Source organism: Marmota monax, unplaced genomic scaffold (assembly GCF_021218885.2).
Source record: "Marmota monax isolate L192 unplaced genomic scaffold, Marmota_monax_Labrador192_F-V1.1 WCK01_AAM20220418_F8-fsc00133, whole genome shotgun sequence".
Classification (NCBI taxonomy): domain Eukaryota; kingdom Metazoa; phylum Chordata; class Mammalia; order Rodentia; family Sciuridae; genus Marmota; species Marmota monax.
In genome coordinates this window covers 220634-292722 of record NW_026694821.1, presented here as the reverse complement: position 1 = coordinate 292722, position 72089 = coordinate 220634, and the positions used below count along the sequence as shown (strand labels likewise).

At 44.0% G+C, this 72089-nt stretch overlaps 1 protein-coding gene across 1 annotated transcript; it reads right to left on the bottom strand.

The window, feature by feature from the left end:
- Positions 1-49278: 49278 nt before the first annotated feature.
- Positions 49279-52604, bottom strand: Evx1 (even-skipped homeobox 1). The gene is made up of 3 exons (XM_046426012.1): positions 52178-52604; positions 50394-50656; positions 49279-49818 (listed from the first exon to the last, which is right to left on the bottom strand). The coding sequence occupies exons 1-3, from the start codon at positions 52602-52604 to the stop codon at positions 49279-49281; spliced, it is 1230 nt and encodes a 409-aa protein (XP_046281968.1).
- Between the last annotated feature and the right edge of the window lie 19485 nt (positions 52605-72089).

The following is a 72089-nucleotide window of genomic DNA, read 5'->3' as shown; positions in this document are numbered from 1 at the left end:
CAGCATCTGTGAAGTTGGACAGGAAGGCTTGTTCTTACCTCTGAACCCTGTTCTTTTGTTGTTGCTTTGTTTTGCCATATTGGGAATCAAACCCAGGGACTCATGCATGCTAGGCAAGCACTGTTAAAATGAACTACATCTTCAATCCTTTTTATCTCTTTTTTGTTTGTTTGTTTTTGATACTGGATATTGAACCCAGGGGCTCTTAACCACTGAGCCACATCCTCACCCCTTTTTAACATTGTATTTGGAGACAGGGTCTTGCTGAGTTGCTCAGGGCCTCACTAAATTGCTGAGACTGGCTTTGAATTCTCGATCCTCCTTCCTCAGCCTCCGAGCCTCTGGGGTTACAGGTGTGCGCCACAGTGCCTGGCCTTTTTATTTTTATTTATTTTTTATTTCAAGGCAGAGCCTTGCTAAATTGCCCAGACTGGCCTTGAAGTCAGGATTCTCCTGCCTCAGGGCCCTGGGTAGCTGGGATAACAGGTGTGCACTACCCCGTTTTGAATGAACACCTGTTTGGTTTGCCCAGCATCAGATGAGTGGATGTGACATTGTAGTGCATCACAGGATATAGTTTGGACACCTGGGAGGGCACTCTGTCACTTTAAGAAAGATATTTAACCTGTAGGGACCTCAATTTCTCCATCATCAAAATGGAACTAGTTGAAGATCCAAGGAATAAATAAATGAAAAATGCTTAACACAAAACCTGGCGTATAATATGTGCTCAGGAAACATTAGCCATTAATATTAGTCAGCCATGAACCAAACCATGAGTGCCTTGCTGCCCTCTTCCTTCGGAGAGCTGAGCTAATTTTCTAAGAAAAAGCCCCAGGGGCCTGGTGTGCAGGACAGTGACCTTCCCAGGTAGAAAGCTCATCCTTTTCAGAGGCCATATCTAGGCACCACCTTCAAGGAAGCCTGTTTTTTTTTTTTTTTTTTTTTTTTTTTTTAGTTATCGGCGGACACAACATCTTTGTTTGTATGTGGTGCTGAGGATCGAACCCAGGCCGCACACATGCCAGGCGAGCGCGCTACCGCTTGAGCCATATCCCCAGCCCCAAGGAAGCCTGTTTTAAGAAGGGAAACTGTCCCCATGTATCCCAGTTGGCAGTGAGAAGTGAACGCTGGCAGATCATGGCCCCAGGTCATTCAAACATCTCTAAAGAGTCATCAGAAACAATGTCAAACAGCTCCTCTGTGAGCTTGAGCACGCATCTTTTTAATAAGGGGAATGACTTCACCTCTGCTTTTAAATTGATTTCTTCACTTAAGTGCTAATAGGAATTTAGGGCAACCTGGTGTGATATTTTGTTCCTGGGGTTCCTGAGCCTCTGGAGGCTGTGGATACTTGGAAAGAGAAGATATTCATAGCATCTAAAACCACATCATAGCATCCCATCATAGGCAGCTTCTCTGGCCTGGATTTAGGTCACTTAAAGACAAAGCTAGGTACAAGAAAAAGTGACCCTTGGGAATCCACGATCTGGCAACCACCAGCTGCTGATAGTCACTCTGCACCAGGCACTGTGCTGATCATTTTGGATGAATTATCTCACGCAATGGTCAGAATCTCTGTGAAGAAACAGGAAAGAATCACTAGGTGACTTGCCTGAGGTCTGAGAGCCAGTATGTAACAGCATAGCTCTGCCACAAACTGGCTGAGAGCCTTTGGGCAGGCCACCTTGAGTTTGTGAGTCTTCACCTGTTAGGTGAAAGGTGGGCTGGATGACTTCAAAGGACCCCTCTAACACTTAGATTTCATGTTTCTGTGAGATTCAGTCCCCTCCCCACTGGCCAGTAAAACCATAGCTTTCAAAATCAAGCCTTTTTGTAATACCGGTTGCCTAAAAGAAGTAGTCTCCTTCTTTAATACTGAATACAACTTTAAGTGTTGTGATCAGAAAACCCCAAGGGCTCTGTATGGTCAGCTCTACAAGGAATTTGTGTTCAGGAGCTATTTTGGGGGGTAGTTGGGGAGAGAGAAGGGGCAGAGCAGGGCACGTGCAGGAGAAGCTGAGGTTCTGGTTTCTGGAAAATCATGAAAGTCTCTCCTGCTTAAAGTCCTCAGTTCCACTAAACCAGGACCTCTGAAAAGCAAACTTGTGACCTGCTGGGAATACTAAATGAGCCCCCGAGGTCTTTAGAAATATGGGACTTACAAATAAGGCCAAATATTTCACCTCTGATTCCGATGAAAGGTTTATGAGTCCCGGGAATAGTTCAAGCACGTCGTGTCTGGATTGAATATTTGGTGTGCACTTAACACCAGCGGGTTTCAGAGGCTTCGTGTTTCACAACCAAACTTTGGCAGAACTGTGTTAGTTACCTGATACCCATGGTAGGGGACATTTTCTCACTTCTCTGTGCCATAAATAGTGCAGGCTCCTGTCTGTGGTGTATGAGAGTTAATTAGGCATATTAAGCTTCAGAGATTTGCCGGCATTGCTGTCCCTTGACCTTGTTACCATAGAAAACAAGGCTAAGAAGATGATGACATGCAGCAGACCAGGGTTCTGACAGGGTGACCGGTGGGAGGAGGGTTCCGGGAAAATGCAATGGAGGTGCTCCAGGAGCTGGAGATGGGGCTGGTCATGATCCTATTTCAGAGATGAGTCCCTTTCGCGCTGACACGCTGACTGAGCCTTGGTCTTAGGATAGAGCATGAAAATAGAGATACGTGAGGACTCAGCCAGAAATGAAATCCCCTGAATCTCAGAAAAGATTCAGTTCTATCTGGAGATAAAAGAACGTCGCAGGCACTGATGTGTTCTCCAATCACTTCTTCGCCAGTGCGTGTCTTTAGGACACAGACAGCAGGAATGAAAGGCAGGTAGCAAGAAGCAGGACTGATTCTAAAAGAACGACCTTGAGGACCAGGGCACATGGCAGCCTGCTAAGCACTACCCCTGGCTGCTTTCAGTCACATTCAGTTAGCATTTATTAAGTACCTACTGTATGTAAGAAACTGAGGAAGGCAGAGATGAATAAGACAGTACAGCCTTGGGGTTAAACTAAAGCATAGAAGGGGCGGGGCAGGGGCGAGGTCCTGCTGCTGGGGACCATCCAGAAGGATGTTGGCAGGACCCAAGTGTGTGAGCACAGGAGGGAAGGTGACAATGGGAGGAACGCATTTTGGGATAAAGAATGGGGAAGCACATGTGCACTTTTGACCCCTGATAGAGTCAGGATGGCGTGGCTGGGGAGGACCAGGAGTGTGGGAGAAGACACTTCCAAAAGAATAGCCTAAGAATGACGAGCAGACACGTTTCCAGCTTATTTTCCAACCCCCTTAGAGGTTTCTTTGACTTGCTCTCCATTTTTCCAAGAAGTTGGCTTTTTTTGTGTGTGTGTGTGGTCCTGGGGATTGAACCCAGGGCCTTGTGCATGCAAGACAAGCACTCTACCAACTGAGCTATAGCCCAAATTTTCAAAATCAAAACATTTCCCAGAGGCCGGAGACTGCATATGAAATTGCTCTTAAATGAACACTACTTTCAGAAAGCAGAAGCCAAGGGAATGGAAGGAAGAAGCAGACGCTGCTCTGATTTCCTGGGGCGTGGGCATGGAGACAGAGTCCACGCTCCTTGTAGATTTATGCTCTCAGACGTGCAGGCTGACCCGTCTGCCACCCCAGGTCTCATTCTTGTTGAACCGCGTCCTGGAGTCGGTAAACGGCTCAGTCACTGAAGACACCAGCTCACAGCCAAGAAGAGATTTCCACACCAGGAAGCCTGGAATTTTCTTAAGCACCGGCTTCACCCCACATCTAACTGGTGGCTGCACCCTGATGAGCACTCAGAGGTCCCCATGAGAGGAGGAGGTATGTGCCTTCGCTGCAGAGATCCAGATCGGCCTAGGCTGGCTGCTGCCTTTGAACGAAAAACGTGCTGCCTGTGTGGGGTTCCCAGGAGCACTCTGTCCCACATTAGTATCAAATCATGCCAGTATCCAATTATATCTGCATCAGCACTTGCTCATGTTCAGAGATCGTCTGTATCTAGTGTCTTCCCTGCTCCCCACCATGCCCCTGGGAAACTGGCAGGGCAGATGTGGCCATTCAAATTTGGAAAATGAAACCCATGTTATAGGATTTACCCAAAGTTACACTGGGGCTATGCCGCAGTCCGGCTGCAGCAAACTAACTGGGGGGTGACGAACAACTTGTGTAGATTGATACAGCAGGAGTAGGAGCCGTTTATTGCAGAACAACAGAGGTATTTATACATTCCACACAGCTTATCTTAATTAACATAAAATAGATACAGCAGTCAACCAATAAGAAATCTCCACACTTAATGGCTCACTGGCATTACTTCACAAACCACTCCCTCTGGCATTTTGCCAGGCGCCATCTAGACTTGTTTACAGACTCTAACAATTCTCTGGCAAAATGCCAGGCGCCATCCTGACTTGTTTACAGACTCTAACAGGACTATAGCTCGGCAGTAAAGTACTTGTCTAGCATATGGGAGGCCCTGACTTCAATCCCTAGCACTGAGGAAGGAAGGAAGGAAGGAAGGAAAGAAGGAAGGAAGGAAGGAAGGAAGGAAGGAAGGAAGGAAGGAAGGAAGGAAGGGAAAGAAAGAAAGAAAAAGAAAGAAAGAAAGAATTGCCATTGTATCATGACATTTTTCAGTAGTTGACCAACCACACAGTCTGAGCTATGGATAAAACACAGCCTGTCGCATGATTCTGTAAATAAAGGTTTATCTGGGGCTGGGGATGTAGCTCAGTGGCAGAGCGCATGTGGAAGGCACTGGGTTTGATCTCAGCACCACATAAAAATAAAAAAATAAAGGTATTGTGTCCATCTACAACTACAAAAAATATATTTAAAAAAAAAAAAGCTTTATCTGACAGGCATGCCCATTCATTCTGGTATTACCCATGGCAGCTTCCACAGCGCAGAGTTGAGTAGCTCTGCAGAGACTATATAGCCCAGGAAGCCTGAACTATTTACTGTCCAGCTCTTTACATAAAAATCTTACTGACCTCTGTTCTAAAGTCTTATGGTTTTATTTTAGAAATGAAAATAACTGGGGTTGGGGCTGTAGAGCGCTTGCCTTCCATGTGAGAGGCACAGGCTTCAATCCTCAGCACCACATAAAAATAAATGAAGATACTGTGTCTATCTATAACTGAAAAAAAATTTAAAGAAAGAAATGAAAATAACTGGGGCTGGGGTTATAGCTCAGCAGTAGAGCACTTGCCTCGCACGTGTGAGACGCTGGGTTCGATCCTCAGCACCATATACAAATAAATAAAATAAATAAAGATATTGTTTCCATCTTTAAAAAAAAATCTTTTTAAAAAAGAAAGAAAATGACCTGTTATTAACTTATTAATAGGACTGGCCACACTCTGGCCACAGGCCTATCATCTCTTGAAAAAAAGAAAATGTGCCACTTATTTGCCAGGAGGACTCAAAAATACTTTATATTTCTGAGCTTCAGTTTCATCTGCCAAAGGGCACAGTAATGGTGCCACCATCCCACTCTGCTCAGGCTGTTCTAACAAAACACAGACTGGGCGGCTTCAACAGCAGACATTTCCCTCTCCCTGTTCTGGCTGGAAAAAAATTCAGGCTCTGCAGAGCTCATTCCTGGCTTGGAGATGGCTACCTTCTGACCATGCACTCACATGGGGGAAGATGCTCTTTGCTATCTCTTCTTATAAGGATGGGAATCCTATCTTAATCACCTGGGAAGGCCAAATACAGTCATTGAGAGTTTAGGCTTCAACATATGAATCATCAGGAGAAGGAGAGGAGAAAAATTCAATCCATAGCATTACATCTCAATCTTTTTCTAAAGGTTAAAGTAATTCACATAGAAATATTATCTTAGAGTCTATCATTTAATGCGAGTTCAATAACAATAAGAAATATTACCTTTTTACATAAGAAAATAGGACACAGCGTTTGAAATCAGAGAACTTCTTTATTTGATCTTGAGCAGGTCATTTGGCTATTCTGGCTTCTATTTCCTAATCTGTGATATAGAATTGTGGAAAACCTGAGTAATAGTTCCCTTAACATACAGGCTTATTTGTTTTATTTATTTAGTGTGTTGGCTTCCATCTTCTTGCTTGTCATCTCATGACTGCAAAATTACTGCAGCACCTCCAGCCATTTCAACTTCATGTCACACAAGCAGAAAGTAGAAGTAAAGGCAAGGGACAAGCCAGCTGTATTTGTTCCGTTTTTACTGGAAAACAAAAACTTCTCCAGAAGCTGTATGCAACAGTCAGCCACTTATGTCTCACTAGTCACAATAGTGTCACAGGAGCACCTCTAACTGGAAAATAACCAGGGAAAAGGAATTTGTGGCAGTGTCTGCCATAAAATAGAAATGTTTGGGGTTTTTTTCCCCTCAGTACTGAGCCCAGGGGTGTTCTACCACTGAGCTAATTCCCAATCCTTTTTATTTTTTATTTTGAGACAGTGTCCAAGTTGCTCAGGCTGGCCCTCCATCTTGTGGTGATCCTGCCCTCCTGAGTCCCTGGCATTTCAGGCATGTGCCACTGTGCCCAGCAAGTAGAAAGATTTTTTTAGAGTAAAAATCAATATTTATAACTTACATTATTGTGACTGCAGAAGAGATAACAAGGCAGCCTTACTGTGGGGACACCAAGACTGTCACAGAGAACCTCCAGCAAGAGGATCCTGATCCACAAAGAGGACCAAGAACTGACTTGGGAAAGAGAAAAAAAGACATTTCTAGCTGACAAATCTGAAAAAGTAAGAAATGCTACAGTGTGTGTGTGTGGGGGGGGGGTCCCCAGGAGGCCAGCTTCCCACTTTCTGTTCACCTGCCTCTTTTGCATAGTGTTCACAGGGACAACTCCAACAGCCACAATGGGAACTCACACTGGGCTTCACATCCCTCCCCAGCCACGAGAAGCCCCAAGCCCTAAGCTGGTGCCTGCTCCTTCCCCAAATGCTAAAAAGCTTTTTAATGAGGCGGGCAGGTGACTAGCTCTCAGTCAAAGGCTGGTCCCCACAAAGGAAGGATCAAGGTCACAGAAGGCAGAGGAAGCTTTATTTAAAGCACAGCATCTAGGCAGGGAATCCTCATGCCACGGGAGACAAGAGGCCTGGATACTGCTGCAGACATTCCGAAAATCTGCCGTCAAAGGAGCTAAAGAGGGGGTGGCCAACCCTGTATTTTTTAGGAGCATTGTCATAAAAGATGAATACCCGCTCTTCTGCCTACTCTGGAAAGCATACAGAGGACCAAGACTTGTTTTCTCCAGGAAGTTTCAGACAAATATTTTAAAATTCAGATTTGGTCAAGCTGGTTTTACTAGGAAAACCTTGTTGGAAGAATATGCTAATAAGTCATTAGAGTGCACTCATATCATGCCATATGGTCCTCTGGAAGCATAAAACACGGGCTCTATTCTTTGGGCAGGGTGGGTTGATAAAAGAGAGCCCTGGGGAGAAGATGGCTGTTCCATCACCCTCACTTCACACTCTAACTCTTATTCTAGGGGCTTCTGCATTTTGACCAGGCTCTGTGGATATCTATAAATGGTACCAGGTCTGAGAAAACCATTACAGACAATACGTTAGTGTAAAATCCAAGCGGCAGAAATGGGTTTTATGACCTCAATTTCTGGGGTGGTTTGTGCTTTGCTAGCCATTAATAGGGATATCATGTACATTTATATTATATATATATGTATATAAATATATTTAAGTTCCATATCTATTATTATGTTAAAATCATTATTTAAAAATAAAGTCTATTTGGGAGGGGGGCCTATGATAGGTAAACAGAATATATATTGAGAGTAAGTGTTCAGGGACTGTCTTTAATATTCAAGTCAGGCCTAGGGAGATGCACTTGATTTAGAAACTAAACTTGGCAGTTTGGGCTTCTAATTGCATTGTGGCCTGTGGACGGCATCTGAGGAAATATGCAGATGTATGTAGAAACCCAGTGATCAATCCCTGGCCGAGGCATTACTCCAAGCCCATCCCATAACCTGGCAATTCAGAGGACAGATAGCCTCAGCATCATCAGAAATACCGTCCAAGTTAAGAGAATTGTGTTTCAACCCTTTGTTAATAAAGAAAACATGTACTTAGGAACTTCAGGGCAGGGACTCTGTTCCTTTTTAGTTTTTTGTTTTTCATGTATCAGAGATTAAACCCAAGGGCGCTTCACCACCGAGCCACATCCCCAGCACTTTTTTATTTTTATTTTTTTATTTTGAGACAGGGTCTGGCTGAGTTGCTTAGGGCCTTGCTGAGTTTCTGAGGCTGGCTTTGAACTTGCAATCCTCCTGCCTCAGCCTCCCAAATCACAGAGATTACAGGCAAGAGCCACTGTGCCCCGCTTTTTTTTTTTTTTTTGCTTTTATTAAAAGTGTAAAACTCATTTCAAGTCCTGAGGACTCAGGTGTGTGATTCATAAAACAAACATGTTTTTCACATGCCTCTCCTTGCTCTTCTCAAGGGGATTGGTTTTTGTTGTTGTTGTTGTCAGGTTGTTGAGTTTTGGTTTTGCTGTTGTTTCTTTCGTTTATTTGGAAGTAAGATCCTCTCTCTTAGTCTGTGAAAGCAAAAGATGAAAAAGAAAGAGAGAAAGGAAGTGGGCAAGGTGGGGGAAGGAGAGAGGGGGAGGGCCCAGCACTCTGCAGGTGGTAGAAACTAGTTTCTGGATACAGGCCCAGTGTGGCAGGCCTTCCTAGGAGGTCTGTTGGGCCAAATCTGGTGGCTACAGGGAGGATGAACTTAAATCAGGATTAAGACTGAGATCCTCTGGTTTCCCACAATCAGACAGATACCAATTATGTGTACTAATAAATCATGTAGGCCTACTGCTGATCAATTAAGAAGTATGACTCTGATTTTTTTTTTATCTCCATCATTATAATTCCTAAGCGATGCCTATGTAGTCACCAGTTTATAATAATCATCATCTATTACACTTCCCAAGATGTATTGTTAAGTGAAAAAGCAAGTGGTGAGACATTGTCTGATATGGTGTCATTTCATTATAATTATTTTTCATCACTCTATATTGGTTTTGTTTTGTGTGTCTGTCTGTTTGGGTCTTTTCCTGAGTATAAATAGGACACATGCACAAACAAATTCAAACACAGAACATGTTAGCATTAATTGTCAGCTCCCCTAATCCCCTCCTGCTGTCATTTCCAGAATCCACTGAAGGTAACAGTTTAGCAGATTCACTTCCAGGCCGTGGTCTCTGTCTGGGGAGATTTCTGCTAGACATTTCTGAGATGGAGGGTGTGTGTGTGTGTGTGTGTGTGTGTGCGTGCGTGTGTTAACAAATGTAATGCTCCTTTCTGGAACAAAAAATAATAAGAGTATTTCATTTAAAAAAGAAAAAATTTCTATCTCGTCCTTTTTTGGAAAAGGGGGCAGTGCAAAGAAATAAACAACTTTTACTGTTTATGGAAGTATCTATTAACGGTTCTGGATAATTCTAACCCCTCTGATAACCCCAAGAGTTTGGCTGGATATTCCAAAATCACAGAAACTTTAAGCTTTCTTTATAACGAGGTGCCTGGGAATCAGAACAAACCAGGAATCAAAATATTAATAGCAGACCCCTCCTCAGGGGTGGCACTCCCTGTGGCCGCACTCACCCACACCCTGGTCACCGAATGCTAGGGATTCCAACAGCTGCCACCCATCTAACTGCCCCAGGAGCGTCCAGCACACCAACGTTCAGGTGAGTTCCTCTCACCCTTCCCAACCTCCATCCTGACCGATTCTTTCCATAGGTGGCTGTCAGGTTAGTCTTAGAAGGTTACAGAAAGAGACGGTCAGAACACAGGTTTGAGGGCTGGGGATGTGGCTCAAGCGATAGTGCGCTCGCCTGGCATGCGCGGGGCACTGGGTTCGATCCTCAGCACCACATAAAAATAAAGATGTTGTGTCTGCCGAAAACTAAAAAATAAATATTGAATTCAAATTCTCTCTCTCTCTAAAAAAAAAAAAAAAAAAGAACACAGGTTTGAAACCAGAGCAACCTCAGCAGCACCAACTCCAGTGCCCCTGTATGCCAAGTGGGAGAGTGACTTCAGTGAGATAAACCTTAAACCAGTAATTAACCACATTCTATGGCTTCTCCTGAAAATACACCTAAAATACCACCTCTAAGCATCCTCGCCAAGAATTTGACTTGAAATCTGAGCAAGCTGATTATCATTATCAGTTTACAGGAAATCAAAGGAGAAAGAAACACATTACGCAAAACCAGGAGGAAATCTGCAAAGTTCAGAATGCAAAAAATACTAAGGACAAAACCTGGGGATTTTGCAACAGATAAATTCAATAATAATAACAAGGCAAAGGGACTTTTTCAACAAAAACAGACTTAAGACACATAGCAATCAGTTTCAATGTACAGACCTTATTTAGATGGTGATTAAAACAAAAGAAATGATCTACATTTTTTTTTTCTACTGGGGAATGAACCCAGGGGCCCTTAACCACTGAGCCACATCCTTTTTATTTTTTTCTTTTGAGACAGGATCTCACTAAGTTGGTTAGGGCCTCGCTAAATTGCTGAGCCTGGCTTTGAACTCATGATCCTCCTGCCTCAGCCTCCCAAGCTGCTGGGATTATAGGCATGTGCCATGGTGCCTGGCAAGAAATGTTGTACTTTTAATTTATGAGGCAACCAAGAACCTGTGAACAATGACTGGCTATTTGATGATGTTGCTGTTATGGAATTATTATTCATTTAGGCATATTGATAGTGGTGTGGTTTAAGAGTTCATATTCTTTAAAGATATACACTAAAATATTTGTGAGTGAAGTGAGACGACAACTGGGTTTCCAAGGAACTGGAGATGAAACAAGATTGATCATAATTGATAATTGCTGAAGCCAGATAATGGATACATGGAGGGATCCATGGATCATACTATTTCTCTTCCTTTAAATCTTTGAAATTTTCCAATTTTCTTAAGATAAACTTTTTTTTTTAATCCCATAACTTCCCACATTCTGGGCTGGGTGGTTTGCATTCTCCAGGTATCATTTCACATGTTTGTGTGTTCTCTGGTGCCTTGGGAAGGATTAGTAGTGTTGGGAGACTTGACACCATAAAAGTTCTATTTTTGGCAAGAATACTTCATAGGTGATGTTTATGCTTTTATCAGGAGACATATAATGCCCACAATAAAAAGGTTTTAAAAAGTTAGTTTTCCCAACTGAAAAATGGAGATGCTTGCTGGAGAGGTGATTCTGAGGTTAAATTATTTATGTAAGGGAAGGACCAGGCACAGAGCTGGCAGTCACGGGTTCTTTATAATTGTCAGATGTCTTTCCTGAACCCCTCAAAACCTCTCAAATAATTTCTACTACCTATTGAATCAGCTTTAAGTAAACCTAAAATTCCAGCGCTGAGGGTGCATTTCAGTAATAGAGCACCTGCCTCACTCATCCCCAGCACTTGGAAAAAAAAAATACACATCTTCAACAATCTATTTCTAGTCTACATTTCTTTCTGGTTTTAGCTCCTTCTTCACACACGCGCGTGCACACACACACACACACACACTGCTTTTTTTTTTTTTGGTACTGGGGATTAAACCCTGGGGCATTTTACCACTGAGCCCCATCCCCAGTCATTTCTGGTTTTTGAGACAGCGTCTCACTTAGTTGCTTAGGACCTCACTAAGTTGCTGAGGCTGGCCTTGAACTTATGATCCTCCTGCCTCAGCCTCCTGAGTCGATGGGATTACAGGCCTGTGTGCCACCACACCCAGCAAACACTGCATTCTTTAACCCCTTTCCTTTGCCATCCTATTCCCCCACTTGTGATGTCCTCATTGCTTCCTCTCTGCTGTCCTTCAGAATTCAGCTCAGGTCCCACCTCCTTCAGAGGACCACCATGATCACAGCCTTCTTCCAAGACCTCAGCAAGGTCTCTAGGCAGACAACAGATGCCTGACCCTGAAGTCTCCATAGCTCTTTGCCACATAATGATGAAAATCTGCTCTGTGAGATGAGCGTATCTCTCTCACCATTGGGTTTTGCCTGCAGCTGCTTTTACCTACTCACAGGAGACATCCTCAGTAGGCTACACAGCGCCTCATTTACCTTGTGCAACTTTCATGAAGCCCAGCCAAGGGTTGGAGGGCAGAATCTGATGATGGTACAGTCAGTCCTCACCCTAACAAGAGAGCATGTGCAAAGTTTTACATATTTTCCATGTATGTTTCTGAAATAGCATTTAAATACCTAGCTTCCTCCCTCACCCTCCCGCCAAACCTACTCCTTCCCATTCAGGAATAATGACATGCCATTTCTTTAAAGCATGAAACACTCCAAAAGCACATCATGTTCCTTCAGAGACATGCTATGTCCCTGTTCTCATGCTGTATTAATCCACCAACATCCCTGCTGGGAACAATGGGCAAGCCACATGGTCTTTGTGAGTATGTTGGACAATCTTGAGTGACATTTTTTTTTTTTGATACCAGGGATTGAACCCAGGAGCGCTCAACCACTGAGCCACATCCCCAGCCCTATTTTGTATTATTATTTAGAGACAGGGTCTCACTGAGTTGCTTAGTGTTGTTATAGTTAAAGCTTTGTCCCAGGGTTTCATAAACTGACTTCCAGACCACTCATGTACAATCGAATCAAGCCTTTATTGAAGCACACCGGTGGCGGCTGACCAGAACATAAAGCTGTTCCCCTGATCAGCCCCGAACAATTGCAAGGTCACTCCTTATAAGCCTGAAAACCGCAAAAGGGATGTTCAGGGGGTCTAGCCAATGCAAGCAAGCCAGGTTACAGAAGCGGGACAGTGCAGTCAAGCGGAGGGAAGCCTAACCAATCACAGTTAGCCCAGTCACCCCAGTTTCAGAAACAGAGCCCTGTTACCCTAGTTACAGAAACAATGCCCATTAGGTAGTTCCGTGTTCTTAAAGGTTTCTATAGCAAAAGGAAAAGAACATCTTGCTCCAGTCATGACCCTTCTACTTGGCATGGTTGTTTTACAGGATGAAGTCATAAAACAAAATGGAGTCACATTTGCTCCTACTATCACAGTGTCTCACTAAGTTGCTGAGGCTAGCTTTGAACTTGTGATCCTTCTGCCTCAGCCTCCCAGGCCACTGGATTACACATGCGTGCCACCACACCAGGCTCGAGTGGCTCTTAATGTGGCAGTTACCGTTTTTTCAGGGTGAGGAAAGCATACCATTTTATAGAACATGTTGAAAAGAGGCTCATGGATCCCAGGACTTCAAAAACAAGGTTGGAAATCAAGTGATAAAGACTTGGGGCATGTTCCAGGGGAGCCAATAAGGGACCCCCTGACTGTCTCTTGCTCTGGGCTTGACCCCTTTCACTCCCTTACACAGTCCAGGAGGAGTATGTTGATAGCCACAGTCAGTTATTTACAGAGTGACAAAGCAAGGCACAATTCCCATAGTCACTTGCTGCTGTGGCAAATTCTCTACCTTTAAAAACTCTCCTTCCTTCTTTAGTCCCTTAATTCAAAAGGTTCATCTTTATCCCTGCAGCCATGTTTTCACAGCAGTTCCAAAACAAAATCATCCTCATGTACCCCATTATCTTAACTGCCCACATCTGATAATTTTCCTAATTGGCATTACACATGTTTAAGTCTCTCTAATTATTTAATGATGGTTACCAGGTAATCCATAATAGCAATTACATATCTGAACTGTCATGGACTATTGGACAAATATGTAATGGGGCATTTTAAAAGCATTTAAAATGTAATGCTAATTAGAAAGATTAGCAGATATGATACTTACCACAATAGGGAACATGTTGGAATTTTTGTTGCAAAAAGAAAAAAAAGTGTTTATTAGGACTATTAAGACTTACAGTCTGTGAACGTAAGAATAAAATCAGAGAATAATATGGAGAATTATCTGGAGCCAGAGAGATTTAATGCAATGTTCTCATTCATTACTTCCCCACTTATTAGACTAGTATCAATTAATTACCTATCGTGTTTTCCTAAGTGTTAAGTGCTATTATCAAAAAATTATGGAAGAGTATGGTGCTTGCTCCAGCCCTAGGAAAGCCTGAAATCTGGCTGAAGAGTTGGGTCATGGAAAAATGGAGTCACCAGAGACCCGCTAACAAACTTGCAATTAATATCCCCATTATAGATATGGTCTGTAAAGACATACCTTATTCATAGCACCTTGGGCACAGGACAAAGATTCCTGGATGAGACAAATTTCAAGAAAGTTCCTGAAAGGGGCAAGGATCAAAATAGATGTATATTGACAGAAAGCCTAAGAGAGGATCACAAATTAAGCCAAGTGAGAGCCTACAGTCAAAAAAGCTTAGGAAAGGTCGGGTCAGTTGGCACATGCCTGTAATTCCAGTGGCTCGGGAGACTGAGTTCAAAGCCAGCCTCAGCAAAAGCGAGGTGCTAAGCAAATCAGTGAGACCCTGTCTCTAAATAAAATACAAAATAGGGCTGGGGATGTGGCTCAGTGGTTGAGTGACACTCAGTTCAATCCCCAGTTCCCCCCCCAAAAAAAAATAGCTCAGGAAAGGTCACTAGGCTTGGCATCAAAGAACTTTAGTTCAAATCCAGGCTCTGCCTCTTCCTAGATTTTTGACCTTGGACAAGACAACCTCTCTGACTCTAATTTTCCTCATCATCAAAATAAGGTTATAAAACCCATCCCATGAGTTGGTCATAAATATTAAATTAGTGAAAGTGTATGAAAACATCATGTTTTAGCAAAGTGTCGGACCTAGAAGGCTCACAGATGATTTTTGAATGACTAAGAACAAAGTTGCATCCAGAAGTCAGAGCAAGGCGTGTGCGGTTGAAGACTAACAAGACCTTGAGCTTGTAGGAGCAAAGCTGATCATTCTGGTAGAATGCTTTGAACTTCAGGCTGGATCACTAAGGTTTGTTTAAAGCAGCTGTCAGGATCCATCATGGGTTCTTAAAAAAGGGGTATGGGAAGGTAGCCTGAGTCTTGTCCTGACAACTATGGAGAGATTGGATGGACAAAGGATCAGCCAGTGTTTGGAACGTGAAAGGTTCTTGAAGGATTTAGATATGAGGAGATAAACCATAAGCAAATGGAGTGACCAATCAAAAGACAGAGAAAGAGACAACAAAGAGATCAGAGTTGGAGTTGAAGTTGAAGTATGGAAGTCATGTGCATAAAGTCAGGACTTAGCACTATCTCCCTAGTTCAAGCAGCAACTCTTACCTAGATCCCACAAGAGCTTCAAGGTTAGTTAGAAATGCTTTCAGCTACAGGTAGCAATTTAGGTCATAGTGGCTTAAATAACAAAGGAAATTAATTATTTCTAATTTTAAAAGTCTGGACAGGGTGGTTCCAGAGTTTTTCTGTGGTTCCATGTCTGTGTCTCTGTGACTATCTTGACTTTTTCCTCATGGTCACAAAATGGCTACCAATTATAACTAGTTCAAAGGAGAGAAAGCAAGAGTGCTTGACAGTAGAGGAAACTCAGCACTATCTGGCTCTCGATCTGTTCATCAAGAAACATGGTATCTTTTCCAGAGGTTTCCAACAGACTTGTTTTATGGCCAGAGGTCTGATCTGGGTCACATGGCCACCTCTAGTTGCTAAGGAGCTTGAGACAGTAAAAACTAGGCTTCCAGACATATGGCGGGAGGAGCAAAAGGGTTGGGGATACCTTCAAGGAGCCAACCGGCAGTGCCTTCCACAGCTTTCTAACTAGTTCCTTGCTTCCAGACTTGTGCGTTCTCTGTATGGCACCCAAAGAATTCTTTTTACAATGTCCTCTGACCTTCTTGTTCCCCTACTTCGCGCTATTCAAAAATTCCCATCTACTTAGATGGAGTCTCAACTTCACACTTAGCTCTTGGGGCCTGCACGCCCTGTGTCCTCTCTCTCTCTCTGACTGTGCTTCTCCAGCCCATCTCCTGCCCTGCACTACCTCATGACCTTCTGTCAGTTCCCCCTCAAGGTCTCTGCACCTGTTTCCCATTTGGGGTTTATTTCCCCTCCCTGTCTCACCCAGCAGCTCCTTCTCATACTGCAGGTCTCAACTCCTCAGAGGAATCTCAGACCCTGCCATGTCAAGGTCTCCTGGACCCAAACCCCACTATTCTCTTCGACTAGACCTTGTTTATTTCCTAGGTTGCACTTACCGCAATCCTGAAGTTCAGTTATCATAATCGGCCCTTGTTCTATTTGTTATTTTCTTATTGTCCCCCCACCACTAGAATGTCAGCGCTAGAGACAGGGCTAGATAGACCTCACCTTCTTGTTCACTCTATGACACTTCTTAGGGCAGCATCAGGCACATAGTAAGTGCTCAATAAATGTTTGCTGAATGGATGAGTGAATAAACACATCACCAAGAACTGTGATGTGCCCTGTCCTACTCAGTGACAGGGGGAAGAACCAGTGAAAGAGACAGAATGAGTGATCTGATAGGAGAAAAACCAGAGGGGTATGGTGTCTTGTAGGACAGACAAAGAAGGCATCAGGGCCGAGGCAGCATTTACCAATATCAGATACCATAAAAAAGGTCAAAGAGAAGGAAGGGTTGAAGATACTAGTGGGTTTGAGTAGGAGGGGACCAGGGGTGACTTGGGCACCTGTTCTACCTCTGGACTGACGTGCATCAGAATCCTCGTGAGGACGTCGAGCCCTGAAGGCAAGTGGCTGTCTTTGGCTCCAAGGGATGCTACATGGTCCCATTTTTACTCTTCAGTTTCCCAATTATGAAACAGCCAGAGAAATTCCTTAAGTCTTCTTCCTATTCTTGTGGAATGCCTTGAATATCAAATATCAAACATGAAATAATTTAAGCATCCAGGATGCCAAAAAGAAAGTATTTTAATAATCATCAAAGAGACAGATTTATATTTTGAAAAGAACCCCAAATTCACATGTTTATTCACAAAAATAACCAGTCCCTTCATATCATTCAATCATCTTTACCATGTAAAGATTGACTCTGCTTATTACAACCTTCATACGTAAGTGTTATTCATAGGCTGGCAGAGAAGCCACACAAGCTAGTTTTGAAGAAGGAGACTCAAGAATAATTGGCCCATAAACTTTTATCTTTTCATTTAACTGTCCTGTGATATGATTGAAGCCATTAGTAGAGGGAGAAGGGACAATTCTGAGTCACAGCTTCTGGATCATATTAGAATGAACCTGGGTGACATTCAGGAAGGAGCATGCCAGGCCAGTCAGAAACCTCCCTGTGGCCGTCCTTCCCAAGTTATTCTCACAGGTTCATGTGCCCTTATGCCCACTATGTGCTCGTGAATTCTAAAATATTATCCCACATGCTTCTATAAATATGAACAGAAATAAATGCCTTACCTTCAGCTCTTCTTCTGAATAGGATTTATTTAAACATCACCAAAATTGTTTCTTGTGAGTACAGTATAACAGTTATTTACATTGTATTACAGCATTTACAATGAATTAGGCATTCATTATAGATAATTTACCCAGTAAATTATCTATAATGAATAAATACCCCAGTAAAGAGAGGAAAAGCAGATATATATAATTTAAAATTACTAAATAGCTTATTTAATCTAACCCAGGGGATGAGAGCAGAGGAGAATATGAAGGAAAGTAAAATTCCAAAGATTTCATATTGGAGAATAAGGATCAGAGAAATAGGCATGTGAAAGTCCCCTAAAAGATCTTATTTCTGGCCTGATGTGGTGATGCTCCCTTGCTATCTCAGAATGACACAAGTTTGAGGCCAATATGACAACTTAGTGAGACCTTCTCTCAAAATAAAAAAAAAAATAGCAAGGGTTGGGGATGTAACTCAGTGGTAAAGCACCAACCCACTTAGGATGTGGGAGGCCCTGAGTTTGATCCCCTGCAATACACACATACACACACACACACACACACACACACACAATCTCTTTTCTGGATTCTGGAGTTGAAGGAAATCAGGGTGAGATTTAACAACTTATCACCAGATGGAGCAGGCATCTTGAATCTGTGTGGTGTGTGTTTTGTGTGCTGTGTGTGTGTGTGTGTGTGTGTATGTTGCTGGGGATCAAACCCAGGATCTCATGCATGGTAGGCAAGTATTCTACCCATGGAGTACACCCCCCAGCCTCCTAGTTACATGTTTTAAGTGCACATAGAGTTGTACCTCAGTGTCAGTGGGGGACTGGTTCCAGGACTCCAACAGATACCAAAATTCTCAGATGCTCAAGTCCTTTATATAAAATGGTATTTGCATAAATCCTAAACTTGTCTTCTGCAGTACTTTAAACCATCTGTAAATTATCTATAATGAATGCCTAATACATTGTAAATGCTATAATACAATGTAAATAACTGTTATACTGCATTATTTAGGAAATAATGACAAGAAAAATCTGTACAGTTTTAATACAATTTTTTTCTGAATATTTTCAATCCATGGTTCATTGACTCCATGAATGTAGAATCCATGAAGATAGAGGGTCAATTGTATATAAATATGCATTATATTTATGTTAGAATAGGATACTAAGAAATTCTTAACTATGATTGTGAGGGAGACCCATAGATTGAGAAGTGAACTTCTGCCTTTCACTTTTGGAACAGGTTGACTTTAGACTATAAGTAGTATCTCCATAAAGGTATAAAAGAACACATGTCCTTTCACCCCAAGATCCCATTTCTAGGAAGTTAGTCAACCATCCAATACTATAACTGCTTGCATGTGAAAAGATAATGGTGTGATGAGCATCTTTGTAAATAGGTTTTCAGTAGGAAAACAAACAACCAAAAATGAGACACTACCAAAATATCCCCAGTAGGAAATTGTTTTAAGTAAATATTGGTACAGTCTTACAATGACATATAATGCAGCCATCAAAAAGAATGAAAGCCATCTATATGCACAGAAGTAGAAAGATGAAGTTCAAGACTGTTTATTGAAACATGAAAGTTGCACAACAGTGTAATAATCACATTTGTAATGTTTTTTAAAGGACCTATGTACATATGACAGTGAATATTGCCGGCAGGAAACTTTAAATGTTACCATTTAAATGGTACCATTTTAAATGTTACTGGATAGTAGAACCAAGAATTGGAAAGTAAGGAAATGGACTTCTGTTTTTCCCTCATATAGTTTTGTGTGGTTTAATTTTTTTCTATGAATATATATCACTTTTATAATTAAAAATCATTTAACCTTTTAAAGTGTAAGAAATACAGATGTGTTAAGTGCTTAAACATATGTACTACTGTACATTAAAAAAATATCAGATGGGACCTGGGGTGTAGCCATAGGTTTAATCCCCAACACTACACACACACACACACACACACACACACAAGTTACTGGGTAGCATCTTTGTAAAATAATTTGCATTTAACTGTCAAGAATCCTTAGCATTTTGGGATACTTTTTGCACCTTCTGTAACTAATTACTCAGCATTAATTGTTTCTCCCAGAAAATGTATGGTTCTGTTGGGAATCATAATTGTGCAGTACATGTACCACATTGGATAAAATTCCTGTCTTCTGAAATCTTCGATATTCTGCAAAGCATTTGAGAAACATTTAAACTGTAATATCTAACAATGAGAAAATCAATTTAATGTGCTATGTGTAAAGTATAGCATTTTGAAAATCTATTGCTAAGCAGTTCATCAATTGCAATGATGTAAATCAAATCTTTGAATAATAAGGATAATTACAAAATCTTCCTGGGTCTGTTATAAGCACATTTTTATATTAAAGGTGAGCATCTGATAATATAGCAATGTTACCCACATCTTCAAGAATTCAATTTCTTAGTATCTGTTATCAACTATTTGCAACATCTCTCTTTTGCAAGTCTGTTAGATTCTACAGACCTTGCTCATGTCTCTCCCCAGTGGAACACTTATCTTCTGTGATGAGAGGTAAATGTCATTAATGCTAGAGGAAAATGTTCTAAGCGTAGAAATGGAAGAGTTCTATAATGGCATATTAAGCACAATACTCAGAATAGAGATAAATCTTCAGAAAATTAGGTTCTCTCATCTAGTTAGTTTCCAGGAATCTTTTTATGTCATCACAAATAAGCTTCCTTCCTTCTTTTCACTAAAACACCTGCTTTTGCTCTCATGAGAGAGGAGACAATGCTCAAGCCATACCTAGAATTTAGTTTTATTCGCTATCATATAACCCCACTAAGCACCTACAGAGATCAACTGACCACTCAAAAACCTTTCTAAATAGAAACTGCTCCTCAAAATAAGATGGCTGTAATAAGCAATGATTTGGAGACAAGCTTCTATAGATTGGAGTTATAGCACCTGAATTCAAATTCCAAGTTTCTCATTTTCTGCTACCAGAACTTTTAAAGAAGTCATAGGGATTTTTCTAAGTATCACTTTTCTTGTTTGCCAAATTATTAAATGCAAATTATTTTACAAAGATGCTACCCAGTAACTTTGTGTGTGTGTGTGTGTGTGTGTGTGTGTGTGTGTGTGTGTAGTGCTGGGGATTAAACCTATGGCTACACCCCAGGTCCCATTGAAATGATAATGATGCCTATCTCTTATCAAAATCATTCAATAACTATTTTCTGAATCTCCTCCAATTGGAGCAAGGCTAATTGGAGGAGGAGATGATATCCTGGTGAACAGGCAGTAGGGTCTATACTTAGCTGCTTTGTGCATTACTGAGAACAGAGGCGGCAGATTATAGTGATGAGGGTTTTCAGTGCCAGCAGCGAAGAGCTGAATTCCAATCCTGGCTTCCACCTCCGACAGGACTCAAAAGCCTCAGGTCCTCATCTGGAAAATGGGGAAAAAGTAATCTTTCTTACTTTATGAACTGTGAGTATTAAGCAAAATAAGGCAGGTAACCAGTTAGTACAGTGTCTGTCACCTGGTAAGTACTCAGTAAATGTTTGTTATGTTTCAATAACTAAATTACATCAATGGGAAGGAATGATATTGGGGATGAACTCTAATCCCAGCACAGATTAGAAGCCCTTCCTTGCAAAATCTGAAATTGCGGATAGTCTTTGTTATGGTTTGGATAGGAAGTTTCCCCTGAAAAGCTCGTGTGTTGGAAATATGGTATCCAACACAGCAACCAATGTTCGGAGGGGAAATGATAGGATTTGGAGAGTTGTGACTTTGTCAGTGGATGAATCCATTTAATAGATCAATAATAATCTGAGTAGATTACTGGGTGGTTACCACTATAGACAGGTGGGACATGGCTGGAGGAAGGAGGTGGGGTGGGGGAGGGCATGCCCTCAGGAATTATATTTTTGTCCCTGGCTCCTCACTCTCACTGTGCCTCCCAGCTGCCAGGAGCTGGAAGCTTTCCTCTGTCATGTCCTTCCACCATGATGTTCTGCTCACCTCGAGCCCAGAGGAATGGAGACAATGGACTGTGGACTGATCCTCTGAAACTCTGAGACCAAAATAAACTGTTCCCTCTCTAAGTTGTTCTTGGCAGGTATTTTGTTCACGGTGACAAAGAGCTGACTAAGACAGTCTTCAAGCCCCACATTTTGTTACCTTGAGCAATGCTCTGGCTCCTGCTGGGTATACTTAATAGAAATATGGAAATTGAAAAAAAAAAAAAGCCCTTCATCATCTACAGGCTTTGGAGACACTCAAACCTCATCCTTTACAAGGACTGTCCAATCCATCGCAAAAAGAAAAGCTAAAATACCTTGGCCCCCTCCAAGTAACATATTAATATCACCCACACCTCCAGAGAAAGTGCTTTTCTGGAGCAATGGGGAAGATATGGTGCAAATTTACTGTCATTTAGAAAACTATTTGGAGTCACGGATTTTTTTGAGTATCATAGAAATTATGCTCTTCTCCTCAGGAAAAAAATTGCAGATTGAGCTGTGGGGTGTAACTCAGTGGTACAGCATGTACAAGACCCTGGCCTCAATCCCCAACAGTCAAAGGAAAAAAAAATTGCACGTGCCTATATGTATTAGCAATTTCTTTTGTAATTCCAGAAAATTTAGGTACTCCCTGAAGCCCACTCATAATTAGCTTCAACCTAAAATATAATTATACTTATGCCAAAATACAGATTTTTAATTGATCCAAAAAAATGTTTAAATCTGGGAAGGACCATGCCAAAATATGGGAGATTTACTTCATTTTCGTCTGATTTCATCATTTCCTTTAATGAGCTGATATTACTCTATGTTTTTTTAAAGGTAGGGATATGAATAGTCTCACAGTACAACACAGAAGAAAATGATTCAGTTTGTAATCTGAATTGAATCCGAAAGCTGGAACTAGATTCAAAACCAAAAACTCTTACTCAATATTTGGAAATATGTAGGTGAGACTGTTGATAAGAGGCAAGGTGAAATTCAAGAGAAACTGCCAGGAAGTGGCTGAAGAGTTCAATAACTTTTACTAGACAGGGGAAGACTTCTGGAAGAGGGAACATTAAGTCCCTGAGGATAAGTGTTTCTGATAATCGGTATCCATGGACAAAGTAACCACAAAAATGGGACCTGATGTCACATCACCTCCAGTACTGAAAACACCGGGAAAGTCTGTATGAGCAAAGGAGGAACCCAGCACTCACCTGAGATCCCAGGGTTGCAGAGCTTAGCTGGGTTGTGAGTCAGAACCAGTCAGGACAAGAAGGTCAGGCTGTCCTTCAAGAGCAAAGCAAATCAGAACATGCATTTAGCCCAGCTCAGTGGTACATGCCTGTAAACCCAGTGGTTCAGAAGTCTGAGGCAGGAGGACCATAAGTTCAAAGCCAGCCTCAGCAACTTAGTGAGGCACTTAGCAACTCAGTGAGACCCTGTTTCTAAATAAAATATTTAAAAAGGGATGGGAATATGACTCAGTGGTTAAGTGCCTCTGAGTTCAATCCCTGGTACTCCTCCTCCCCCCCAAAAAAGGAGAGACCAGAACATGCATTTACTCATGTCACTCACTGCCTTGTGACAGTGCCACCAAGATGCAGGCTCAGCCAGGTAAAATATCAGCCATAATCAGCTGCTGAAAGACAGGCTTAGAAAACCTGAGTAAACCAACCACCAAATGAAGGTAGGTACCATTGCCCAGAGTTTTATGACAAAATTATTTTCCCAGTGATACTCAGAGTATCTCATTGACCATTTGGTCCTCATTACAATCCTTCTAGATATTAACAGAACGCATGGCACTTCTCAACCTTCCCCACTCAGTGTTCTGCTGGTGGAGGCTGAACTTTGATCCATGAAGATCTGAGGAAGTAGCTCAAAAACAGCCCACCAGAACCGGGGCCTTTCTTTGAAGTTTTTGTGTTCTAAGAGTTGGCTCTTAAAATCATATGAATTTCACATTCTGGCCCATAGGATATCTGTTCGTTCATTCAAAAATCATTATTCCTAAATTTTCTAACAGAATGAATGTTGGAACATTTCTGCTTACTTGAGAAGTAAAGAGGCATTTTTTTTCTTTCTCCATTTTATAAACGAGGGCTGCACAGCTGTTTTGTGGGAGACCTGAGGCTCAGCATGGAACTCGTTCCAAATTGGCCGCATCCTTTTCTATGATTATGTGTGGCAACTTAGAAGGCAGAGGAAGGGGGAGGTACAGGACTTCTTGGTTGAAAGTTGATAGCCAGAAAATGGGAAGGCGATGAGGGGTTCGTTGAAAGCTTTTAGAGGACTGTATCATAATCAGTCAAGTCCAGGAGAGCTGCCCAACTCTCAGCACCTCAGTTTCCTGAAATGTAAAATGGAGCCAATAACATCTGCCTCACAGGGCTGTGGGTAGGGTTCGATCAGGTGATCTCTGGGAGCTGTTTGCCCAGTGCCTGACCCCTGGTAGGTCTTCATTAACTAGACGATGGCCTTAGTTATCCTTGGCCAAGTGGAAATCTCTGCCTGTACCTCTCTTAAGACCTTAAGTTGAACATTTCCCCAACCAAATTTATCACTCTGTTGCTTCCCCTACCACCCAGAGACCCTATATCCCCTTCCTGAGTGGTCTCAGTTAATGGCTCCATCACCCATCCAAGTGAGATCTTCAAGCACATCCTTCTTCCCTCCGTTCTTCTAACCCACCACACTCTCCCAATAAACTTCCCAAGAGTCTAGCTGTTCTATTTCCCATCTGTTCTGTCCTCTCAGTCCTGTTACTACAGCCTCTCTCACCTCTCTCCCAGACAATCTCAGTAGTGCCTAACAGCCAGACATGATGGTGCACACCTGTAATCCCAGCTACTTGGCAGGCTGAGACAGGAGGATAGCAAGTTCAAGACCAGTCTCAGCAACTTAGCAAGACCCTGTCTCAAAATAAAAAGTAAAAAGGGCTGGGGATGTAGTTCAGTGGTACTGGTTTTAATCCCCAAGACCACAAAGAAAAATAAAGCCTCCTAACTGATTTCTGTCTGTTCTCCACACTACTGGTAAACTAACTGTCCTGAAATTACCTGATTGAAAACTTTACACAATCACATATTTTCTTCTGTAAAAAGAAAAATTCTCTTGACAATCTGGTCCCAGTGCACTTTCACAACTTCTCAAATTCTATGCATAGACACACACACACACACACACACACGCAGCCCAGCCCTGCAGACCCTTTCAATACTTCTCCTGGGATCTAGAATATTCCTTTTAATGTTTCTGGGAAATATTTGTTCATCCTTAAAAATCCAGCAGAAATGCCTACTCTTCGAGGAGCTTTCCCAACCCTCAAACATTCCCCTCTTGCCGGGTGCATCAACTTACTGGTTTCCCCACAGCCACTACTTCCCTATTCCAATCTGTCCTCCACGGAGTCCAAAATATTCTTTTTCAATGAAACTCTGGTCCTGGGTCAGGCTCTCTCACTGACTTATTGAAGATATCACAAATTTGGTGAAAGACATAAACCTAGAAATTCCAGAAGGACAGGAACTGGAGGAGTAGCTCAGTGGCAGAGTGCATGGCTAGCAGTCATGAGGCCCTGGACTTGATCTCCAGCACAGGTGAAAAAAAAAAATACACACAAAGAAAAACAAAAAGAAAAGCAAATCCCAAATAGCATAAAACCAAGGACTTCTGCACCCAGATCCATTGTAATCAAAATGCAGGAAACTGAAGACAAAGAAAATATCTTGAAAGTAGTAGGAAATAGCACATCAGCTACAGGGGAATGACAATCTGAATGATTACAGATTTCTCATCAGTATGGAGGTATGCTGGAAGTGAAAAGGAAAAAACAATTATACACACACACACACACACACACATATGTGTGTGTGTGTGTGTTTTAAAGTGTTGAAAGAGCCAAGATTTTTATATCATCAAAACCATCTTTCAGAAATAAAAGTGAAATATATACTAAGAAGAAGAAAAATTAAGCAAATCTATTGTCAGCAGATCAGCTAGAATTGCTAAAGTAATTCCCTACAGAAGAGAAAGAGCAAAAGGAAGTTTGGAACAACAGAAATAAAGAGAAATGGTAGCACAGCAGACAATTACTCTCCTCTTGAGTTCTTTAAAATATGTAAAATTTCTACATTCTAACTTAACTGTGAAAGGTTAAGTATGTATATTGTAAATAGAGCAACCACTAAAATGCTACACAAAGAGATAGAGTTAAAGACAAAATCAGAAAAAAATAGATAAATTAAAATGCAATATTAAAAATGTTCAAATAACTCAAAAGAAAGTAGAAAGGGAAAAAGAAAAACATAGAGAAAAAATGTATAGGAAGGGAGAAAAGAAAAGCACACACAAAAAAGAGACTATATAGAAAAAAATTTACATGGCATACATAAGTCTAAGCTTATCAATAACTGTATTAAATGTAAATGGTCTTAAAAAATTAAAAGAGATTTTCCAAATAGATTTTATATTTTAGCAATGCTGGGGATTGAACCCAGGGCACTAGGCATGCTAGGCAAATGCTCTACCACTAAGCTGCACTCCCAGCTCAAAATAGATTTTTTTTAAAAGACACAGCCTAATGCCCTATACTCAATAGATAAGAAATTCAGTTCAAATATAATGATAAGTATACAATCAGTGACCTGAAAAATTGTGCTCTATATGTGTGATATGAAATGAATTGCATTCTGCCATTGTGTATAACAAATTAGAATAAATAAATAATTTAATAAAAAATATGACAAAAGCCTTAAAAATAAATAAATAAATATAATGATAAGCTGGGCAAGGTGGCACACACCTATAATCTCTACAGCTTTGGAAGCTGAGGCAGGAGGATCTCAACTTCAAAGCCAACCTCAGCAACTTAGCCAAACCCTGCTCACAAGAAAATTTAGAGGGGGGGCCGGGGGCGTGGTGCACTGGATGTAGCTCAGTGGTTAAGCACTCCTGGGTTCAATCTCTGGTACCAAAAATAAGTAAGTAAATAAATAAATAAATGATAAGGGTAAGTGGAAGGAGAAAAAGAAACAAAGCAAAAACATGAAAACACTACTGAATAAAAAAGATAGAACTGGAGTAGAAATATTAATATCAGAAAAGCATACTAATAGACACATTATATAGTGACAAAAGAGTCAATTCACATACAAAACATCACACGCTTAAATAGATTGCACAGAACTACCAAAATAGATAAAGAGGGCTTGAAGGTGTAGCTCAGTGATAGAGCACATGCCCAGCATGCACTAGGCTCTGGGCTCCATCTCCAGTACGCCAAAATAAATAAATAATAATATGCTATATAGCAAAAACTGATAGTACTAATAGGAGAAATAGGTACATTCACAATTCTACTTGGAAGTTTTGATGCTCCTCATTCAATAATTGATCAATTAAGTGGACATCACCAATCAATTGAACCTATTTGACATTTTCTCCACTGAACAACAAGAGGATATACATTGTATTCAAATGCATGTGAAATAGTCTTAGGACCCCTAACTTGAGTCATAAAGCAAACCTTAATAACTTTAAAAAAATTAAGATCATAAAAGTATGGGGCTGGGGTTGTGGCTTAGTGGTAGAGTGCTTGCCTAACACATGAGAGGCACTGGGTTCGATCCTCAGTACCACATAGAAATAAATAAATAAATAAATGTATTGTGTCCAATTGCAACTAAAAAATTTTTTTTAAATCATAAAAGTATGTTCTTTGACCAAAATGGAATGAAAGTAGAAATCAATAATATAAGGATAACTAAAAAATTAGACAAAACGTTTCTAAGTGTTTCATGAGTCATAGAAGAAGTCTCAGGGGACCTTTCAAAACACTATGAAATAAATAAAAATGAAAATACAACAAACCAAAACTTGTGGAAGCCGGACATGGTGGTGCAGGCCTATAATCCTAGGTACTGGGAGACTAAGGCAAGAGGACCCTAAGTTCAGGGTCAGCCTTTGCAATTTCGTGAGATCCTTTCTTAAAATAAAATAAATGGGCTAAAGGGGCTGAGATAAGGCTCAGTAAAATGCTTGCCTAGCATGCTCAAAGCCCTGGGTTCCATCCCCAGCAGCACAAAAGAAACAAAACAAAACAAAATGACCTTATGGAACACAGCTAAAGTAGTGCTTCAAAGAAAATCTATAAGGGTGAGGATCAAGTTCAGTGACAAGAGTGCTTGCCTAGAATGTATGAGGCCCTGGGTTCAATTGCCTGAACTGAATAAATAAATAAATAGCATTAAATACTTGTACAAGCAAAGAAAGATCTCCAGTAAATTCTTTTATCTAAAGACAGTAGAGGAAAAGAAAGAGCAAAATAAACTCAACGTAAGAACAACAAAGAAAACAATACAGGTAAGAGCACAAATCAATAATATTAAAATCAGGAGAATAGAAAAAATTAATTTGGTGGTGGGGGGCATCAGTAAAACAGATAAACTTCTAGCAAAAATGACAAAGAAAAAAAATAACAAAGGAGACATAGATGACCAAAAACAAGAATTAAAAAGGGGGTCCTACTACAGGGGCTGCTGACATAAAAAGGATCCTAAGGGAATATTATGAATAAACCAATGCACATAAATTCTATGACTTGGATAAAATGTAAATAGAAATTTAAGGTTTGGGGGGTGTAGTTCAGTGGTACAACTCTTGCCTAGCAATACAAGTTCCTGGGCTCAATCCCCAGCACCCCCCAAAAAAATTAATTATAATAATAAACTGAAATAATATCATTTAAAATTGCTTTAAAATGTGTATGAATCTGAAAAAAAATATAGACAGTATCTGTATCTTCAACACTATAAAATGCTGATGTCAAAAATTAAGGAAAGCAGTTGAGCACGGAGGAGCATGCCTGTAATCTCAGCAGTTCGGGAGGCTAAGGCAGGAGGATCACAAGTTCAAAGCCAACCTCAGGGACTTAGCAAGGCCCTAAGCAACTCAATGAGACCCTGTCTCTAAATAAAATACAAAAAGGGCTAGGGATGTGGCTCAGTAGTTAAGTACCCCTGGATTCAATCCCTGATAGAAAAAAAAAAATCAAGAAAGGCTACCTAGGAGCCTAAAGCAAGAGGATCAATTGAGTTGAGGCATTTGAGGCCAGTCTGGACAACATAAAAAGAGAATGTCTTCAAAAGTAAATTAATTAATTAAAGGTCTAAATTTTATATTTATTCCTGTGGAAAGTTCCACACAACAAAGAAGTTGATTCTCTCCAAATTGACCTATAGATTAAATATAATTCCAATCAAAATGCCAGAAGAACTCTTTTTATAATAATAGACAAGCTGATTATAACATTTTAATGAAAATGTAAAGAAATTAAAAGAGCCAAAACAGTTACCAATAAATCAATAAAGTTGGCAGAACCACATTGCCCAATTTTAAGACTTAACATAAACCTATAGTAAGCAAGACAGTGTGGTATTGGTAAGAAATAGACAGCAGATCAATAAAACAGAACAGAGAGTCCAGAAATAGTGCCACACAAATATAGTCAATTGATATTTTAACAGAAATGAAAATGAAGAAGGACAGTCCTTTCAACCAATGGTATTCGAACAACCAGACCAAAAGAAAAAGAAGAAAGACTTAAACATCGAATTTTGTAAAACAAATTAACTCAACATGGATGTCATATAATATCAAATATGAAAGCTCAAAACTGTTAGGAGAAAATCTTTGTGATCTGGGGTTAGAGTAAAGAATGCTTAGATATTCATAAAAGAAAAATGGACAATTTTGAATTTATCAGACATAAAAATGTTTGCTCTGGAGATTTCATTGTTAAGAGAATGAGCGAGGTTAGAGAGAAATTGGTCAAAGGATAAAAAGTAAGATAAAAGGAAAAGACAATCTATAGACACAGGAAGAAAAAAGTGTGTAAATTACATATCCAACAAAGGATTTGGATCCAGATTACATGAAGCACTCTCGAAACTCAATCATTAAGGGGAAAAAATTTTTTTTAAAGAGAGAGAGAATTTTTTAATATTTATTTATTTATCTTTAGTTTTCAGCAGACACAACATCTCTGTTTGTATGTGGTGCTGAGGATCGAACCCGGGCCGCACGCATGCCAGGTGAGCGCGCTACCGTTTGAGCCACATCCCCAGCCCAAGGGGAAAAAATTTTTAAATGAGCAAAAAGTGATGTGAACAAACACATCATTTTTAAGAGGATATACAGATGGCAAATAAACACCTGAAATTATTGTTAACATCATTAGCCATTAGTAATATGGAAATTAAAACCATAATAATATACCACTGTATACCTATTAGAATGGCTATAATTTAAAAGAAAAAAAAATTTAACTGCCAATATCAAGTGCTGATAAAAACATGGATCAACCACAACTTTCATATACTGCTGATAGGGATTCACAATTTTATAGCCATTCTGTAAAATGGTTTAGCATTTTTCTTATAAAGTTAAATATATATTTGCCGTAAACCCAGCAAAGCAATAGGTGAGTTCTTACCCTAAAAGTAAAACTTAGGTTCATATAAAAATGTATATACAAATGCTTATAGTAGTTTTTTTCACAATCACCAAAAACCTGAAAAAAAATATCCCAATCATGCTTTCATTGGTAAATGGGTAAACAAACAGGTACATCCACTGGTGGAATATTACTCAGCAATAAAAAGGAATGAGCTATTGGTACACACAACTTGGATAAATCTCAAATTCATTATGCTGAGTAAAAGAAACCAGTCTCAGAAGGTTATGTACTCTCTGATCCTTATGCTTCCCTTCATATGATTCTCAAAACAATAAAACTATATTGAGGAAGAAACAAATGAATGGTTGCTAAGCATCAGGGTGGAGAACAATGAGACTAAAGGGGGTAACATGGAGTTTCAGGGGTGGTGAGATTTTTCTGATGGTAGTGGTGGTTACATGAATCTATATATGTGTTAAATTTTTTAAAAGGTTGACTTAATTAATATATTAAGTTTTTTTTTTTTAATTGTAAAGCTTTTTTTTTTTAAATAGTAAAGAAATGATCAAAAGGAAAAAATCAAAAGTCTGGACTTGAGGAAACTGAAATGGGTCAAGGAAGGAAGGGAAGTCATGAGCAGAAGAGGGTGATCAGCCTAGAAACAACTCTGAACTTATGGAATATGTGGGAAGCCAGGTGCAGTGGCGCACACCAGTAATTCCAACGGCTCTGGAGGTTGAGGCAGGAGGATCAAGAGTTCAAAGCTAGCCTCAGCAACTTAGCGAGGCCCTAAACAACCCAGTGAGATCCTGTCTCTAAATAAAATACAAAAAAAAAGGGGCTAGGGATGTGGCTGAGTGGTTGAGTGCCCTGGGTTCAATCCCCCATACAACAACAACAACAAGAAAAACAAAACACAACAAACAACAACAACAAAACAGAAAGCAGATTTCTAAGCCCCACCTATGATCTGAATAAAAATCTGGGAGATAAGCCAGAATCTGCATATTAATATGCATGATCCCCAAGGAGTATTAAAACATGCTCAATTTAAAAAAAAAAAAAAGTTTATTTGTTCTCTTTAGGTATATATGAAGTAGAGTGACTTTTGACATATTATACATGCATAGAGTATAACTTATTCTAATTAGGCTCCCATTCTTGTGGTTGTACATGATGTGGAGATTCACTGGTCACATATTCACATATGAACATAGGAAAGTTATCTCCCATTCATTCTCCTGTCTTTCCTACTGAGACATGCTCAACTTTGAGAAGCCCTGCTCCAGAAGGAAGTTCCAAGTACTTGGTGACCACTGAATATTTCATCACCTCTGCCTTCTACAACCTCCCCCCCCCATGTTGATGAGACACATGGGATTCCCCAGCAAGTTTCCATAAATAGCCATCCAGCTGATATTCACAGAGAACATTTGCCTTGAATTTCAAGTGGGAAACACACCTCTTTGGGGCTTACACTTCTGGGTCTAGCTGGGCCAATCAGTCAACAGCTTATGGGAACTAAGACAGCCTACCCAGGTAAATTTTAAGACTTGCTACAAAGGATGAAGATAGGGCTGAAGGAACCAGTGTTTAACTTTAAGGTGATTATTCTCACCGCTCTTTCCCGCTTTAAAGTCACTAACTCACCCTCTTCTGGCCTCCATTTCTTTCTCTATGCAAGCCTCAGTCCCTTTTAGCCATCATGTCCACAAATTCATGATCCAGATCAGCTGTGCTCTGAAGAGAGTGCAGAGAAGTCCAGTCTGGAATCTTCTGGGACCCACAAAACTATAGAAATAATGTTAATGGCCTTCAAGCGCCAATTCATGTCCAGGCCAGACTTTGTCCAGGTACAACAGGACAAGTTTGTGCTGGACGTGGTGGTGCACAACTGTAATCCCAGAGACTCTGGAGGTTGAAGCAGGAGGATTGCAAGTTCAAGGGTAGCCTCAGCAATTTAGCAAACTAAGTGAGATTCAATCTCAAAATAAGAAACAAAAAGGGCAAGCGATGTGGCTCAGTGTCCCTGAGTTCGATCCCCAATACCAAAAAACAAACAAACAACAACAAAAAAAACCCACAAAATCTGGACAAGTTTTGGGGTAGGGTAGGGGGCAGTGTGGATATGGAGGGTGAATCTAGGGCTGCTCTCTAGCATTCAAACTGTCCTAAAGTTCTGATGTCACTGAGAAGAAGGTCATCTAAGGCTAGTGCTTTTCCAACAGTGGGTCAACACCTTCTTGTGAGTAAGGAATGTAGTGAGCTACAACCAACACGCAATGGAAAAGAGACCATTGGAGTGCATCAGTAAGGGTAAATATGTGTGTGTGTGTGTGTGTGTGTGAAGAGTTATGTTATTGTAAGAAACATTAAAAGAGTTTGAAAAATGCTGCTCTAACAGCATATGGAAGGGAAGGATAAGGAAGGAGAGGCATCTTTCTGGGGCAAAAATAACCCCAACAGAGAATGAGGGACAGAGATGGATGGGGAGTGCTCCTGTAGTTCAAATCCCCAACCATCTCAGAATCCTTGAGCAAAGGAAAGACAGCAAGGCCTCTCACGTCCAGAAAATGGCCCTGGCCTCTTCCCTGAGCTCCTGGGCACTGGCTCAAGTCCATGGCTTGTTTTTTCTGCATTTTCTGTGCCAAACTACTCACTGTGCTGAACCAACCAGGCTTTTAAACTCCTGGAACCAGCACCTTGTCTCACAGAGCCCAGGTGACTCCATTTGCAATTCTCATTCCAGGCAGATTCTAGGCCTACATCTCGGTGGGGGATAATCCCCCACTGAGGCTGTCTGCATTTCAAAGCTTCCTACCTTATCTTCAGGTGAGGGAGGATGTGTTCCTAATTACTCAGTCTTGGGGGAAGGCCAGAAGCCTGTGGTTTTGCTATCAGTTTTACATTCATTATGACACAGGAGCTAGGTAGGTATTCTGCCACAAAAAAAAAAAAAAAAAAAAGGCCCTGTGGTTTAAGAAGTTAATTTTTACACGTGGCTAATAAATAATAAAGGGGATCTGAATAGTAAAGGAGTTTGCCTGATTTTAAAATCTAAACCCTTTCTACCACCTCAGGGGGCCTTTTTAATACTGAGTAAGCAACTCCACTTCTTATGGACCTGGATCTACTTCCCTTTGAGCAATTTTTATTTATTTACTTACTTATTTTTTTTGGTATTGGGGATTGAACACAGGGGCAATTTATTACTGAGCCACATCTCCAACCCTTTTTTATTTTTATTTATTTATTTATTTATTTATTTATTTATTTATTTATTTATTTATTTTTTGAGACAGGGTCTTTCTTACTCAGTTACTTAGGGCTCTCGCTAAATTGCTGAAGCTGGCCTTGAACTTTCGATCCTCCTGTTTCAGCCTCCTGAGTTGCTGGGATTACAGGCATGCACCATCATGCCTGGAACTTTGAACTGTTTTAAGGTGTTCAAACTGCTCTGCCAGCAGAAGACCTCAAATTATCCTCTGGAGCAAATAGCAAAACCAGTGTTTCTGTTTGCGCAGAATTTACAATGAACTGGAATAATTGGTGAGTGTCATTTAATGGCAATTAAAAATCATATAGAATGATTGCTCATTTGACGAGCTTCTTTGAAGAGATTGTAGAAAAATCAAATGTACAGAGACTGAACATAGAGAATAATGCTTGATGTGAATACTGGAATTCTAAATCTGGATTCGGGGTATGTGTCAGATCAAAATAGTTAATGTAAGAACATATTTCTGGAATAATAACAGGAATTATTAGCAGAATGTGATTCAAAAAACACAATTTCTTCCCATAAAGCTTTTCATGCCACCACCAAGTACAGAAAATTAAGTCGGCTTATATCAACCTTTTATATATTTACAACTCATACAAATAAAATACTTGAAGTGAGAAGGTGCTTTTTATGATCTATTTGAAACCATCTAGCACTTCTACATGAATGCTCGTTTTAATTTGGTTCATTTTTAGCTTCTGAGTTCAGTCAATTTTCTCTGAGATAAGTTACACTGAAGAAGCTTAAATTTCCACCTTTTACAAAATCATATATATTGACCTACTATACTAAGTAACTGATAAATATAGTTTTGGAAATCAATTATCCTCACCCAGTCCATACAGCACTGTCTCTGTGCCTTTCACTATGTGTTTCATGACTCTAAAGAAAGGGGTAAAAGGTAGAGGGTCTACAGCAAGCAAAATTTTATATATATATATATATATATATATATATATATAATTATATATATATATATATATATAATTTAGACATAGAAATTTAGATATATATCTAATTATATATATATATATATATATATATATATATATATAATTTAGACATAGGGTCTCACTTGAGTTTCTTAGGGTCTTGCTAAGATGCTGAGGCTGGCTTTGAACTCACTATCCTCCTGCCTCAGCCTCCGGAGATGCTGGGATTACAGGTGTGCGCCACCATGCCCAGCAACAACAACAATTCCTTTTTAATCCAAGTCTCAATCATCCATCAACTGAAACTGGCTCTTGAAAGACCATTAATGACCTTTAAAATGTTTTGTGAAACTCATCCTAGTAAAGTAGAGGCTTTGATTTGAAGAGTGCTCTTGGGTTATATTGGGAGAGCAATTGCAAAAGGGTCCCTGAATCTTGAGTCACTGAGGGAAGGAATAAAGAATGCAAAATTTTAGAAAGGAAAAGTTTGGAATATAGGTGATACACTTTTCCCACATAGTTTAGGAAACTGGCCCAAGCCCCTATAACCCCACACACATAAAACCCACAAAATTCCCTCTTGTTGCTTCTCAAACTTCTACATCCTTTCAAATCGAGGAGAGACCATTTTGTAGTATCAACCACAAGATGTTCCAATAAATGCCCACCCTCCATGAAAACTGGATTTCTACATGAAAATTAAGAAATTGGACAATTTTATCACACCACATACAAAAGTCAACTCAAAATGGATAAAAGATCAAAATGTAAAACCTGAAATCATAAAACTGATGAAAGAGAACTTGAGGAAAACCTCCTTGACATTGGCCTTAACAATGATTTTTTGGATGTTATTAAAAAAGCTCAGGCAATGAAAATAAAAAGAAATAAATGGGGCTAGTTCAAACTACAACACTGTTATTCAGCAAAAGAAGCAATCAACAAAATTAAAAGACAACCTACAGACTGGGAAAAAACATATTGTAAATCACATATCTGACCAGGTGTGGTGATGCAAGCCTATAATCCCAGTGGCTCAAGAGGCTGAGACAGGAGGATCCCAGGTTCAAAGCCAGCCTCAGCAAAAGTGAGGCTCTAACAACTCAGTGAGTCCCTGTCTCTAAATAAAATAAATAAAATACAAAATAGGGCTGGGGATGTGGCTCAGTGGTCAAGTGCCCCTGAGTTCAATTCCCCATACCCCCCAAAAAAGGGATTAAATCACATATCTGATAAGGGGTTAATATTTGAAATTTATAAAGTCTTACAACTCAACAGCAGGAAAAACAAATAACATGATTTAAAAATTGGCAAAGGACCTGAACAGACATTTCTCCAAAGAAGACATAAAAATGGTCAATAAGTATATGAAAAGGATTTCAACATCACTAATCATCAGGGAAATGCAAATTTAAAACAGTAGGAGATATCATATGACACCCTTAAGGATGACAATTGTCAAAAAGACAAGAGATATAAAACATTGGCAAAATATGGAGAAAAGGGAACCTTCGTGCACTGTTGGTGGGAATGTAGGTTGGTAGAGCCAAATGGAAAATAGTATGGAGGTTACCAAAGATATGAAAAATAGAACTACCATACCACCCAGCAATTCTTCTTCTGGATAAATGTAAAGATGAAATCACCACCTCATAAAAGGTAGCTGCCATCCAAGGTTCACTGCAGCAATATTCATCCTAGCCAAGATACAGAAACAGCCTATGTGGATAACCTGATTGGGGAAATATGGTGAAACCAGTTCAGGACCTTTTGTCACATCTTAACTAAAATCCTATTGTGGATAAAATAAGGGTGAGATCTCACCAGGACAAAATAGTAATTCAAATTTATTAAGACTCCCAGAACTGAGGTATTCTTCAGTTTAGTCTAAGGTGTGATCAGTGACTTTGACCAGTGAGGTCACCTCCAAGTGATTGGGAGCATGTACACTTTACGCCATGAAATAAATCCAAATGTGGGTCTCCATCACCTACATGGTGTTTCCTCTTTCCACCAGCCAGTTTTATGATTTGAAATTTTTCAGTTTTATTCAACTCTTTTTTTCTTTGTCTTCTTTAGTCTAATTGTCCCAGCAAATGCAAACCTTTAGCTATGGAATCAGGCCAAAGACCTCCTTACCAAGATGTCTCTGGTTAATCTCAGCAGCTCAGGAAGCCAAGGCAGGAGGGTCACAAGTTCAAGCCAGCCTCAGCAACTTAGCAAGGCCCTAAGCAACTCAGTGAGACCTGGTCTCTAAACAAAATATAAAAAGGACTAGGGATGTGGTCAGTGGTTAAGCACCCCTGGGTTCAATCCCCAGTACAAAAAAAAAAGTCTCTGGTACTTCAAGAATTACTATGTATGCATTGAACTAAGCCTATTTCCTTAAAAACAAACAAAACAACAACAACAACAAACCCACTTTTTTCCAATAGGAAAAATATCACGATAGCTCAGCAGCTGACCTACTCAGGTAGTACTAAGAACACTTTCCTGGATTTCTAGAAATTCTCAGGAGGTGCAGATCGTCCACAGTCACCCACCCCCAAAGCCTATCTCTTTATCTTGAACAATACTAATCCCAAAAGCACCTGGCACTTATGGTCATCTAGATAATAGAAATTGGTGGGCTCCCCAAATGCCCCCCACCAAGGCTGCAACCTGAGCGTCTTTATGGCACTTCCTTCCTGGGAGTTCAGTGGGGTAACATGTAGGTGAAAGTAGGCCTGATTGCCTTGTTTTTTTCAACACTAGCCTTCCACTAACTTCAGTTGCTGACCCCAGAGATATTCAACCAGAATGTCCACTTCTTTTTTTTGTTTTTAAAGAGAGAGTGAAAGAGAGAGAGAGAGAGAGAATTTTTTAATATTTATTTTTTAGTTTTCGGCGGACACAACATCTTTGTTTGTATGTGGTGCTGAGGATCAAACCTGGGCTGCACGCATGCCAGGCGAGCGCACTACCGCTTGAGCCACATCCCCAGCCCCAGAATGTCCACTTCTAATGAAGTTCCTAGAGCAACTGTTAAGAAATGCAACTTTGGCCTATGGATCTGGTCATGTTAGTTGGTCCAAGTGAAATACAAAAAGCATCCTAAGGTCACCCAACCTTGCCACCAAAAATAAATTGAGACTAGAAGTGGCACATTTCCTGTGTAACATCCTGCATCTTCTCTAAGTTCAAAATAGTGATAAAAGGACCATTTTAGCTGGAGAAAGCTAAAAGACCCATAAGCAGTTTGGTTAGCCCATCTTAAGGGTCCTTCCTGGCTCAGAAATGTCAGAGTACCTGCAGTATTCCCAAACTACTAAAACTTGGGCTAGTCAGCAGATAATCTCAGTGAACCATGAATATAAAGATAATAAAGAGACCCAGATTTTTTCCCTGTTACTCTAAGTTCTAGTTCAATTACAATCAATAGCATTTACTGAGTATCTACTAGGTGCCAGGACATGCTGCTGCTCTTCCTTCCTTAGTGGTTCTCAATTTTTACTGTGCATCAGGATCACCTTAGGCAGCTTGGAAAACCACAAATGTCCAGTCTACCAATTCCAATATTTGGATTCAATTCATTGAAGGCAGGATATGTTCTAAATCTCCCCAGATGAGTCTAATGTGTAGCAACATTGAACCTTCCATGTCCAAATCCACCTCCGTTACCACCACTAGTGCGCCCCAGTTCTGTGACAACCAACAGACAGGATTTACATAAGTGGCTTCTACTTCCCTTTACTCCAAAGAAGGTAAGTACTTAGAATTGAATCCTTCTCTCAGTCTAAGGGGCAAATGGATGATGGGATTAGGGAGTTAGAAAAAGGGTTAGAAAAAGATCAAAGAAGAGGGAAGGGAATTATAGTGCTTTATGCATATAATCTTATTTAATCACAATTATTACCCCAGGATAAGGACACTGAAGCTCAACCAGATTAAATAGTTTGCCAGATCATTCAGCCAGTAAGCAGCAAAACAAGACTCTCCCTGAAAAACCTAGATTCTGTCCATGTTACCTCCTCATTCTGCAAGTCTAACTTCAAGTTTCCCGCTCCATATGCATAACTCACGGATGTGAATCATTATCACTATCAGTAGAGATGTAAATCTGGATGCTAAGGATCATTCCCCCACAAATCCTGTCTTTATGCAGTCAATGTGCAGCAGAAGATTCTGGTTACAGTATCCTACTTCATCTTAAATACTATCTGAGTAAGGATTAGGTTTTGCTCCATGGGACAGAAAATCCAAAGTAATAGTGATTCAATTTAGATAGAAATTTATTTCTTACCAGAAATCCAGAGGTAGGTAGTCCAGGAGGATTCCACAGTGTTGTGAACCCAGACTCCTTCTATCTTAGTGTTCCATTCTGCTGGATACTTGGCTCTCTCCTGGCTGCCATTTCTGAGTCAGCTTTTAGCCTAGTTGCTAGCTAGATCAGGCAGGGCTGGGAACCCTAACCCAATATCTGACATAGTGGCCTTCCCAGCACTATATCCATGCCATATTATCTTCCATGACTCTAGCTGAAGCCATAGCTTCATGGTAAAGAGAAGTTGGCAGCTGAAGCAAAATATAGCAGAAAGAGTCAATGATACAAAGTGAAACTACTTGGATTTGAATCCCAGATTCTCCCTGTTTAGTAGCTATGTGAACTTACTGGGATTTTTTTTCTTTATCTCTAAAATGGAGATAATGGCTTTTGTTTCAGGCTGTGGTGAGAAGTATGACAATGGATGTGGAACCATTAATAAAAAAAAAAAAGTGAAAGATAAAATTCTCCTCCCTCGGGGCTGAGGTTGTACCTTAGTGGTAGCAATACTGTCTCATACTTATGAGGCAATGGTTTGATCCTTGGCACCATAAATAAATAAATAAATAAATGTATGGTGTCCATTTACAACTTGAAAAAAATTTTTTTCCTCCCTCCTTTACCTCATCTCTATATACCATTCCCCTAGGATTTTTAAGCTAACAAGAAATGGAGTTAAATGACTCACCAGGGAGGAACTAAACCCTGCCAATAACCTCATGAGTGAGCCTGGAACCATATCATTCCCAGTTGAACCTTTGGATAAGACCACAGTCCCAGCAGACTAAACTTGGCTAGAGACAACCAGCTAAGCTGCACCAGATTCCGATGCTAATGTCCATTGATTTAAGTAGCCAATTCTGTGATAACAGCACTATATAACCACCACAAGCCTGTTGGTATCATCTCCATGTTGCAGATGAGGAAATTGGGACTCAGATAGATTTAGAAACTTTCAAGTCTACACAGTTTGTAAAGTACAGAATGGAAATTCCAACTCAGGAACTTTTTTATTTTTATTTCAGGAATTTATTTATTTATTTTAGGAACTTTTTTATTTCAGTAATTTATTTATTTAATCCAGAATCCATGCTTTTGTGCTACTCAAATAGACTATGTTTCAATAAATAGGTGTCATCACATTTATATTTATATTTTATAAAATATAAAACTTCTAAAGCTAAAAATAACAGAGAAATTGAGTCATATTTCAAACTCAATTGTGCCAGGTTCTCTGACAAAGTGAATGTACACCCTAACATAGAACACCCAGACTAGAGCTGTCACCATGAACAAGTTCTTTTCAGACAAAGCACAAAATTGGTTGTAAGAGATTCCAAATACAATTGAGCCACATTAGCACCAAATTGGAGGAGAAAGAAGATATTATGTAAACTTTAGTCTGCTATTGACCATAAGAGGTGCTCAATAAGTATGTACTGATTCATTCATTATGCAAAGTGCTCATGAAACACCCACCAATAAGATACATATATATACATATACATGTGTGTATATATATATGTGGTATGTGTGTGTGTATGTGTGTGTGTGTGTGTGTGTGTGTACTGGTGATGATATATATGTATATATACATGTATATGTGTGTGTATATGTGTATGTGTGTGGGGGCCAGGTGTACTGGGAAGCTAATCCATGAGGACTTTACTATGGATTCACATCCCCATACCTTTTTATTTTGAGACAGAACCTCACTAAATTGCAAAAGCTGCCCTTGAACTTGGGATCCTCCTGTCTCAGCCTCCTGAGTAGCTGGGATTATAGGCATATAGCACTGTATTCTCTGAAGTTATAATCTTTAAAATTAGACACATAGAGCTGGGCATAGTAATGTATGCCTGTAACCCCAGCAACTCAGGAAGCTGAGGCAGAAGAATTGCAAGTTTGAGGCCAGCCTCAGCAATTTAGCAAGGTCCTAAGTAACTTAGTGAGATCCTGTCTCAAAATAAAAAATGTTTTTTAAAAAAAGGACTGAGGATATTTCTCAGTGACTAAGCACCCCTGGATTCAATCTCTGGTACAAAAAAAAAAAATAGACACATAGATCTGGTGTGCAGCTCAGTGGTCGCAGCACTTGCCTAGCATGCACAAAGCCCTGGGTTCAATCCCCAGAACTGAAAAAACAAACAGACAAACAAAAGACACATGAATGTTTAGTTCATTCTGCTTCATACACTAGCTGCTTTTATCTAGAACCCACTTTTGATTACTAGTAACTCACGGAGAAACATTATCTCCATCTGCCCTCTGACACCCCACTACACTATAAAGTCAGCTTTAGTGGAAAGTAAGTGCGAACTCTGGAGTCAGACTAATCTACTGGCCTTGTGACACAGGCCAGAGTCATAAACTATCTGAGTCTCAGTTTCCCCATCTGTAAAATTAGAATGAAAATCATACTCCCCTCAAAAGGCTGTTGTATTCTATAGAAAGCACAGGACAGTGAATGAGTTGTGGCAAGTATTTAATAAATGTTAGCTGTTCTATTTTACTACCCAGCACCACAAATCTGGCCTCTGGACTTTCCAAATAAAGACACAGAAATGTAGGAGCCCCAATTGTTTCTGATCTGAAGAAAGTTCAATGAAATACATGTCTACTGCCTTCTTTGAGACCAGATGTCCACCTGTCAGAAGCTGGGAGAGTCCCAGCCTAGCATCTGAGTTCCCTGTTTGGTGGGAAAACTCAAAGTAATATAAGGGGAAATTCTAAATGTTGAAACAACATATAAATAGAAAATTGGTAACATTAGATGCATATGTCCCAGGCCTTTTAGACAAATTCTACAACCTGGACTCTTTGTCCACTGACACATCATCGGGAACCCAGGCAGGGTCTGCTCTTTGCCCTCCTGCACAAACTTTATATCAAGGAACGACCTCTGCATGGTTTGTCCTCACTGACATCCTGGCCATCTCACCAAGTTCTTTATTTCTTTTATCAACTCCTTTACATTTCACTCTACCGTTTCTCTATCTTACACACACATACCCATTGTATTCTCTCTCCATTGAGTTTTTCTTCCTTATCTTACTTTACAGAACATCAGATTTGGGGATGATGGGGAAATATGAATCAATAGTTGGTTTTTACCATTAAAAACACACACAGCACAGTGACTGGCACAAAGCAAGTCCTCAGATATTTGTGATATAAAATCATCCTTGATTGATTTCAGGGTGGATGAAGACAGAGCATGGGACAAACTATTAGTTCCCCAAGTCTGGTGAGGAGCTGGAAGAAACATGATGTACACATCATTATACAATGTCTACCTCAAGTCCATCTCCTATTTTATGCAAGAAAAAAGAACCCAGAACTGGGTACAGTTTGCACACCTATAATCCCAGCAACTCCAGGGGCTGAGGCAGGAAGATCACAAATTTGAGGTCAGCCTTGTTAACTTAACAAGACCCTGACTTAAATCTGTTTATTTGTCTATATTTTACTGAGGGCATATATTAATTTTTATTATATATAATTTACACTATATAAATTTTATAAATACTTTTTATATATTTATATATAAAATAAATAATTTATATTGTATCCAGGGGCACTTTACCACTGAGCTACATCCTCAGTCCTTTTTATTCTGAGACAGGGTCTCTCTAGGTTGCTGAGGGTCTCACTAAATTGCTGAGGCTGGCCTTGGAGTGGCAATCCTCTTGCCTCAACCTCCTGAGTTGCTGGGATTTCGGGCTTGCACCACTGCACCTAGCTCAAATTTTTAAATAAATAAATAGTAAAAGGCTGGGGATATAACTCAGTGGTAGAATGGCCTCAGAAGCTGGGGAAATAATGGAGTACAGGTTATACAGCTACTGAGGAACCAAGACCAGCTAAAAGCCACATCTCTGCCTTCCAGTCTAACCCAGTGCTACTCACATGGGGTACAAATGCCCCTTAATTCCCAGAGGTATGTCTCTGTAAGGACTGGGAGGCTGTAGATGGTCACCCCCTCCTCAAAAGGGGGCCTTAGTGCTCCATTTCTGATCTCCAGCAGACCACTTCAAGGATTTGCTATCCAGATCTCACTGGAGCTGTCTCTTATTTGGATTTTCTCTTTAACACGTCTAGGAATTGGGTCTCTGCTGACTTAATGGCAGAACACCCCGAAGAGGGTAAGTAGGCCTTCTCTCCTCCTCCACCTCACTGTTTCAGGAAGCTCTTTATTCCCACCTTCCTCCAGGCTCCAGCGAGTCCGGAGGCTCCCGCACAGGTCTCTGCTAGGAGGCACGGCTCCCAGCGCCTTGATGAGGCGTGTTTAATCTTCCACCCAGATTATTTAACCTCCGCATCCTTGTTAACAAACAGCCATTATTAACGAGATGGGAGACCACATGGGGTGGGCTTCTGCAGACAATGCGAGCTCCCTTGGCTTTTCTGTAAGCAAATTCATAATCCTCAGCGACTCAGCTGCCCCAACTCTCTTGCATAGAAAACTGAGCAGAACTCAGAGAGCTGGTGTCAGAGAGTGGTCTGGACTCCTTCTCCACGACCCCAGAGGTTGGAGAATGCATCTTCTACAAGTCAGGGATGCCTCTATCCCTTTCTTCCCTGCCTCCCTTGCTCGTTCACTCTCCCAAGGGGTTGCTACAGTACGTTATAAATTTTACCTTTCCAGTGTGCAGGAAAGGCGAGGGGAGGCTGTGTCCCAGCTCCTGGCCTGCCTGTCCCTGAGGACACCAATTAAAGGCACTAATTGGACAGAAATACATCAAAGTCGCTCCCGGGAGTAGGTCCTCAGAGCGCCAGGAATCCTTTAGCTGGGCTTTTGTTTCAAATAAATGCAGAAACACGGAGGAAGGAAGGGGGAAAAAACACCTCCACGAAGACGCGTGTTGTACCGCGCGGACGACTCCTGTACCTCTGTGTTGGCTGGAAGCCCCTGCTCTCACTCCTCTCTTCTTCCATGCTCAGCACGTCAAATGATCTTTCCTACCTTTCTGTTACTCACTTACTCTCCCCAAAGAGCGCCGCCTAGAAAAGCTCCCAGAGCCTATGTAGATGAGGCGAACAGTCATACCCAAGCTTCGGGTGGTACCGATTAGGGAGAAACAACCCCCTCTCCCTGCGCACACCGTTATAGTCTTTCCCTAAACAGGCTGAGGAAGGAGAAGTAGACGCCGCAGGCAGGCACCTGTCGCAGGCCATCTCGACTGCATTGAGTCGGCGAGAGGCTCCTGGATGCCTGCCAGAAGAAGGCGACCGACGAAAGGAGACCAGCCTCACCAGGGAGGAATTATTTCAAGATAAGGGCGGGGCGCTGCAAGGCCCTTATTCCGTAGAACTAGACGCTGCTCACAGCCCGAGGGTACAAAGGAAGGGAAGGGGCTTGAACCCCGAAGGAAGGGAAGCAACTCCCGGCGCGCTACCCGGTCCTAGGACGCAAGAGTGAGGGGGCCTGTGGAAATGGAGCCCCTCTTCGCCATCAGATTAGAAGGACACCAAGTTTAAGAGGAGGTTGATCCTGCAGAGTCCAGATCCAACAGCAGCCCCGGCCCTGTACGCACAACGAGGCTTCCTCACCTCCATCTACAGGGCCCTAGCATCCTGTCGCCACCTGACAGTGGTGATCAAACACAGGCTGGAATCCTGAGTTCCGCACAAAGAGGCACTGGGACCCGGGCACAAACTGGGACTCCCTAGGGTCGGTTGTCCCCTGGGCACTGTTTTCAGGATGCCCATCCCCGGGTCACATAGGGTTACCGCCAGCCGGAGGGAATCCAGAACCTGAAACAGGCTGAGTGCAGACTATCCCGGGGTTACCACGGAAGCCTTGGCGCACGCGCCCAGCCAGACTTGGCCTCACCTAGGCCTTAGAGAGGTCACAAGTCGACAGCAAGCGTCCCTCTCCTCCCGGACCTGCTGGCTTCCTAGAGTAGCCAGATTGGAATGGCTGCTTTTGATCCCATTTGTTACCAACCCTGGCATTTGTTTTCCATTTTATAAACGCTACCCTTTAAGTAATTGTCCCTGTTAACAGCCTATACCTTTCAGCAGCCCTCACTGCGCTATAAATAATCTCGATGAAGATGCAAGGATATGACTTTCACAAGATTGGACAATTGATTCAATCTGTGACCCGCGATCGCGAATAATATTGGAAGGCTATTTAAACAGATGAAGGCCTAAATTGTCTTGCTTGTATCTGAATTAATTTCTCATTCATCATCATTATGAAGTGATTGGTCTATTCAAGCTCTTCAGCCTGCTGGAACGGAGCGGGATTTAAATGAGATTGTAACACAATTTAAATGCTTGCCGACTTTAACGAGGCCAATTGAGCAGCTGCAATAAATACAAATATTTTTCTAAACAGCCTTGTTTTAAATAATTACTTAATGCTTTCATGTTATTTTTAAGTGGCAATCTTTCTCCTGCTCCTGCTCAGAATATCGCATACTTATTTGCTGAGAAGACCATTTTGGAAACGACTTTGTGTTTTTGTTTGTTTTGTAGATGGTAGGGTTCATTTTGCGGCTGGGTTTTGTTTTGTTTTTTCTTAGGATCAACATTTCTAGAGTCCCATAAGCTGGCACAAATGGTGGAGTTGGACCTTCGTTTTACCCCATTGCAGTCTAATGTGCCTGACCCTGCAGAGTAGGGGAGGAGCTGAGTGACTGATGGAAGAAATTTGTCGATGCATCTAGTCACTGATCCAGGCCTGTTTTAGCTGGGTTCTGCAAACGAATCCATGCAATTGCACTTACAAATGACACCCTGAAGAGTGGCACCGTTTCTGATTTGTCCTGATGACTGTCATCATCTTGAACAAATCAGGATTCCAGCATATCCCAAAGGCATCCCTTATAAAGTTCAATCTTTGAGCAGTTTGACTCACCTGCAAGTTGACAGGAGTGGTGGGGATGGGCTGAGGATTTCTTTGTTAGGGAACTGCACAGAAAGAGAACTCCCCCTAAACGAATGGTTTGGGAGATGGGAGAATGGAGGAGATAATTAAAAAATTTTTTTTTGTCTTGACGTTCTTTACACACACACACACACAGAGAGAGAGAGAGAGAGAGAGAGAGAGAGAGAGAGAGAGAGACTCCAACTTCTCCCTTTACCACTCAGGGGTGATGGTGCATGGAGAGGATACTAAGAAAGCAAAGCTCTTCTCACTTGGAGAATGCTATCCAACCAGACATCTTCAGCAACTGTCCTCTATGACACCCATGCTCTCCGGTGGACATATGGCGACGGGTGTTTCCTCGTTTGGGGAATAATGGAAGCAATCAAGCGGGAAAAACCTAAGGAACAAAAGAATCTTTTAAACTTTCATGAAAGCGTTGGGGGTGGGGGGGAACCACTGTAAGCTCCCATTTGGAGTGGCTGTCAAAGGCTGTGTCCCTTTTGAAGGGCTCAGGTGAGAGTGTGCATCCTGAATCTCTTCTCCCTTTGCTTCAAATAAGGAAGTGGACTTCATGCCTGAGGTTTTTGGGTGCAGGACTGCAGCCTTTAGGTGAAGTCAACATAGTCACTAGAAAAACCATTCGTGGGACATACCATGAGATCAAACTGCAGGCTAAGGGAAAAAAATGGGATAAGGATGGAAGAACCAAGTGATTTGCTATGTAACTGGGCAATTTAATGCCAGAGTTAGGGAGCTGCCTGCCGGAATCATTTCGTCTTGAGGGCTCTGCCGAGCTCATCCGCTTTATCCTGTTGTTTAAAATGAGCATTATCCCAAACATATGCAATGCAATCAGTTTGGTCACACTTACAAGAACACGCTTTAATAAGGCAATCAATCACAGGCTAACAAGCGGGCGACGGCCCCAGCCCTGCGCAAACTTGGGCTGAGGAGCTGCTAGTCTTGCCGGCCTACGTTAACCCCGGCTGGGCACTGGATGGCATTCCCAAGCCACAACGGCCTGGCGAGGATTGAGGAGTTGTGGGAAAATGTGGGTGGAGAATGAAGTGTCAGAGTTAGCTGATGGTGACTTCAGACACTGAGACCCTAAACGGGTGAGCAACGAGGAAGCAGGAACCCGAAGCACATACTGCATTGTCACTATTAAGCTGTGCAAGAACTGGAAACTCTGTTTTTACACCTGAAAGATGGGACCCAGGAGGGGCACAGCTAAGAGGACACACTCCTGAAGGTGGAAAAGCAAAAACAATACCCAGTCGCAGACCCTGTTGCCTGGTCTCAGCCTTCTCATTTTACAGAGAGAGATTGTGGCTGTGGATGGGGCGGTTCCTTCTTCAGGGTTATCTCTCACTCTCCCAGCCAAGATGGGCGTGTCAGGCCAGATGGAGATGCTTGGTGCGGGTGGGCTAAGCAAGATGGGGCGGGGGAGGAGGTAAACAAGTGTAAGAAGTGGTGCCTAACGCCAAACCGCAAACCTTGGCAAAAGGGAAATTTCATTATGAAGTAATGAGTAATTCCTCCTGGCAAGATGTATTGTTATATCTTCCACTTCAATTTGGAGGAAGAGAGGCTCAATTACCCAGAAAATACAGTCAATTAAAGGCTGCTGATTGGACACGAGGCCGGATCATCGATCTTGTACTTTCCAATATCGCTGCAGACACCTCATTTTCCCTCCCTATTAACTGAAAATACGCCTGGCATTAAGGCAACCCGCAGCCCATTTACCTGTCGCAAGCAATCTCTGCCCAACGCGGAGCAACCGCGAAATTTGCAGGGATTTGGCACTTGGGAGCTTCCGGCTGCCAAGGGAGTGGGGTGGAGCGCTGTTGGGGGGTGCGGATGCTGGAAACCTCTGCTCAAGGCTTCGCTGGGGAGGGCCAGAGCCACTGTAGGCAGGACTGACTCTGGAGCCTCAGGAGCGAGGAGGAAGGTTGAGGAACCCCCATCTGCCACCAAAGTCATGACAGAAATAATCCTCTGCGTCCATGCTCTTTAGGTTCCCTGTAGGCACCCTCTCTCCCCTGCTTGAGTGAGACTTCAAGTGTAGCCAGCTTGGCTCTGGTGGGAGTGGAGGGCTGGTAAGCCCTGCCTGTCCCCCAATTGTCCCATAATTGCATCGTCCAGATGACTTATAGTCTGAGGATAATTCAGACACCAAGACCACCCCATCTCTCCTATAGCTTTGTCCCTACCTTCAGAGGCAGACCCTGCCTACCAGCAAAATGAAGCTCTCTGCAGTACTCACATGCACTGCCATTGCCCCACTTGCCTCACCTTGTGTTGGGTGGAAGCAGGTCACAGGGAGACTGCAGCATGGGGTCCTCATTCCTCAAAGAATTGGAGCAACTGGGGAAGGACCCATCCATTAGAAGTAAGCCCCAGGTGTGGTCAGCACTTTGGGGATCAGCTTGCCCATGGAGGGCCCCCAGCATTCTTGGAATCAAGTAAACATGCACCCCAGGGCTGCTAGAAACCTGCCTTCGCCTCCCTGCAAACAGTTTCTGTTTGGAGTCACCAATGCCCCACAGGAGCTTAGAAGACTTATTTGTGAACCCTTCTCTTTCCCTACCCAAGCCCATAGTGACTGAACTAGCAATTCAAAAAGAGTCAGTGTGCTACCTGCTACAAAAAAGAAAAAAAAAAAAGTTGCATGCTAAGTGAGAATCATGTCCAGCTTTTATTGCAATATGGTTAACAAATTATAACAACAAAGTCTTTGGGCTTTAAAGGAAAATCCCAAACCAAACCAATTTCATTCCCTATAGGGAGAACCACTTCCTCCCAGTGGGGGGTGAAGCTTGCATTGGAAAGTAAAAGTTCTTCTCTACCTCAAAAACCAGTTGCAAGAATGAGTGTGAGAGTGAGGGTTCTGGAGTGGCTCCCAAATAAACCCTGGTGAAGGGTACAGACAGGAACACCTTTTAGGGGCAGAAGGCTCCCAGTTGTTATCTGAAAGTCAAGCCCCTGTGGCAACTTTGGAGAAAATGAGAGGATGTAAAATGCCAAATGCAAAGGTATTGGCCAGAAAGCTCCTGGTTACATGAAGGTGAACAGGTAATGGATGAAAATAACTTCTAATTTGTCACCAGAAACCGAGGAAGGTGAAGTCCCCACTCCCTAAGCTCTTCCCTGGGTGCCTTGTTAACAGCTCAGCTCTGGGCTTGGTAGCCAGCCCATGGTGATCATTATTATACATACATTCAACATTCAAAAACCCTCCTTGCACACATCACTTGCTAATCAGTGTGTGGGGGTTCTGGGAGAAGAGGCTTGGCCTCATAGAAGCTGCCCAGGGGCCCTGGGGCATCTGCAGCTTCCCTGCCAACGTCAAACAAAAAAGGGGAGGGGGCTGCGCTGGGCTAGAGTTTCAAGTTGAGATGTGTCAGAAAGCAGGGGAATGAGGAAAGAGATCAGGTGCTGGTAGGAACCAGAAGATGCTGCGTAACTGAGGCTCCAGGAGGGTGTGAAACCTCCAGAATCCGTGCCAAGGGCATGGTTCTCCCTGGCAGTAAATCATCTCTCACTCTCTCTCCCCTCAAAGACTGGTGTGTTGCCATCCTCAAACCCTTTGCTATGCCTTGGAAAAGCTGGTCAAGATTAATCTCTACCTGCTCTGCATACACAGCATTTTGTTCAAAGAGACAGCAATTTCCCCTTCCAGTGCTTAGCCTTGGCAGAAGAGAGAGGGCCCAGGTGAGGAAGGAGTGCGAGATGGGGGCGATGCAAAGGGTCCGGATACGCTGTTGCTGCTAAGTTTTGTTTAGCTGTTGAGCCGTGGCCTCAACCTCTGTCAAAGGTGGTGGTAGCGGTGAAAAGCAGCAAAGAGAGGCCACCCTAAAGGAAGCTCTCCTAATCTCTCCTTTCCCGTCCCCCCTCTGCTCTTCAAACACGCCAGCCACTGCCGCTTCCTGGGCGTCCCCATCCTAGAGGCCGAGTCCCGCTTGTCGTTCGCGGCCCTCTCCTTTCCCTTCAGTTTCTTGAGGACAGGAGAGGCACTGGCTGAGTCCCCGGGAGGGGGCCCCCACGGGCGTCCTGGAGCTGGCAGCCCGCGGGCGACCCCTTATCTGGTGAGGGGCACCTCCTCCCTCTGGTCCAAAGCGACAGAGGAAGCCTTGCTCAGCACCGAGGGAGCGAAGGTGAGGAAGGAGTCCGAGCGGGAGGTGGAGGCACAAGTGAAGTCCGAAGCGGCGGCAGCCCTGGGAGCGAGCCCGTTGGCCGGGCCGCTGTGGCAGGCAAGGCAGGAGCAGGGGCCGCCGGCCGTGGCGCCCAGTCCGTGCGCTGGGCCCGGGTACAGAGGCGGATGGCGGAAGGCGCACAGCAGTTCGGGCCGCGGGTAGGGCTGCGAGAGCACGCGGAACGTGTCAAGCGGGCGCAGGGGGCCGCTGAAGGGCGAGGCGGCGGCGGAGGCAGCGGATGCGGCGCCTAGACCCACGGGAGAGTAGTACGGCAGGGGCAGGTGCGATGGGAAGGGGTAGGGCAGACCGCCCGCGGCCGCAGCGTGGCTCATCATGTACGTATAGAAGGCGGGGTCAGCTGGGTGAGGCCACGTCATGGCCAGCCGCTGCCTCTTGTCCTTCATGCGCCGATTCTGGAACCACACCTGCGGAGAGGAACGGAGCAGGTTCGGCGGCTGGACCAGGCCCAGGGCCATCAGCCCAGAAAACCTGTCCCACTCTGGGGGACTAAGTCCACAGCTCAAAGAAGAGACAAAACAAACCAGCTGGGCCAGGCCGGGCCCATCACCACCACCTGAAGTTAGAGTCCTTTCTTAGTAAGGTCAGGGAGTGACTCCGGTCCCTGTCCCTCCTTCCCTCTGTCCACGTGGTCAGGACCCCCAAAGTGTCAGAATTGGCGTGGGTATGCAAGTAGGGAGAGGACTAGGACTCCATCCCCCTGAGGCGTCAGAAACGCATCCATTTCCATCCGTTTCGTTTGGGGCACTTCCTTGCCACTCGCACAGGTATCCCATCTCTGTGATCTATTTGGCTAGGAGAAGCACCGAATCAACCTCATGGCAGCAGAGTCTACAAAGGGACTGTCAGGATAAATCTGCGCTCACTAGCCTGGGAGATCCCAGGTCCAGATTTCAGGCGTGCGACTTAGGGAGTGGGCAATGGGTATTTCCTTCCCGCTAAATGGGTGCACACCCGCCTCGCGCGTCCTGACCGCGCATACCTTGATAGTGGTTTCTGGCAGGTTTAAGGCGGCTGCCAGCTCGCATCTCCTTGGCCTCGATACGTAGTTCTCCCGGTAGAATTCTTTCTCCAGCCGCGCAATCTGCTCCCGGGTGAAGGCGGTGCGGTAACGGCGCATCTGGTCACTGGCGCTGCAGGCCAGGGTGCTTTGCGAGCCGCCCCCACCCCCGCCGCCGGGACCGTTGCTCTTGGGGGCCTCGCTGCCGCTGTTCGGACTGCCGGCCAGTGCCTCGGAGCTGGGCCCTGCGCAGGGATCCCAGAGTACACACGTGTATACACAGAGACACAACAGACACACAAACGCTGCTGACGTGGGAATGTAAAGAGGCAAGTTGAAAACGGACACCCCCACCCCAGGCCACCTCAGTCACTGTCCCCGGTGGGATGGGGTGGGGGCACTCCAGGAGGGAGATCAGGGGCTTGCCATTGGGATAGCGAACATAGAGAGCTTTGGGAAGGCCTGGTCTGGCTGCTGTTTGGAAAGCCTGAGTCTGAGGCATGCTAGATACAGAGGCTCCCAGCCACCCTCACCACTCTGCCCCCTGGGCACAGGCAAGGTACATTCCCATTGGCAGGAGTGGGCAAAGGTGAGCACATCTGGCAGGCAAATGAGTTGAGATGCACCTCTGTGCTGGAATGTTGTGAACTCTGGGACTTGGTGCATTGTAGGATGCTGGGCATGCAGTTTCCTGGCTCTTGTGTGCCAGGATGCCAGAATAGGTGTGGAAATGTGTACCAGGCTGCATGTATTACAGATGTACTATGTTTGACTGGAACACAGGTTGTTTTGAGGGTATATTATAATATGGAGTCTGGGTTGATTAAATGATAAGAGGGGATGAGGTGGGGGTAGTTACTCAAGGTTGTTGCCTGCCAGGGCCAAGAAGTAGTATCTATCCTCCCAGGCTCTTCCTACCTATTCCCACAGCTTTGTGGAGAAGTGTCTGCTGATGGGCTCTCCCTCTCAGTTTTCTACCCATCTCAGGCCCAGGAATTGTTAGCACAGAGGGAGATTCCCTTCAGGGTCATCTGCCCCACACCCATTAGCCTTTAATGGGGAGGGGTTCTCCAGTTAAAGCATCCCCCTCTTTGGGCCTACCCCTGAGAAGGGTGGGGCTGCAGCCCCCTGCAGCTTCTTTTCCTTTAGGTGGAGAAGTGGGAGTAGGAAGGGAAGGCGAAGGGGGGAGGGCCCTATCCCTGCCTTTTCAAATGCAACCGGAGACCAAAGGCAATTAGACCATTGGGACCATTTCCGACCTGGCGCCGCCAAGCCCGGGAAGTGACAAGGTAATTTGGACCTCTGACCGACGTGCAAACTGGTCGGAGGGCTGCAGCACCCGGGCCGCCGGAGTCCGACGCTATTTTACGGTCCTTTATGGACTCCTGGCTTCCGCGCCTCGATGCGCCTTACACCCCGCCAGCCACAAACTCGCGTTTGATCTTGCTCTACCCGGGGAGAAGGTGTCTTCCCCAGTCAGTTGAAGCATTCCCACAAAATACTGGGGGTTGGGGTGCTCTTTGAATCCCCCAAGCCCAGGACTTGCGCCTCCCCCTCCCAAGGCACAGCTGTCACCCTCAGTCCCACCAATGCCAGAACATAGTAGGAGACCCCCTCCAGGGCGCAGATAGCAAGGAAGAGTTACTCAGGTGGGCCCCCCCCAGCCATCCTGCCCTGGGGGAAAGGAGTGTCTTCCTTCTGATCTGAGCCAGAGTGAAGGGTGGGCACAGTGGGAGGCCCGGGGAGCGGAGGGGCGCGGTGGCTACCTTTGCTGTGCTGGTACTCGGCGTTCCCGGTGGCGCAGTCCGGGGTGCAGCTCACCTCGATTTCTTCATAGAAATCCGACTCGGTGTCTGAGCTACTTGGTTGCCCCTGCCCAGAAAGGCTGTCGGCGGAGGGGGCCGGGGGTCCCGGACCAAGCATGGCCGCCCCAGCTGCCCGTGGCTCGGCGCCCAGCCCCGCCGCGCTGCCTGCTAGTCCATCGACCGGCTCCTCCTCAGGACCTGCCCCGCCGCGCTCCCGGGCCACCGGAGGGCCGGCTCGCGGGCTGAGGCAACCATGGGGCACCATCTTCTCAGATGGATCGGGTAGCGGGCTGCCCACGGCCTCGGACAAATTGGAGACCCTCTTGCCAACCAGAGTGCCAAGCTGACCCCCATCCAGAAACATAACCATGTCCTTTCGGTTCTCCATCCTGGGGCTCTCCGGAGCGGGGAGGGGGGAAGCCCCAAGTGAGCTCCTAACCCCCGGCTCCCAGGGACCCCAGCAGCCGGATAGATCTTGACTGAGAAAGGGAGCGAGAAGCCGGGCGAATGGACGAGCTCAGAGTGGTCGGAGAGTGATGTCGACGGCGACCGCGGAGGTGGCGGTGGGGAGCTAGGGTCACCTTGTGATGCGAGCGCTCCTCTGTGCCGCACAGCCTCTGGGAGGAAGCCCCATTGCCCTCTTCTTTCTAAGCTGTCATCCTCCTGCTGCAATCGTCATTACAGTACCGCTGGTGACGCCACTCTGCGAGCGCAAGTGGATAAATAGAAACGTCTGCCACAGGGAAGATGAAAGGAGACCCGCAGCTAATGGCTCAGCAGTGATGCGCCAGGTGTGGGCCTCGCTCGAATGGGGAGGAGAGTGTGAAAACAGACAGAGAGACACACACACTGAGAGGGAGACACCCAGGCAGAGGGGATGCAAATGGAATTCAGCAGAAAGAAAAAGAGCTTAAGGCGAGCAGGCAGTGTTCCGCAGAGGCAGCGGGACTCGATATTTGAATACGCTTTTGATTTTTTCTTTTATTGTTGTTTTAACTTTTGGTTTCTTAACTTGGTGCCCTGCTCTAACACTGATGAAAGAATCCATAACTGCATTTTGGAAGTGTGAAGGCCGGCTTACAAACCTCGACTCTCTCAGCATTATTACAACTGCTTATCCAGGCAGCTAACCTCAAACTGGCTCCCAAATCTTTTTACCAGCTACCGAAAAACATATCTCCCCACCCCCCAAGTCCCAAGTTGTCTGGAGTGCTTGAGCTGAGGTCTTCTTTGCTCCCCCTTCTTCCCCCACCCCCTTCTGTCTCCTTCCTCTTGGGAATCAAACTTTGTTATTTTTCTTTCCCAAAGGTCAAGAGATGAATATTTTATTTTTTTTTCTTTAAAGACCAGCATTAGCTGCTGAATCAAAGTGTTTGATTTTTTTAAACAAATTCTCCCTCCCCATCTAGATGACCTTATGCTTTCCACAGCCTGGCTTGACCTCAAGGCGGCTGTTCAGAGAAGAAATCGCCTTCCGTTTGATGGGGTCTCACCGGCACTGCAGGTATGTTGTGGGAGACGTTCTAAGAGTGGTCGTGTTTCTTTTCTTGACTGTATTTTAAGGCATTCGTTCTGAATCAACGAATTCTCCTGGAAACAGTTTTTTTTCCAGTGAAGAGGCTCTGGCAAATTGGGCCCTGCTTAGGCGGGAGGCTCCCAGCTGGGAGAAGGATCCCTTTCATTTGGGGATTTAAGGCAGGAACTGACACAGTACAGTGTGCTGCTTTGGGGTCAGCAGAGTTTGGATTCACAGGGTCCTTTCCAGGGGAAACCATCCCTGGCTTTAAAAGCTGAGGGTTGAAGAGAGGAAAGTCACTGAAAATGTTCTGAAAGAGCAAGTTGGGGACAGAAAACAACTGCCTTCAGAGGGAAGTGGGGGCAGGGTTATGGAATTTGATGTTTGGGGGAGGCTGCAGACTCCTAGGAAGGCAGAATAAAATCCCTTCAAACGGACTCCTTACCAACTCTTAGCAAATGTGGGGTCTGGCAGGTGGACTGGGTTTCTCTCCACTTTGCTGAGGACAGGAGGTGGGCACCTTCTGGGTTCAGCTCCTCTTTCTCTGTCCCACTCCCAGGAGCCAGTCCAACCCAGGCAGAAAGGGTGGCCCCTGCCCCTCTCTCCTTTTCCATGTCCTTGACAAAGCCCCAGCTTCTAAAGAAACATTTCTACTGATACTTTTTTAAAAATCTTCCTTTTCTCTCCTTTTTTGTTTTCTCTACTCCCCCTCAAACTTCTTATCCTTGGGGTAATAGAAGTGGTGGAAGAAGCAAGGGGTTTGAGGACAGACAAAAAATCTCTCCCTACTCCTGCTTTTCACTTCTTTCCCAATTCAATAAGACGTTCATTAACCTTGCCCGGGGATAGGGGCAGATGTAACTGGAAGTAGTGTCCACATAGATATCTCTACTCCCTAGGAGTCCCAAAGCCACCATCTGCTGAGCACTGCTAGCCCAGAAATCTGGGGAAATATTTCAGAGATCAAAGATGAGCAACTGGGAGTAGGAAACTGAAATTCCAAAACGTTTTGCTGCCATGGGGAGTCATCCATGGATTCTGTAATGCCCTGCCTTTCCCCACCAGCAGCCAGAACCTGAGGGAGCCCTGACTTGTTCTCTCCTCTGTCAAAGTCAAGATTCATGAGTGTCTGTCTTAGCGTTGCCTGGGTTGCCTACTCTCTGTGAGGCTTGAGACTGGGTAGCATCCAATCTCCTTCTCCTCATATCATGCCACTTTCTCATAGACACCTCACTACCCCCACTCCTTGGAGCTGATCCTCAGGAACTCCAGGCTCTGCTGCCCTGCCTCCAGCTTTGCATTCAATGGGAATGTTCTGTGTTTGATCCTCTTTTCCTCTGGATTTTCCCTGAAGATGAAAGCAGATGGGATGTGAGATCAAGGAATGCCACTTAGTCTCCTTCCTGGGTGGGCGGGTGGAGCAGGCTTCCCCTTGTATCCCCTGGAGAGGGCTAAAGGTGAAACCTCTACAGAGGGCCTGCCTCCTTTAAGCTCCAGATCCACAGCTTCAGCAATATCTCCCCTCCATCTGGACCCCCACCCATACCTTTCCAGACTTCAGCCCACCTTTTCAAAGCAGCCTCCATTTCTTCAGTCCTTAGGAGGTACTGAACACCTCGGGTTCATGAAGAAGAAAAAAAATCAAGCAAATGTCACTTGCAAAGCATCCTTTCATCAGTAGCAGGTGAAAAAAAAAGGTTGGATTTTAATGAGAAGATGAAAAAAAGGAGGGACTGGTAAAAACACTGCTTTTGGATTTTCTTGTGTGTATGGGGGTGCGCTTTAATACCCTCACTATTGTATCATGAAGGTTATTCACTGAACAGCCCAAGAAGGAAGGTAAATTCGGAGTGCCTGTGATGCCTCGGAAATCCCACCAAAGCCAAGAAGCAGGCGATTGCAGCCAAAGTGGGGTCCAGCCTACTCCCCTTCCCCCATCTCACTTCCCCCGCTGCCCGCGGGCCTGCAGTCCCTTCCCCCGCTGGGTGACAGGCTCGAGTCCAGCCGGCTCCTCTCAGATTGAAATTCTCTAGACTTCAAAAGTTCCCGGCTCGCTTCCGCTGGGGCTAGGCTGGGCAGGGGGTGTGCGAGAACCCCGGGAGGCGACTTGGAGATAAGATGCGCCGGTTGGTCGTTTTAAATGGAATTGGAAACCCAGCTTGGGCCACCAGACTTGCTGAACCGCTGAGATTGCTTCACTTCCCAAGAAAACCCGGCTCAGGAGAGCAGTGGCAGGGTTTGGGGTCTGACTCAGTGGTCCGAGGTCCTCTCGGGTTCCCTGAACACCTTTCCAGCCTGGAGTAGGGTGGCTCTGGGCAAGCACACACCTTGGCCAAAAGGAAGAAGAGGGAAGTCCTGGAACAGGAGCCAGGAGCTGGTTTGTCCACTTCGCGTCAGCAAAAATTTGATCAGGGGAAAAAAAAATGTTTTTGTTTCTCTCTTCCATAAAACGTCAGAACAAAGGGAGCTTCATCTTAAACAATAAGTGTTGCCCAGCTGTCATGGATATTTCTTTCTGTCCTAGGGTGCCTTCCAGGCTGTGGGCGAGGCCATTGCTTTCAATGTTCCCGTGGTCTGGGTCTCTGTAGCAGGGATAGACAGAGGCAGTGGTTCTGGTTCCCTTTTCACTGGCAGCTGCCAACGCCCCTTTGGGAGCCGACCACCACTGGTTGTACCCTTTAAGAAATACCCCTGGGAAAACACCCCCTTAGAGAGCAAAGTCACTGGATCTCAGATTCCAGAAGGTCAAGCTTCCACAGGAGGGGACAGCATAGCTGAACCACTCCTCCCACCCCTCCTACAATGGGCAGCAGAGGGAGTTGGTGGCAGTGTATGGTAGCAAAACACCACCCATTTCTCTTTCAGACAGGTGGAACCTGATGCTTCTGGAACTGTGGTTTGGACAAGCTCTCTCTTTCTTCTCTGCCTGCCCCTGGAAGAGCTGTGGGCTGGGCATCTGGGACAGGAAGCTGGATGCTTTCTGGCTCTCCCAGACCTGCTGCTCCTCAGGTCACCCAAGGCAGCCAGCCCTACCCTGCTTCTGCCTCTCTACACCTGTCTGCCTGGGCTCCTGAAGGCAGGATCCTGGCAGCTTCCTAGCCCTGATCTGTGGATGTCTGCCTGAGGGCTCTCACTCCTAGCCATCTGGAACAGGAAGACCCAGGCAGAATTGACAGCCAGCCAGCCAGGCTCCCCAAGCTGATGCTTGCCCCTCCCTCAAGCCAATGACTACATGGACCCAATGCAGCTCTTCTCATCCAAAAAGCAGTTTTCCAGCACCAGCACACAAAAGGCAGGGACAGCTTTCTTTACCATCATTGCAGGTGGTATGAGTTCTGCCTTCATTACTGTCCTGAAATGTGCTTTCATTACAAAGCACAGTGACACCCATTTCTCCTCTAATCTACATAGGTTCCTTTAAAAGACACAACAGTCCTTATCTCTCACAGTTGTGGGTGACCAGTCGTTCTTATTCAAATGGCCAGGGTCTGGCTGAGTGTCACCACCAGGCCTGATTGTTATTTGAAGGCCCCAGTCCTCCCCGGCCTTGAAAGATGCCTCAACCCCCAACAATCCCTTAACTCCATAGGCAACCCCACAAAGGCAACCTCCCAGCTCTGCTGGCTGGACCTGGTCAGTCCAAGGGCCTCTTAGTGTGTCTTGCCTGGACTCAAAAGTACTTAATGAATAGAAGGCTCAGGCAGGGCCCACACAGCTGGTCTAGTCTTCACACTGCCATCCAACACACACAGTCACAGTCACATACACATGCACACTTTCTCAGGAGGGCAAAAGAAAACCCACTGATAAGAGCAATCACTGTTCTAAGCATATCACATATATTCATCCTAACAGCAGACCCTGGGGGAAATATTATGGATCATCCCTAGTTTGCAAGCTGAGAAATCTTAAACTCAGAGAGGCTGCTAGTACATATGTAAAAGGGTTCAAAATTCTCCCTCTGAGTGGGCACTGTGGTGCGTGCCTGTAATCCCAGCAACTCAGGAGTTTGAGGCAGGAGGATCGCAAGTTCAAAGCCAGCCTCAGCAACTTAGCAAGGCCCTAAGCAACTTAAACAAGACCCTGTCTCAAAAATAAATAAATAAAAAGGGTTGAGAATGTGGCTCATTGGTTAAGCACCTCTGGGTTCAATCCCTGGTGAAGGAAGGAAGGAAGGGAGGGAGAGAGGGAGGGAGGGAGGGAGGGAGGGAGGAAGGAACTCCCTCTTTCTAAAACCCACTCCAAAACTGGAGGCTGGAGGTGTGGCTCAGTGGTACTCACTAGTATGTATGAAGCATTAGTTTCAATCTCCAGTTCTGGAGAGAGAGAGACACACACAGAGAGAGAAAACCTTGATCTGTAAACAAGGTTCTAGGCATTGGGTTCTGTGAGACTTTTCTTAAAAAGAAAGGAAGAAGGATGAGCTTGGGAGAGGGACAACTAACGTCTGGCTACTCCCTTTGAGCAGGAAGAAGAGTAAAAAATCATTGCAAACTATTTGGAAACTTGCCTCTATATGACAGGGAGCAGAGGCAGAGGCCTGCAGGGAGGCTGAAGCCACCCTCAAAGTTATGTGGTGGGGGAAACTAATTATTGGGCTCAGCCTGTTGGGATCTTTGGGGTCTAAAGGTGGGAGTTCAGGATTCCCAGGATCTGAGTTCAGAAATATCCAGAATATCATTGCAGCAGCTGACCCTAAGAGACAATGCTCAGTCCCTCTCTGACCATTAAAATTTGAGGCCCTAAGCAACTTTCTGGAAAAGAGCAGGACTCACCAGGGCCCCACAGCCATTTTTAACCTATTAGGGGTATGGTTCCTTCACATGTCTGGCAGTTTTCTTCCTAGACAGATGCAGGGACACCTGAAGTTAGCCTTCAGTTCTTGAGTTGCCCCCATCCCCTACATTCCCTCTAGAGTCACCACACAGGCACAATCCCCTGATCCATTTGTTAGGAATATACTTTAGCCAGGGTCTTTTCCTTTACATGGTAGCTTCCTCCCTTAAATGGTCTTCCAGGATTGATTGACCCAAGGAACAAAATACTGAAGGGCTGGCCAGGCCTTCCCCATCTGTGACCTGGCCAGAGCACATACACTGCTCAAAACCTCTCGACCCTGGTCCTGCATCTGGGTAGAAAGTGGCCTAGCTGTGGCTTCTCCTGTAAAAGGGAGAATTTCCCTTAAGATGAAGACTGAGGACCTAAGCAACTTAGGGCCAGGTTATTACCACATTACTCTGTGAGCTCCTTTTCCTTATGGAGGGAGGGGATAGGTTCTCAGTTGTTTTTTTTTGTTTGATGTTGTTGTTCGCTTAGTGGTACTGGGGATAGAGCCCAGGGCCTTGCACATGCTAAGCAGGTGCTTTACCACTGAGCTACATCCCCTGTCCTGCTTGTTTTTTGTTTTAAGTAGATTTTGACCAGAGGCAGAACTTTCCAGGTGCTGGAGGACCCCAGGGTCAGATGAACTTAACTGCCTTGTCCTCCCTTGACTTAACACCCAATTCTCATCCCATCAATTAATAGTAATAAGAGGAAGCCTGCTTACTGTCAGGGTGGCCCAACCAGGGGATCCTGGTTCCCGAACTGGCTGGAATCTTAAATCGTGTGACCTCTTCTCTACAGATTAATGAGCCTTTAATGCTCCCTCCTGGGTATAGACATCCCTGTGAATCTGTCTCCTTGTGTTATCTCCAGGGAACGGTGGCGGAGACTAAGGCTATGGAGGAGGAGGAGGCCATACCCCCTTTCCCTCCCGCGCCCAGTCTGAGTCTTACACCGTGGGAGAAGCGGCAGACTCAAAAGGGCTGAAAGGACCTCCAGGTGTCGCCGGTAGAACCACCCCTACGTCCCCTCCCACACCTGGGCGGGTGGGCAAGTCCAACTAGGTGGGCGGGATCAGTCTCTCCCTGCTTTAAAACGGGAAAACCTTTGTGTGGGGATATCTGGGGACTGGCTAGAGACTCCACCCTGCCCAGAACAGTCCCCAGTTCTGTTGGAGCTTCAGAGCGCCCGATGGGGGTACAGTCCCTCCCGCTGTGAAACTCAGAGAGGTTGAGGAACTTGCCCAGGGACACACAGCTGAAAAGTGGCCAACCCAAGGTTTTAACTCAAGTTATGCGGCCCCCAAAGGCCAGATTCTCGCTCCGACGTTAGCGCTGCGCCCCCAGGACCCAAGACCACGTTCCCCTAACATCCAGTCTCGGGTATGATTGAAAGACGGGGACAGGCTCCACCCTTCCCAAATAGGTTAGGCTGCTGCGGTTCTGGCAGTTACTGTTAGCATCAAAGAAACGGGGCACTGCAGAAAGGGTGGCTGAACAGCAGGAAGGGCCTCAGGGCGCCGCGACGTGGAGGGACTGTGCGCTCCAGTCCCGGAAGCCTGTGGGTAAGTAAGTGAAGGTGCGCGCGTGCCCGCGGCGGTGGGTTTCGGGAGTGGGGGACTGGCATCAGGAGTTTGTCGCAGTGAGGGAGCGCAGGAGCAATGTCAACCCAGAAGACAGGGTGCTGAGGAACCAGGACAGGAGTGCGGAACACAGGCTGGACCCTAATGGGGAACCTCAGCCTCTTCCGCTCCTCCCCAGGGCTGCGCCAGCTGCAGCACAGGCAGCGTCCCTTTCCGGCCTGGGAGTCAGTCAACCAAACCGTCCTGTCCCCCCCGCAGCCCTTTTCTGCGTCCTCCGCCCCTGGCTGCCGCAATGACAAAGCTCAGCTCCCGAACTGCTGTCTTGGTGCGCCCCCCACTGCCGATCGCCAGAGACGGAAGTTGCGGCTCGTCCCAAGATCCTCGCTGGCTCTTATCCCAGGGCTCTGCCAGGGATATCAGCCCAAAGCCCCCATCCCCAGAAGGCAGCCAGTCTACTCTGCCCTATGAGCCAGCACTCGGTGCTGGACCCTAGAGGGACGACAGGAGGAGGGTCTCGGCCCTTTAGCGTCGGTTTCTTGGGACGTGTAATTAACCGCAGGTAAGGGCTGGAGGTAGATCACCTGTGATGTCATTTCCACCCCAACCTGCGTCCTTTGAGAGTGAGGGAACATGCCACCCCTGACACTCACATGCACACACCACACCTGTGGAAGCCTAGATAAGGAACGTTGCATGGAGTGGAAGTGCCATACAGATTCCTCTGGTCAGCCAGTATGTTCAATCATGGGAGGGATTGTGCCCCTCTCATGTCCTGTGGGAGAACAGAATGGAAAGAAGGGCCTGGGAGTAACTGGGAACAACCCCTTGGCCTTAATGTGGCTCAGGAAGCCCACGAAGTGGGAATTCCACGCCCAGTCACCACCACCTCCCAAACACTGGTGTCTCCACAGCCCTGGGCAAGTCTTTCTTGGTCCTCACCTAGTTTTTAGGCCCACTTATATACAAGAAAGCCTGGAAGCAATGCTTCTCAGATTTCCCATCACAGTGATTCTTGAAGTGTGGTCCCACTCACCTGGGAATTTCTTAGAGACAAGAAATTGGAAACTATCAGAAAATCTTGGAGTGGACCCAGAAATGTGTGACAAGCACTTCCAGTGACTGAGTTAGTTGTAAATCCGTGTTTAATATCTGCCCTATGGATCATTTCTGAGATTCTCCACTCTGCCTAGGTGCTTTTTTTCCTTAACCCTTAGTGTAGACTTTTATGCATGTTGCCCATGTTTGTCCACCACTGTTTTTTCCACTTTATCACCTCCATGTATCTTTTTGTGCACTTACACCTCATGATGTCATTATCTAATTTGCTCCTAACTCACCCTCTCATTCCTCCACAGCCTAAGGACATGGAAATCCTGTCTCACTCTGTGACAGATCAGAAAGTGATCTGAAACTGCTACAGCTGGAGTGGGAAAATTTGTCCTACCTGGAGATTTCTCTCACAAAAGGAGACCAGGAACCTTAAGATGTGACTAATTGTCTTGCTAGCTCCAGAGTGGAGAAGAGCAAATCTTGCCTATCTGGGTACCATGCCTGACCACTCCCTCTTCCATCCTGCTGGAGAATAGATAGAATGGAAAGAAGAGCCTGGGGAATAAGTGGGAAAGGTGAGGAATAGAAACAGGTTTTCTGAGCCTGGTGCAGTGGCGCATGCCTATAATCCCAGTGGCTTGGGAGGCTGAGGCAGGAGGATCGCAAGTTCCCAGCCAGCCTTAACAACAGTGAGGCCCTAAGCAACTCAGTGAGACCCTGTCTCTAAATAAAATACAAAATACGACTGGGGTTGTAGCTTAGTGGTTGAGTGCCCCTGAGTTAAATCCCCCATAGTCCCCTCCAAAAAAAGAGAAAGAAATAGGTTTTCTGTGAGCCCCAAGAACTGGGGCATATTAATCTTGACACATACAGAACTCTGTAAATGCCTCCCACAAACAGCTTCTTAGGTTTGAGTTTCACAAAAACACTTTGTTTTGTTTTTCAGAGCTGAGGGATAGAATCCAGGGCCTTGAGAATGCTAGGCAAGTGCTCTACCACTGAGCTAAACTCCCCACCCCCTAGTCCCCACAAGGACTTTTCTTTTTAGGACATTTTAAGATGATGATTTAGTGGAGCGTGGTGCACATGCCTGCAGTCCCAGCGATTCAGGAGGCTGAGACAGGAGGATCACGAGTTGGAGGCCCTACTGAGTAGCTTAGTGAGCCCCTCAGCAGGTTAGTGAGACTCTACTCATACTTAAAAAAAAAAAATCAAAAGGGCTGGGGTATGTCAGTGGCATAGTACCCTTGGGTTCAATCCCTACTACCAAACAAATTAATAAATAAAACATTTTTTTAAAAGTTAAAAAAGTGATTTAGGCATCTGCTCTGACTGGTTAAAAGCAAATAGCTTTAGAGGAAACAAAAGGGTCCAAGCCACATAGCTAAAGATATAGATGCTTTTTCATTCTCTCAGACTTTTCTAGTATTAGTTACATCCTGAGATGCTATTTAATAAGTTAAAAGTTAGAACAAAAGTTATAAATTAGGCAGCATGGGACCATGGTACTCCCAAGGATACCCAAAATAATGTCCAATGCCCAAGAATAAAGATAGCTATAAATATCTTCTGAGAACCGGGTACTATTCTAAATGCTTTACATGTACATGTACATCACTTAATCCTTGAAAATCCAGGAGGTAACTATAATTATCCCCATTCCACAGCTGGAGAAACTAAGTCCAAGAAGGGTTAAATGTTTGCTCAAGTTCACACAGCCTAATAGTGGCAGAGTTGAGATCTGAATCTCAACAGTGTGATTCCAGGGGCCAGGCTCCTGCTTACTGAATTAAATCCCCGCCTCTGGAAGCCCTCAAAGGATTGATTTTGTTTCTAAAGGTGGCTAACCTAGTTGAAGCTCTAGAAGAATACTTTGCCAGGAATTCATAGCATTAGTGGCATTAATAATGATTGACAGGTGGAGGTACACATGTAGCATTGTGGTAGAGGGCATGCTTAGCATGCATGAGGCTCTGGGTTCATTCTTCAATACCCAAATAGTAGTATCAACGATAACAGTTGGACAGTCTTTCTTATTCAGGTAACACTTTCATACCCACTGTCTCATTTGATACAATAGGCTGTGAAATAGAAAGAACATCTACTATTACAATCCCCACTTTACAGAGGAAGACACTGAGTCCCAGAGAGATTAAGTACCTCCTCCAGGGTCTCTCAGCTAATGAATGGCAAATCGAGGAGCACTATTATTTCTTTTTTAAAAAAATATATATATATATTTTAGGGACTGGGTTGTGGCTCAGCAGTAGAGTGCTTGCCTAGCACATGTGAGGCCCTGGGTTCAATCCTCAGCACCACATAAAAATAAATACATAAAATAAAGGTATAAGAAAACAAATTTTATATACATATATATATGTATTAGTTGTATATATATTAGTTGTCAATGGAGTTTTTATTTATTTATTTATATGTGGAGCTGAGGATTGAACCCAGGGCCTCACACATGCCAGGCAAGTGCTCTACCACTGAGCCACTACTCTGGTCCCAGCCCCACTATTATTTCTTTTGACTTGTTTTTTTTTTCTTCCATTTTCATTTCAGATACATATTCATGTGCCATCATATCTTACCATCTATGAGCAGCCCAGAAGGACTTCCCCATCCAGCAGTTTGCTGGTTCCTCCTCAGGTCTCGAACAGGTTAAGAGGGGATAGAGTTGTTCTTTCCAGTTTCCAGTTGAGAAAGTCAAGATTTGCAGAGGTCAGAAGACTTGACCAAGTGTGCACAAGATCAAAGTGTCAGACTCTTCATGGAGCAAAAGTTTGAATTTTGTAGTGAATTCTACAGAATGAATGAATTATTCTCAGGCCCTGCCCCATCCTTAAAGCCTGGCAATACTAACAGACTTACACAGGAAAGGCAGACAGTTGTAAAATGCCACCAACAACGTACAAGTATACAAGACATAATGTACTGTTAATGCAAGCTTTTATTAGAATGGACTTAAGTTGTTTCATTGCTTTCATTATTGGCAATATGTCAATTTTGGAATGTTTTCCTAATTATTCTGGAGTCAGCCTTACTGTTCTTGGAAAGAATTAGAAGAGGAAAGAAAGGTCACTGTGACAAAAATAGTTATGGAAAAGGCCGAAGGAACCCAGATCTGGGATTTAACTTTGTCCTGGTCCAAGGCCCTGAGGAAGGGGTTTGAATATTTTTGCATGTGGCAACAGTCTTTATCAACTGAACAGCCAAATTCACCAAAAACTGACCAGGTTTTCTTTCATTAGAACTGTGCTGCCATCACAACTCCCATCTTTTCTCACAGGCAACTAAAAAAGGCATGTGCCTTGGCACCAAATGAAGAATATGGCTTGTACACTCATTTAAATCTCATAACAACTCTCAGAGGGAGAGACCAGTCTCCTCATTTAATGAATGAGAAAACCAAAGTGTAAAGAAGTCCAGTAACTTGTCTGAGGTCACACAATAATAAATAGGAGAATCAGGGAGAACCTCATGCTTGTAAATTTTGTTTCCAGTGGCCTTGAATTCTCTTTCTCTATGGATGTAGAGTGTGAAATCTTCTGGTCCAGCAAGAGAGAAGCATCAAGAAGCTTTTCTAAAGTGGAGTGAGGCCTCAATTTCTAGTCTAGGAAGGAGAAAGACAGATCCTAGGGGTTTGGGGGAAAGGAAGTTGATCTATAATTGCAATGAGAACCTAACTGATAATGAAGCAATGCTCTCCAACTTGCCCAGCAAAGACTTCTGGTACTTCAAAGAAAATTAGAGACATGGCAAGAGCATGTAGTTGGAAGCCAGCCAGACCCAAGCTTGAAGCAAAAGTTTGAATTTTGTAGTGCAGTTCTAGCTCTTACCAGCCTGACCTTGGGCAGCCCAAAGCTGCAGGATGTCAGATCTAAGATGCAGCTGTCAGGGGAAAAATAAGAGGCTGCCTCTTGGAGCTGTTCTCAAGATTTAATGAGATGTCAAATGAACAGGGCCTTGCACAGTGTCTGGCCTACAGTGGGCACCTTGTAAGTTCAAGTTCCTGCTCATCACCTTGGCTGTACCCCAATTCCACTCTAATATACCTGTAACTCTCCTGTCTCAACATTACTCTCTTGATAAATGAGAAGCAGCAGTGAATGGAAAGGAAGGGTGAACAATGACCAGGGAACTATATCATAAGTTTTTGTACCCTCTCCCTACATGGGAGCTAACATATGCACAACTAGGATGCATTCACACTTCTGTTGGAAGTAAAAAAAAAAAAAAATGTGGAGATGGTAAGTGTGAAACTGAAATAAAGAATTGTCTGAGGGCTCAGGATGTAACCCAGTGGTAGAATGTTTGTCTAGAGTATGTGAGACTCTAGAATCAATCACCAGTACCAAAAAAAGAAGAAGGAGGAGGAGGAGGAGGAGAAGAAAGAAAGAAAGAAAGAAAGAAAGAAAGAAAGAAAGAAAGAAAGAAAGAAAGAAAGAAAGAAAGAAAGAAGGGGGCGGGGAATCATCTGGCTTAGAACTTGACGTCTTTGCAGTGCTATTGTAAATGGCATCCAAGACCCTTTGTCCTTTCTACAAAGGACATTCACTGGGATCTGAAATAATGAGAAGGAAAACAAGATATGCCTAGTAAGATAGTAGAATATTACTTTTATGGTGAACTAAAATCAGCTGATCCATAAATAAATAATAATAGAGTATAGGTATTACTCTCTTAGCTATAATGGCATTTTTAAAAAAAATTTTGGTACCACGCATTGAACCCAGGGGCACTTAACCACTATGCCACATTCTCAGCTCTATTAAATATTTTACACAGAGAAAGGGTCTTGCTTATTGCGCAGGACCCTACTAAATTGCTGAGGCTGGCTTTGAACTTACGATTCTCCTGTCTCAGCTCTGGGCCACTGAGATTACAGGCATGTGCCACCACACCTGGCCCACAGTGGCCATTTTGAATAATGGATAAGAACATAGACTCAAACTAGACTGCTTGAATTCTTTTTTGGCAGGAGCAGGAGGTGGGTACCAGAGATTGAACTCAGGGCACTCAGCCACTGAGCCACCTCCCCAACCCTATTTTGTATTTTATTTAGAGACAGGGTCTCACTGAGTTGCTTAGCACCTCGCTGTTGCTGAGACTGACTTTGAATTTACAATCCTCCTGTCTCAGCCTCCTGAGCTGCTGGGATTAGAGGTGTGTGTCACCGAGCCCAGTTTAGACTGCTTGAGTTCTAATTCCAGCTGTGCCTCTCTCATTATACTTCTGTGTGATGTTAGGCAAATTACTTAAATTCATGCCTTAGCTGACTTGTCTGTAAAAATGAGTTAGTACATATAAAACACCTAGAAGAATATCTAACACACAATAAGACTCAATAATTGTGGGATATTACCATTATTGTATGGTAATTTCTTGAATGGGAGCCTGAGGGACCACCATGAGTTTGTGGGATGAAATATAAAAATGAGTAAAACAAAAACCGCATGCCTGCAGCAAAAATACCAACAGGCAGCAACATATATGGAGAGCCCAAAAGACCTGAAGGGTTTTTTTTTTTTAAGAGAGAGAGAGAATTTTAATATTTATTTTTTAGTTTCCGGCGGACACAACATCTTTGTTTGTATGTGGTGCTGAGGATCGAACCTGGGCCGCACGCATGCCAGGCGAGCACGCTACCGCTTGAGCCACATCCCCAGCCCCGTGGAGGGTTTTTTGTTGTTTTTGTTTTGTTTTGGTACCGGGGACTGAACCCAGGGGTGCTTAACCACTGAGCCACAATCCCAGCCCTTTTTTTAAAAAATATTTTTTAGTCATTGATGGACCTTTATTTAATTTATTTATTTGTATGTCGTGCTAAGAATTAAACCAGGGCCTCACATGTGCCAGGCAAGCACTCTACCTCTGAGCCACCACTCCAGCCCCAATCCCAGCCCTTTTTGATATTTAGAGACAGGGTCTGAGTTGCTTAGTGCAGATGTGCAAGACTGCACCCAGCTAAGACCTGAGTTTTAATACTGGCTTCACTACTAGTAGGCTTGGACAAGTCACAATCTTCAGGAGCTTCAATTTCCTCCCCTGTAGAAGGGGATGAATAATCCCTGATTTGCTTTCTTCATGTAGTTATTGGCCCATATAGAGCCCTGCTGCCTGTCATCTTAGCTTTTATCTTTGGACCACAGAGCACACACTCCTGGGAGGAGCTGCATGTTGGGGCATTCCCTGCTCAGGGCCAAGTGATCCATTCACACTTTGTCATGTTGTAGGGATGGGAGGGAGGAGGGCTGGTGACATAATGGAGGAACTGAGGAAGACATGGGTGGACTTCCAAGATAGCTCAATGCCCTCACATTGTTATCCAAGGACATCCTGCTCAGTGTCTTATAATACCTGACTGCTGTGATATCATTCATACCAAAAACTATTCCTGTCAGTCTCTTTTTTTTACTGTGATGAAAGAGATAAAGTTTGAAGGTATGGGACTTTATCTGGTATCTATGGGGGTGAATATGTTAAAAGAAGAAAGAAAGAGAGAGAGAGAGAGAGAGAAAGAAAGAAAGAAAGAAAGAAAGAAAGCCAGCCAGCCAGCCATGGTGGCACACGCCTGTAATTTCAGGAACTCAGGATGCTGAGGCAGGAGGATCCCAAGTTTAAGAGTAGTCTCAGTAACTTAGCGAGATCCTTTCTCAAATTTTAAAAAGTGGGGGGTGGGTGGGGATGTAGCTCACTGATAAAGCACACCTGAGTTCAATCTCCACTTACCAAAAATTAAAAATAAATAAATAAAAGAAGCCAGGCTTGGTGGCACATGCCTATAGTTTCAGCTACTCAGGAGGTTGAGATGGGAGGATCACTTGAGCCTGGAGGTTTGAGGCCTACCAGGGCAACACAGTAAGGCCCAATAAGAGGAGTTGGGGATATAGCTCGGTTGGTAGAGTGCTTGCCTAGCATGCACAAGGTCCTGGGTTCAATCCCTAGCACCAAAAAACAAAACAAACAAAAGCTCCAATAAGAAAGAGAGAGAGAGAGAAGCTAAACTTGATCCTCTCACCAGATCTACTTCTAGCTTTTTGTCCCTAAGCCCAGCAGAAGTTTCAGGTGTTATTAATCTTCCTCACGAAGGTCACAGAAATCTCCAAGGACACTTTAACTCAATCTATATAACATGTACTGAGTCCCTACTATGTGCCCTACACTTTGCTTGTAATTACATAGTTAACTGTGACAGAGACATCTCTCTCCCTCTCCCTCATCTCCTCTCTCTCTCTCTCACTCTCTCACACAGGATCTTGCAAAGTTGCTCAAGATGGCTTTGAACTTGCCATCCTCCAGCCTCAGCCTCCGAGTCACTGGGATTACAGGCATGCAACACCATGTCTGGCTCACTCTCTCCTTATATGATGAAAGAGCTTCCAGCCTTCATCTGTGCACATGGCTTTCAAGTCTAAAGCCCATATTCTCCTGCCTCATTGCACTTGCAACAGAAAGTAGCCTTGTAACGAAATTCTGTCCCTATGGAAATGTAAGCAGGAACATCATGTGGCCATTTCCAGGAGCATTTCTGAACTGTAAGGTATAAGCCTTTGCATGGTCTTTGTTTGTTTGCTTTCAGTGCTGGTCATCTAACCCAAGGCCTCACAGATGCTACACAAGAGCTCTACCACTGACCTACATCCCCAAGTCCCTTGCATGTTCTGTATTTTACCTGAGTCCTGCCTAGAGCTTGTCTACTAACCTTCTGGGCCTACATAGACAAAGCAAAAGGGTAGCAACGGGGGCTTGCCTAGCATGTGTGAGGCACTGGGTTTGATACTCAGCACCATACAATAAGTAAATAAATAAAGGTATTTTTAAAAAAGGTAGTAACAGCACTCCATGATGTCATGGAGCTTTGCACCAAACCTGGAGCCACCTGCCACCCCCCACCCCCCAGGTTTGTAGGTAAGAAACTTAATCTTTTATCATGGTTAAGCCACAGTTAATTTAAATTTTGTTTTATTTGTGTTTGTTGGCACTGGAGATTGAACCCATAGCCTTACGGGTTTGATATACTAAGCTAATATATCATTAAGCCATATATCCCCAGCCCCTATTTTAGGTTGTGTGAGACTGAGAGTCAGTGTTATTTCTCATTAGCATTATGTGAGACAAAGTTCTTGACCTATGGAAGCTGAGCCTGCAACTCCCACGAGAATATACCATACTAATGTCTTGTCAACAAAGAGCTAAAGAGATGTCAAGAGGCTGAGTAGTAGAGCTCTATCCTAGCATGTGTGAGGCCTTGGTTCCATCCCCAGCACTGTAAAAAATAAATAAGGAAGACACAGAATCATTTAGACTCTGTTCTAAAACAGAGTCATTAGAACCAAACACCTACAAGAGAATAGGAAATGTAGGAGTCATATTTTCTAAATGAGAAAAAGTGAAACAAATGTCGATTTTCCTAGTCTTCCTGAGCAATGATAAAGGTGTGGGGGGGGGGGCAGATTTTCCACTGGTAAGTTCTACATCTTCACAGAACTGAGACCATAGTAAACTCTTTCCCATGCAGGCAGCTAAACCAGAAAAAAAGTTGCTGGAGTACAACCAATACCCAATTATTTTTACATGTACGTAAACATCATTTTACCTGCACAAATAACATCTAAGTGACATAGACATTGGGGAGGAACTGTGAAGAGGACAGATGACAACTTTTTCTGGAAATGGAATGAGAATGAATAAGCCTTTATCAAGAGCCCAGTTGAGGGGGAAAAAACCAGCCATCTCTTCCATTTCTGCTCTCAATTTGCTGTAAGACCTTAAGTGAGCCATTAAACATCCTGGACCTTATTAAAATGGGTGGTAATTTCATATAGAGAGGGTATTGTTAAGCCTTCTTGATTTCAAATCCAAATTGAGCTTCTGCCACAGAAACTGTAGCTTTTGTAAGCTGTACACTTACTTGAGGGGAGGTAAGGAGATATGTTTGAATAGCTAATGCAGTTACAGATAGATATTCCATATGCTAACTTAACATAAATGCCTCAAACTTTTATTTCCTTGTTGGAGAAACATCAAGGTCTCTGGCCTGTTTTACATGCTTTAGGCTTGGGTGGGAAATACTCCTAAGTAAAATATGAAGCCACTTTAGAAGTATTCCTCCATTCCCACACTAGTTATTATCACCAACAACTCATTTTCCATCCACTGTTTTATGGTAGGGAGGCTCCGCCACCATAGGCCTTCTGCTAGTCTAGCCAATTCTTTCTGGCTTCCCAGTGGAAAATGGGGAGCAGAACTCAGAATTATGACAGGGCTGGCAAGGGACATAGCTGTTACTTTTCCAGTCTCTATCTACCCTGTAGGTGGCAAGTTTGAAAGTTTGGGGAAATTCTCCTGATGGCTAGAGCTTGCAACTGATGAGCTCTGATGGCTCACGTTGCTCTAGGCTCAGGACTGCAAGTGCAAGTCCCTGTCTTGGGCTTGGCAGGACCAGGTGGTTATGTGTGGGCACCAAAGGGATCAGATTGGCACTTTCAAACTGGGCAGGTCTATTTTCAGACTATAATTGAGAATGAGAAATACCTGCCCACAATTTTAGGCAGTTGTTTCCTAGACAAAAACTCCACACCTGAAAGCAAAACTCATGCCAGCACTCTTGGATTCTCTTCGTTCTGTAAGTGTAGAGAGAGCCAAAGGTTGGTTCAGAGCCCAAGAGCCTGGATCAGAGTTATGTGCAACATCTTTGGCCCTTGGCTATGTTTTATTAAGGCTCCTGTGCAGCCAGGAGAATGGATCAATGGTCAGGGAGGTAAACTCTAGCTAGGCCTGTCCTTACCATGGTTTAGCTGGGTGACCCTGCAGAAGTCACTGCACTCGTTTGGTCCCTCATGAGTGAGCAGAGTACTAAGCCCAACTCTGCCACACACTGGGTGACCTTGGCCAGTTCAAATATCAGAAAAAGGGGTTTCTTTTTCAGGGTGCCCCAACTGTAGCAGTCTGTGACTCCAGCAAGGGACACACACCAATGCCTACACAGAAGGCTGTCAAAAGAAATGGGAGAAGTGGCCTTGGTAATATTAGGGACTTAAAAAGAGGGAGGCAACAGATTCTCGGCTCTACTTGATAGTACTGGCAGATACTTCATTTTCAAGTGTTGGAAACTGATATTTGTTGAAAATATTTTTTAAATTTCTATATTGACCAATTATTACAGCTCAGAAGTGGCCTGAGGGGCCAATTTGGGCTCCCACAGTCCAGTAACCCAAGAAAGATGAAGACTCAGTGGGAACCTGGGACAGTGGTGGAGGAGATGCAATCACTTGGAGGTCACCGCATCCTGGACAAGGTTGGGGTTGGCTGTTCTGAGCTTCCACCCCAATCTCAGTGTCCCCAGCTCCTGAGTTTCTGAGGTGGTCTAGGTCAGTCCAGGCCCTTTTCCTCTCCCCTCAGACTGGTGACACCCAAAACAAAAATAAAAATGAACTCCCAAGGCGCCCACACGTAACTGCCTGGTCCTGCCAAGCCCAAGACAGGGTCGTGCGCCTGCGGCCCTGAGCCTAGAGCAACATGAAGGACCTTCCACACTGGGAGCAGTTTCTGCAAGAGGCCTCGGTTTTAGGGACTCGGGCTTGAAGAGGAGGAAGTAGGGACACCTAAGCGCGCACTCCCTGCGGTGGCCGCCTGGGTTCTGCTGGTTGCAAGCTCAGGGAGACCTGCAGGTGCCGGGTGACGCGCGCGGCGCCGGCGGGCCCCGGGGCTCTGGCGCCTCCGGCTGTGCGCACAGTCACGCCGGCGGAGAGCCCCAGGGCTCGCGGCCTCGAGGCGGGCGGGACACTCGGGTGCTGGCGGGAGGGCGGCAGGGCCGGGCCCCAAAGGTTCGTATTTGTTGGGAGGAAATTCCACGCTCCAGGAGCGGTGGCCCGGTGTCTGCGCCCTTTCCTGTC

Excerpts from the sequence above, each read along its gene's own strand:
- Evx1 (XM_046426012.1), bottom strand. The coding sequence starts at position 52,604 with ATGGAGAACCGAAAGGACATGGTTATGTTTCTGGATGGGGGTCAGCTT. Across the intron at positions 50,657-52,177 it reads CGAGTACCAGCACAGCAAAG|GGCCCAGCTCCGAGGCACTG; the intron begins GTAGCCACCGCG and ends ATCCCTGCGCAG. Across the intron at positions 49,819-50,393 it reads TGCCAGAAACCACTATCAAG|GTGTGGTTCCAGAATCGGCG; the intron begins GTATGCGCGGTC and ends TCCTCTCCGCAG.